We start from the raw sequence: 72,089 nt of genomic DNA on the forward strand, positions 1-72,089 counted from the left end.
ATGGTTTGGCTCGCCCCTAGGGCCTGACGTGTATTTGTGCTATTTTACTGTGATTATAGACTGGCAAAACAAGCTGCTTTACATTCCTTCAAGATTTAGCCTGAAGGCTGCTCTCCATAGCTACCACTAGGATAGCTTTCAATAAAGGTTGTCTTTAACCTATAACCAATAATTGTTGTTTGGACTGATACAAGGTGCCCACTATAACTAGTAGACAGCATATATGAGGCCAACTTCTCACACCTAGCACGTCACCGCCTTCAGTTGTACTTTCAGTTGTGCCTGCCATGACTTCCTCACTTCCTCGTTTCCTCCTGGGATCTGTGCTGCAAACTGTGGCCTCTGTCCTCACAGACTTGCAGTCCTTCCCCCTCGGCCAGCATGCAGGACTACACGATGGTGCATCAGCAGTTTGCGGCACTGGAGATTTTGATGCGGTCCGCAGCCCACTGCACGCCCTCCCAGCTCCTTCCCGGCTCCTTGTGCATGCTACACAGCTCCCAGACTTAAAGACAACCCGGAAGTAACTCGTGGCAAGAGAGGAAGGGGAGGAGCTACACGCCTCACAGCAGCTTTCCATCGGGCTCGCCCCACTGCCGCACCAAGTAGGACAGTGTTAATGAGATTTAAGGTTGTGCAAGTAGGACATTGTTATTGAAAGGTAAGTCAGTGCAAGTGGCAAAGTTTTAAGGTAGCATAAGCAGGACAGTGTTAATGAGCGGTAAGTTTGTGCAAGTCGGACAGTGTGTTAATGAGAGGTAAGCTAGTGCAATTAGGATAGTATGTTAGCAACAGGTACGGTAGGGCAAGTAGGACAGTTTAAAGAAGGGTAAGGTAGGGCAAGTAGGACATTGTTATTGGAAGGTAAGTCAGTGCAAGTGGTACAGTTTTAATGAGGTAAGGTAGCATAAGGTGTTAATATAAATGATGCAATTTATATATAAAGAATATCTTATCACCCAGCAAATCTGACTCTACGCTGGTTTGTGCATTTTCTTTTGTTTTCATGTGTTCTTTTTAAATGTAATTTGTACTTGATTTTTTTGTCAATCGATATATTCAGCTTTCTCCAAATCCTATTGCAAAGCAAAGTAATTGTGTGGTTATACCCGACAGAACCATTGTACTTTATACAACTGGAGTCCCCAGCAAAGCTGAGACCTGCAGCCCTCGTGAGTAGCGTGGAACCGGAACTCCTGGTCACCGTGCATTTCTGCAAGTGCATTGACTTCTCAATGTCTCTTGAAGTCGTGCTTGGGCTGACTTGTAGCCCCCACCTGGAGCACTGAATCCACTGAAGATTGTCGGCCTGGTCATTACGAGTGACCCGTGGGCCGCCATTTTGTGTTTCATCTTGAGGTCCCTTCGCGATCCCTAGTCTGTTGACTGGTGGGTCCCCGAGGGGGTAACTTTTAAATTCCTTGGGCTTCCCTGGTTGCTCCATTTGTGCCCCGACTCCCTACCAAGTGGTGAGTCCCACAGACCTTGCTGATCTGCACCGAAGCATCTTTCTTGTTTCTGCGTAGGTTGCTATTGCCATGGCTTGTTGTGTCCAATCCGGGCACCGACACTGCAGCACTCGACATCCTTTATGGTACAGCTGGAATCCAGCTCCTGGTCATACTCGACACCTCCTGGTCCTCGTGGCTGAAGAGTCAAGCTTCACCTCTTTCACCTGAAATCACCCGACATCGATGGGCATCTGTCCATCGCCTTCCTGGTCACTGCCTAATGACCCAGACTCTATCCCCTCTGCTTTCAGGTTCTTCTCATCTTTGATCCAGGCTTGGATCTCTTCGGACACTTCGCATCTTCACGGCAGCAGCACTTCTTCGCCAGCTCCCATTGAAATCGAGGAAGTGACCCGACACCAAAAGACACCTATGCACCCGGCTTCCCTGGGTGAGGTAACACGAGTACTCCGGTGCTCCCGGGGGTGCTAAGTCCAAAATTGTTTGGTCCTGACTCATTTCTAAGTGTTCCTAATCTTTAAAAATCTAACCGTGACTTTCCCCATAGAAGCTGACGGGAGCTCGCGGCTGTGTTCACACACTGCACATGGCCCCCGTGGGTCCCCTGTGCCACTACCTTGTGTGGTTCCTTGGAGTCCTAGCGAATCTACAGGCTCTAGGCCTTGTGTCTAGTTAAGTTGTGGTTCTTATACCACTATTTTAGTATATGGTTTGGCTCGCCCCTAGGGCCTGACGTGTATTTGTGCTATTTTACTGTGATTATAGACTGGCAAAACAAGCTGCTTTACATTCCTTCAAGATTTAGCCTGAAGGCTGCTCTCCATAGCTACCACTAGGATAGCTTTCAATAAAGGTTGTCTTTAACCTATAACCAATAATTGTTGTTTGGACTGATACAAGGTGCCCACTATAACTAGTAGACAGCATATATGAGGCCAACTTCTCACACCTAGCACGTCACCGCCTTCAGTTGTACTTTCAGTTGTGCCTGCCATGACTTCCTCACTTCCTCGTTTCCTCCTGGGATCTGTGCTGCAAACTGTGGCCTCTGTCCTCACAGACTTGCAGTCCTTCCCCCTCGGCCAGCATGCAGGACTACACGATGGTGCATCAGCAGTTTGTGGCACTGGAGATTTTGATGCGGTCCGCAGCCCACTGCACGGCCTCCCAGCTCCTTCCCGGCTCCTTGTGCATGCTACACAGCTCCCAGACTTAAAGACAACCCGGAAGTAACTCGTGGCAAGAGAGGAAGGGGAGGAGCTACACGCCTCACAGCAGCTTTCCATCGGGCTCGCCCCACTGCCGCACCAAGTAGGACAGTGTTAATGAGATTTAAGGTTGTGCAAGTAGGACATTGTTATTGAAAGGTAAGTCAGTGCAAGTGGCAAAGTTTTAAGGTAGCATAAGCAGCACAGTGTTAATGAGCGGTAAGTTTGTGCAAGTCGGACAGTGTGTTAATGAGAGGTAAGCTAGTGCAATTAGGATAATATGTTAGCAACAGGTACGGTAGGGCAAGTAGGACAGTTTAAAGAAGGGTAAGGTAGGGCAAGTAGGACATTGTTATTGGAAGGTAAGTCAGTGCAAGTGGTACAGTTTTAATGAGGTAAGGTAGCATAAGCAGGACAGGGTTAATAAGCAGTAAGTGCGTGCAAGTCGGACAGTGTGTTAATGAGTGGTAAGGTAGTGCAAGTAGGACAGTTTTAATGAGAGGTACGGTAGTGAAAGTAGGAGAGTGTGTTAATGAGAGATATTGTATGGAAGTAGGACATTGTGTTAATAAGAGGGAGGGCAGTGCAAGTCGGACAGTGTGATGAACATACCCTAACAGGTGTTTTTGTATAGCACACGTTCACCCGGAGGTATCCTGGCGCTGAATAACAGATGTTTATTGTTACCCAACTCAATGGTACTCATTTTATCGACCTCAGATGGATGAAAGGCTGAGTGGACCCGCCAGGATTTGAGCCTGTGATCTTGAGTTCGCAGGCCCCTGCAATGGATGCATTAGTCCACTGAGCCAGCGGAGGTACGGCAGTGCTAGTAAGACAGTGTGTTATTGTGAGAGATAAGTTAGAGCAAGTAGGGCAGTGGCAATGAGAGGTAAGGTTCTGCACGTAGGACAGTGGTAATGAAAAGTAAGGTAGAGTAAGGAGGACAGTGTGTTAATGAAAGAAGGTAGTGCAAGTAGGACAGTGTGTTAGTGAGAGGTAAGGTAGAGCAAGTAGGACAGTGTGTTAATGAAAGAAGGTAGTGGAAGTAGGACAGTGTGTTAGTGAGAGGTAAGGTAGAGCAAGTAGGACAGTGTGTTAATGAGAGGTAAGGCAGTGCAAGTAGGACAGTGCTAATGGTAAGATAGTGCAAGTGAACACTGTGTTAGTAGTGGTAAGGTAGTGCTAGTAGGGCAGTGGAAATAAGAGTTAAGATTCTGCAAGTAGGAGAGTGTATCAATGATTGATGTGCTATGGAAGTAGGACAGTGTGTTAATAAGAGGGAGGGCTGTGCAAGTTGGACAGTGTGATAAAGAGAGGTACAGTAGTGCAAGTAGGACAGTACTAATGAGAGTAGTGCAAGTAGGACAGTGTGTTAGTGAACAGTGATGCAGTGCAAGTAATATTGGCCCGACTCACAAAGGTAAACTTACACTTTTCTGTATTCACAAAGGTAAACTTAGACCAAAAGTCTAACTTTACTAGTAGTAACTTACCTTTGTGAATACCGAAAAGTAGTAAAGTTAGGGCTTGAGTCACAAAGGAAAACTCAGACAAAAGTCTAACTTTACAACATTCAATATTCACAAATGACATTTACGAGAAGTAATGTTAGGCTTCTGTCGCAGTTATACTTAAGTTTTAGTCACAAGTTTGACTGAGACGCAGTAATTTTGGTCTGAGTTGAACTTAATACCAAAACATAAGTTAAACTGAAACAAAATTCTAACTTTACTTCTTGCAAATGCCCTTTTTGAATACCGAAAATCGTAAAGTTAGATTTTCGTCTCAGTTTACCTTTGTGAATCGGGCCCTTAGACTTCTGTGAATACCGCAAAATATTAAAGTTACACAAAAGTGAAACTTAACCGTTGTGAATCCGCCCCATGGTGTATATAAGTAAAGAAACTATAGCAAGCTCGTTAATAGCCAAGGTTCAATATTCTAGGAATGGTACAAACATGAGGCAACCACACTGTTTGGAAATGTCAACAAAAACACTTATTTATGAAAATTATTGATTAAATTAACAAGTGCAGAATAAATAGATAAATACATCTTTTATATACATTAACATTGAATAACAAGAACATCAAGATCATACAAACAGCTTATCTTGGATACTTGACAATTTTGACGTTGGTAAGCGGTAGATCACACAACTACGCGCGTCTTGGCTCTACTGCCTTCATCAGGAGACTGTCAATACCAAAAAACTGTATAAGGAAAGAAATAATGGTTACCAAAAGTATTTAAATGTGTTTACATACATATTATATTCTCTTCTTCATCATTTACCTAGAATATTTATTTATCCTTATTTTTACTAAACCTGACAATAATTGTTTAATCCATATCATTGATAAGACTGCAAGCATAAACATGTACATGGTGTGTCAGTGAGCGGTAAAGTAGTGTGTAAGTAGGAAAATGAACTAATGAGAGGTATGGAAGTGTGAAAGTAGGCCAGTGTGTCAGTGAGTGCTGAGGTAGTGCACAAGTGTGAGAAGTTGGCCTGGTATATGCTGGTCACTAGTTATAGTGGCCACCTTGCACCAGTACAATTCGACCCTTATGGTAGATAGGTTTAAGACAACCTTTTAAATAAAGCTATCCTAGTGGTAGCTGTGGAGAGCAGCCTTCAGGCTAAGTCTCTGAGGAATGTAAAGCAGCTTGTTTTACCTTATAATCTCTTGAATTACCAAATGAAAGGACACCACACAGGTATATATATCAAATATATATGTATTTATTTCTAGACACACTCTACTAATCTCTTTATGAGATTAGAAGCCAGGTACACATTCAAATGTCATCGTTTCTCAACAAATTAAGCACAAATATGTCTGGAGCCCTAGGGGCGTAGCAGACCATATACTAAAAAAATGGGTTAACAAAGTCGACTTGCAAAATGACAAGGCCTAGGGCCTGGGGAATCGCTGGGGCTTCACTACTGCAGTGTTAGCAGGTAAGTAACAAGCCCACGGGAGACCTGTGCAGTGTGTGAACACAGCAGCGGGTTCCCTATTGATTACAATGGAGCAAATCGCGGTTTGAATTTTAAAGTTCTAGGGCACTTCGAGGAAGTCAACAAGCAAGCCACTTACAAGGTAAGTACTTCGAGGGCTAAAACACACTTAGGCACCGGAGTGCATGAGTTACCTCACCCAGGGAAGCCGGGTGCATAGGTGTCTTTTGGTGTCGGGTCGAGTCGCTGTTTTCTATTGAGACCAAAGAAGACTTGCTGCTTGTGACGACTGGAGAAGTGGCCGGTGGAATCTGAAGGTGGATTGAAGATGAAAGGGACCTGAAAATTGAAGGGACAGTGTTTTCCATGTCACTTGCCTGTGACCGGTGGCCATCAAGATGGATGACCACAGATGTCGCATTGATTCAGGTCGTCGATGGTGTTTTGACTCTTCGCTCACGAGTTCCAGGAGGGATCGACCATGACCAGCAGCTGGATTCAGAGTGTCCCATAACGTCTGCAGCTGATGACGGTGTCAGCAACCGGATTGGAGCCAACAAGCCTTGGCAACTGCAAGTCTTGTTTAGACTGAAGAAAGTCGATGATGCAGACCAGCAAGGTCTGATGGACTCACTCAGTAAAGGTAAGTGAGGGCAGACCTGAAGCACCCAGGAGAGCCCTTTGAGTTGATGAGAAAGTCTTTGGGGGACCCACTAGCCAATGGGCAAGTGATCGCAAAGATGCCGCCTCAGGAAATGCTTCTCAAGAGCCCACGGTCACTCGTAGAACGTTGTTTAGGGTTTGCACTCGACAATAGTGCATGTTCCCTAGGTATTGCTGTTCCTCGTCACTTGTGGGGTCCACTCACCACAGCTTCACTACGGACTCACAATGGCCGTCGAGAAGTCATGAAATCCACTTTCGGGGCAGCAGAGACTTCGAACTCCGCCGGGAGCGGGAAAGTTTGCATCCGTTGATTACGTTTTTTGATGCCAGCCAAGCAGGGGAGTCACTCCTTGACTCCAAGGGAGATTATTCTGTCTTCCAAAGGTAGTGGAACATCGAAGGGCCAGGATTCTTCTTTGTAGAGCGTCGTCCAGGGTTAATCTGAATTGCATTGGCAATGCTTGGTATCTTATAGTGAAGATAGGGGAGGGACTAGCTCTATGACCACTCCTCTAGGAGGGTCAGAGTAGGGGGTGGTTACACCCATTTCCCTTTGTCCAGTTTCACGCCAGAGCAGGGACAGGTAGCCCCTGAACCGGTTTGAGCTGGCATATGCACATAGGAGCCTACTGCTCCCCCAGTGCAGGACTTCAAAGCACTCTAAGAGTGCACCCACCCAGCTCCAATACACTAAATCCTGTCTGGAAGGTGGTGACACCTCCCTGTGACAGGATGCCTCTTGTTGGGCCTCCTCCACTGCGAGTTTCGGTCATCAGCAGGAGGGCAGCCTAGTGGCTGTGCTGGTGGCATCCATTTTGTGATGCCAGGGCTCTTTCAGATTTCTACCGTTTAAGTACAGTGGGTACATGTCAGCCGCTCTAGAAGGGTGGGATCATACTCCCACACCAGTTACGGGTGTGGGGGTATGATTCCAAGTTGTTTGACACCAAACACAACATGTTTTGATGCAGTCATTCCAAAGTTAGCATTTACCGCTAGCATTATAATGCACTTAAGAGTATATGGTTTAACTGCCTCCACAAACAGCAACAGAGAATAGGGGTCCTGCTCATGCAGAAGCACCCCCTCACATAGTAAACCAAGCACCCTGCCCTCAGGATTGATAGGGCCTGCTATAGGGGTGGCTGATAGGTTTATATGTGTGTGTATGGTGAGATATAGGAACCTATACCTCAGTGAGGAGTACTAACACTACCTCACACAGGCTGCAGTAGCAGGCCTGTGGTGTCAGATTGAGAATGCTTCCCAGGGGTGGCATAATACATGCTGCAGCCCACGGTAGGCCTGTGAAGTACCATTGCCCTGGGTGCCTAAGGTACCATATACTAGGGGCTCATAAGGTACCACAGTATCCAATCACAAGTGCATCTAGTAGGCACACCAATCATTTAAGGGAGTAAGCAGATAGGCTGGGGTCCTGGATAGCAGGATCCCAGCCAGACTAGTCAAAAACCATTCAAACATCAGGAAAAAAGTGAGGGCAACCATATAGTCAGATTCCACCTTCCTACAACAAGTGAGACAGTATGTTAGTGTGACTCCTGCCTTTCACCTTCAGGTCAGACATTAGAAATGGATGGTGTTACCCATCCTTTAATCCAACTGAGGTTGATGAAAGTTGGGCCCTTTACTTCTGTGACAGTAACACCTGCTGTCAGTGCCTGAAGACTCTCTGTTTTTACCCCGCCCTGCACAGTTGTCTTATATTCGTTTTATCAAAGCCTCAGACTGTTACTTCCATGTTTCTTCTTTTGTTAGCGGCGCTGATAGTGCTGTATCAGCTTCATGGCGCTTGTGCTGAGGCTTAGAGCAGGTTCATCAGCTAAGAGCAGAGAACAAGGACCCTAAAACATGCTCATGACTGTTGAGTTTTTAGCAGCCTGTGAATGATGAAGGGCGCATTACACCTACTCCTCCTGGTGGCTGAGTGGGTGGGCTGTGACGTCAGCAGGAAGTCAGCAGCTGGCACCCCTGGGCATGATGCCAGGGAGGGGCTGAGCTCACTCAGACTCAGTGCAGGCAGCGGATGCACCAGTTGTGATCTCAGCTTCGCCCTGCAGAGATGTCTTCTCCTCTGCAGTACGTGGCCCTCCTGCTCCTGGTGACAGGTGTGTAACATGTTCCATTGTGTGTAACATGTTCTATTGTGTGTAACATGTTCGATTGTGTGTAACATGGCCTATTGTGTGTGACATGTTCTATTGTGTTTATTATACCTGGAACATCAGGTGTGTAACATGTTCTGCTGTGCTTATTTTACATGGAATGTCTATTGTGTTTTTGTCCCTGAGATATGAGGTGTGTAACATGTTTAATTGTGTCTATTTTACATGGGTGTGTAAGGGGTGTTACATGTTCTATTGTGTGTAACATGTTCTATTGTGATTAGTTTACCTGATATTCTTGGCGGCTTTCCGAATGGAGTTCAGGGTGTTCAGGTGTGTAACATTTTCTACTCTGTGTAACATGCTGTATTGTGTTTATTGTACCTGGGACGTCAGGTGTGTAACATGTTCTGTTTTGTGTACCATGTTCTATTGTGTGTAACATGTTCTATTGTGCTTACTTTACATGGAACTTCAGGTGAGAAATACGTTCCATTGTGTTTATTTTACCTGGGACGTCAGTTGGTAACATGTTCTATTGTGTGTGAAATGTTCTGCTGTGTGTAACATGTTGTATTGTGTGTGATATGTTCTGCTGTGTGTAACATGTTCTATTGTGTGTGCCATGTTCTACTGTGTGTAACATGTTCTATTGTGTGTGACATGTTCTGCTGTGTGTAACATGTTCTATTGTGTGTGACATGTTCTGCTGTGTGTAACATGTTCTGTTTTGTGTAACATGTTCTACTGTGTGTAACATGTTCTATTGTGTGTGACATGTTCTGCTGTGTGTAACATGTTCTCTTGTGTGTGACATGTTCTGCTGTGTGTAACATGTTGTATTGTGTGTGATATGTTCTGCTGTGTGTAACATGTTCTATTGTGTGTGCCATGTTCTACTGTGTGTAACATGTTCTATTGTGTGTGACATGTTGTGCTGTGTGTAACATGTTCTATTGTGTGTGACATGTTCTACTGTGTGTAACAAGTTCCATTGTGTGTGACATGTTCTGCTGTGTGTAACATGCTCTATTGTGTTTATTCGAGATGGGACATCAGGTGTGTAACATATTCTACAGTGTGTAACAGGTTCTTTTGTGTATATTTTACCTGATATCCTGCACCGCTGCTGTGAGTCCATCTGCAGCTGAAAATAAGAGTTCGCGGATGTTTCTACATAGTCTGGTGGGTAATGCGCCTGCTGCAGGGATGCCCTGGCAGGCCCCTGTGTGCTCGTCTGTGTCGAGAGCAGGAGCCCGCGCATTATTATAAATACTTTGGTGGGATAATCTGTCTGCCATAGGGTAATATTTTAAACAGTCTCAGGTGGTTTAAATGAACGGATTTATGGCGGTAAATTACATTTCATTTGTAATCTGCAGCCACCATGTGATGTTTGTTGTACAAAATTATTACTAATTTAAATATACAAATGGAGATGCAAATAAGTATCTCTTTGGACCTCAGATGACAATTAAAAACCATGAATATTGACAGCCATTCAAGGGTCCTTCGAGTCTCTAAATGAACAATGTGTTAAAAGGTTTTATCTTTGTTTTGTTCTTTCTGTGTCTGTCTCCCCGATAACAGCCCGGGCATTAATGCATAAATACATCCTGCTCCGTTTTTACACTTTTAACTCTTTGTTTCAGGTAAAAGTGGGGCGCAGTCGGTGTCTCAGTCCCCGGAGAAGCTGTCGGTGTTGGAGGGGAGCCCCTTGTTCATAAACTGCACCTATGAATACTGGGGGACCCCCAATCTCTTCTGGTACTTCCAGCCCCCGGGTGAAGCCCCCCGACTCCTGTTGCAGGACCTCGGGGAGAAGGAGCAGAGGGGCTTCAGTGCCCCCCACAATAAGACGATGAAGTCCTTTCACCTGCGGAAGGAGAGCAGTGAAGTGGGGGATTCAGGGCTGTACCTGTGCGCCTTGAGCGACACAGTGTGTGATGAGGCGCTGGGAGCTGCACAGAAACCAGGAAACGCACCGTCCTTCACTGTGAGCCTGTGACACCCCTGAGCTGCACAAACACCAGCCAATGACACTGTCCTCTCTGAGCTGCACAGAAACCAGTCGGTGACACTGTCCTCTCTGTGCTGCAGGGAAACCATCAGTGACACTGTCCTCTCTGCTGCACAGAAACCAGCCAGTGACACTGTCCTCTCTGAGCTGCACAGAAACCAGCCAATGACACTGTCCTCTCTGAGCTGCACAGAAACCAGTCGGTGACACTGTCCTCTCTGTGCTGCAGGGAAACCATCAGTGACACTGTCCTCTCTGCTGCACAGAAACCAGCCAGTGACACTGTCCTCTCTGAGCTGCACAGAAACCAGCCAATGACACTGTCCTCTCTGAGCTGCACAGAAACCAGCCGGTGACACTGTCCTCTTCTCTGTACTGCGTAGAATCATGACAGCGCAGCCAGCGCTGTATCAAGATGGGCTCTTCTGGCGCAGCGCAGAGCCCGAAGCCTTTTTCTTGTGCCTGGAGGATGCAGTTGAATTCATTTATCTGGCTACTTTTCAGAATTAGCGCTTCATTTTCAGACAACATGGGGCATATTTACAAGCCCCTATCGCCATCACAACGTCACTTTTAGTGACGTTGTGATGGCGAGAGGAACTTTGCCATATTTACAAGGCAGCGTTAAGCCACTGAATGTGGCTTAACGCTGCCTTGTAAATATGCCCCCTTTCACGCTGTATTTAGCATGAAAGGGGCCGGCAATGGGTGTTGTGATGGGCGTTCCACCACAACACCCAGTGGTAATTGGCGCTGCCCCCTATTTAGAGGGGCAGTGTAAATAGGAGGCAGCGCCAGAATTAAGACCAGAGAAAACCTCGTCTTAAACAGGCGACATGAGCAGTAATGTTTTATTTCTTCTCGTTTTTGCTGTTTTGATGTGAGCTGACTTGTGCAGCACACATGGAAACAGCAAAATGCCAATGATTGTTTATGTGCAGGAAGGTCCCCCTTCCTGCACATAAACAAACATTTAAAAAAAATCTGTTTTGCAACTTCTATGTGCTGCATTAAGCAACACACATAGAATTTACAAAAGGGCATTTGAAGATTGTTTATGTGCAGGAAGGGGTTCTTCCTGCGCATATACATTCGTCCCCTCAACAGAGGCACTCTTGCCCTATGGTACAAGGGTGCCTGCGTTGGCGCTAGGCAGCTAAAGTTAGTACCAGCGCAGGTGGAAATGCTGGGCTGCACCATATTCTAGTAAAAATGACCCAGCCTGTGTTTCTAAAGTGACGGAGCGCGTCGTCCACCTTCCCGGCTTAACGAAACACTCTACACTTTCTCTGTATATATTCCCCCAGAGCTGATAAACAGAAAGAGGCAAACTTAACTCAATGTTTCTCACTTTATCTGTTTAAAGTTCATAATTACCTTGGAGAAATTATGAGTTATATGTTTGAACTATAGACACCTCGCACCCAGCAAACTTTTCCCTGACAGCGCTCTCCGCCTCGGAGGCCACCACAGACCAGGACCCCAGTCCCACCTCTGGGCTCCATAAGTCACCGGCCGACAACTAAGAGGGGGTCCTTGTAAACTACAACGATGATGTCACTAAGAAGCGAAGGGGCGATTTGCATGGAATTTGTGGTTTAAAAAGCTCTTACTTGCTCTTAAATTGGATTTTTTCTGAACTCTGCTATCTTTCAGAAATTTGAGTGACTTTCTTCAAAATTAACATCCAGAATGACTTGTGTATTTTGTATTTTTACACATTCACTTGATAGAGCGCCCACACTCCCCCTGGGAAGGCATCTTGGCGCTGTGGATCGGTGAACACACTGCTGCTGGGGACTTCTTTCAATGTACAGCAGGTCTTGGGCAGTGCTGTGATGGAGAGCTGGCCTGCCTCTAGGCACAGCTGGGCAGAGGCTGCCCCAAGGTTCAGAGCCTTGAGCAGTGACACATCTGACCCCACCCCAGCCCCGCAGCTCTCTCCACAGAAGGAGCCACCAGCAGGGTCTGAGGGCAAACTCCTGCCTGGAGCGTGGGGCTGGGAGGGGAGCTGAGATGGGATGGCTCTGTATCCAGAGGGGCTTGTGCACCAGACACCCCCATTCAAAGGAGGGATTAAATGGCTGAAATATGTGGTAATCATTTTACCGCATGTCTACCTCACCGCAGATTCACAGCTATGCGGTAATCCTGCCTCTGCTGTAGGGATGAGGCTGTCTGCAAGGTACAGATTTCTAGTTTTTCGACGCGACAAGATCAGTAGCTTCAGGGCCGCCTTCTCGCTCTCACTGCGGCTTTTGGAGGTGTTTGGACCAGAAATATGGACCTCTCTGCTGAGGATGGAAAACCAAGACCCCGTGACTGAGTTTCATCAAAATAGTGACATATCCTGGTTTAATATTGAGCTTGGACCACAAATATGGACCTCTCTGCTGAGGATGGAAAACCAAGACCCCGTGACTGAGTTTCAGTGAAACAGTGAAGCTTCCTGGTTTAATGTCGAGCTTGGCTTCCTGGTGATTGCTGTTTTTATATTTTTCTTTTGTTTATCTCCTTGGCTTTTACGCACTATTACTTGTTAATAAATTTGTATTCAAACATGGCGCGGGGCCTATAATTCTCTAGTGTGCTCCATGTAAATAAATAAAAAATAAATAATTGTCTGTGAAGTCACAGAGCCCGGTGCATTAGTGACAATAACCCCACCAGGAATGGTCCCCGCCAGAAAGAGGCTGAGGAGAACCAGACGCAAACACATGTGGAAGACACAGGGACATCTACATGTCCCCAGAGTCCATCCAGGGTCCATGCAGGGTCCTCATTCCTACCTTTCCATGAAGGAGGCAGGGTCCATGCAGGACCCTCATTCCTATCTTTCCATGAAGGAGGCAGGGTCCATGCAGGACCCTCATTCCTATCTTTCCATGAAGGAGGCAGGGTCCATGCAGGGCCCTCATTTCTACCTTTCTATGGAGGAGGCAGGGTCCATGTAGGGTCCATTCAGAGTCCATGCAGGGTCCATGAAGGGCCCTCATTTCTTCCTTCCTATGGAGGAGGCAGGGTACATGCAGGTTCCATGCAGGGCCCTCACTTCTACCTTCCTATGGAGGAGGCAGGGTCCATGCAGAGTCCAAGCGGGGTCCATGCAGGGTCTGTGCAGGGTCCATTAAGAGTCCACACAGGGACATTATTTCAACCTTTCTATTGAGGAGGCAGGGTCCATGCAGGGTCCAAGCAGGGTCCATGCAGGGCCCTCATAATTACCTTTCCATGAATGAGGCAGGGTCCATGCAAGGTCCATTAAGAGTCCACGCAGGGCACTCATTTCTAACTCTCTATGGAGGAGGCAGGGTCCATGCAGGGTCCATTCAGGGTCCATGCAGGGCCTTCATTCCTACCTTTCTATGGAGGAGGCAGGGTCCATGCAGGGTCCATTCAGAGTCCATGCAGGGTCGGTGCAGGGTCCATTAAGAGTACACGTAGGGCACTAATTTCTACCTTTCCATGGAGTAGGCATTGTCCATGCAGGGCCCATGCAGGGTTCATGCAGGGCCCTCATTCCTACCTTTCTATGGAGGAGGCATGGTCTATGCAGGGCCCTTATTCCTACCTTTCCATGGAGGAGGCAGGGTCCATGCAGGGTCAATGCAGTGTATGTGCAGGGTCCATGCAGGGTGCATGCAGTGTGTACAGAAGCTGCAGTGACATATGCTTCTCTTCCAGCTCCTGGGGAAGGGTTATGTGACCCCAGGAAATGACTTTCCCTTTGGGGACTTCCCCTTCCCTAGTGAGCGAGACATATTGGAGGCCTTTTGTTGTTACCTGGTGGCCCCTTTGGTAGAGCCTTAAAGTCTACAGTCTACTGTCAGCTACAGTAACAGCGGCCAGTGCTCTGGAGTTAACTAGCACCTCATTCATCTATATGATTTCCATCTCATATACAGATGGTTCACTTACTGTGCCAGAAGCCTCGAGGCGCTACTAGTGCCTCATTTATCTATATATTTTTTATCTCATATACATATAGTTTACTTCCTGACCCAGGAGCCTCGAGGCACTACCCAGCCCTGAACCCTGGAAGACATTCTTTGTGGGGGCACCTCTCTCATTACTAGTTAACTTATCATAAACATACGTGTCATTTCCATAATTAAAAATAGTGAAAGTGCAGACTGAATAAACTCTGTGAAAATTCCAAATTTGGAGGAACATGAGTGACAGCGAGCAGGAGGGTGAAGTGTGAGGTGAGCATTGCCTGCCCTCTCCAGGCAGAGAGGAACTCCCTCCTCTGAGTCCTCAGTCACAGAGTGAGTGTTTTAAGAGATGAAGCTGTGGGTGGTGATTTCTGCCTCTTCACCCTTAAGTGAGAGAGATAAATAAACACTATTTATAACATTTATATCACACTCTGTAACAGGTCTCTAGGCGCTGGTAATTACTTTATAGACCTGAGAAGGATGAATGTTAGAATGATCTTGCTGGGATTTGATCCTGTGAGTTCAGACTTTTTGGGAAGTGGTTCATTGGTAGGTGGAGGTAAGTGCCAAAAGCTAGTAACAACACCATAATTACAAATAAATTCCAGTCAAATCTCTCAAAAGTAATGCTTGCTCAACCCTTGGTAGCTTGGCTCATGAGCAGTAAGGCTTAACTTAGGAGGCAACTGAGTAAAGCATTTAATATCACCAAAACAGTAAATAAATAAGACACAGCCAACACCAATTTATAAACAAGCATTGGCATAGCCAATAGGTCTCGCCTTTGGGACCTTATAAGTGTTTAGCCATGCAACAGTTGCATAACTTAATACTTATAAGGTCCCAAAAGCGAGACCTATTGGCTATGCAAAGCGGCCATGAAACTGAAAGTAAGCGCGGTAAAGCGCGGCGCGGGCGCCCGCGCACATGCACTGTAACTCTAGGCTGGCCTGGTAGCACTTTTTGGAGCCCTCTCAATAAGTCTCGCCTGACCCAGCGCATGCGCTGAGCCAGGCGAGACCTAAAAAAGGAAATATTTTGTATCCATGAAATGACAACAAAACAACAATAACCCAATTTTAGGAACTTGAGATACACATTATTAAAGATTAAATGTAAAAATATGCTTTTTAGTGCCATAAAGTGAAAAGCGGCTACCGTTGCTATCTTGTCGCACTTGACCAGAACAAAGTTAGGGCCTCATTTACGAGAAGTGGCACAGCTATGCGTGAAAGCAGCGATGCGCCACTTCTCAGTGCGCCCTCCTTGCGACACCAATGATGCGTCATATTTACAATATGACGCATCATGTCTAAGGAAGGACAGATACGTCAGTATAACTGACGTATCTGTCAGTGTAAAAAGTGTCGCATTGCTGGAGTTGTGTCATAAGCCCGACGCAACTCCAGCAATGTTCCTTTCACATGGGGCAAGCCCCATTTGAAAGGGCCTGCGTCACTCTTACGCCTGCCATGAGGCAGGTGTACGATCGTGACGCATTGGCATCCTAGAACTGGCACAGCGAAATCTCATAGATTTCACTGCGTCACTTCTACGACCCAGGCTTGCGGGGGAACACCAACCCTGCATACATTATACCTGATGCAGGTAGAACATAGCGCAGGGGCTTACGAAGTGACGCATCTGCCTAGATGCGTCACTTCGCAAATATGGCGCAACATGGCGCATTATTTACGCCACTGCTGCATCACTAAAAGTGACGCAGCGGTGGCGCAAAACTGGCGCAAGGGGCTCATAAATAAGCCCCTCAATGTTTTAGTCTGCTCATGATGGAGTGCAGGTCGAATACAATGAGCCATAGGGCCCGGTCAAAATGTTACCTTCTTAGTCACTTTTTTGGTTTGTTTTCTCTCGCCATCGAACAAGTCTCCTCGACATACGATGTGGCAGTTCAATGACGGCAGCTTGCTTCAACATTGGGTTGGTCAACCTGTACAGATTTTTAACAAGAGATGGTCATAAACCTCTGGATCTTCTTCCAGAAGGCTCTTTTGTGGTCTTGAATGGCCCACAACACCAGCCAAGCTTCCAAAAGCTCTGAGATCCTACTTGGAGAGTTGTGACTACAATTCCCACAATGCACTTGGTCAACTCCTTAAAAGTCCACTGGATGCTGGTCAGCTGATCTCTTCTTGATGGAGCTGATGCCGGTGACTTCTTGAAGCTCTTTTATATCTGTTGCTTTCAGAAAGTCCACTTCTCAAACTTTTGAAGCCAGGAAAGGTCCACTTTTGTGAAGCCTGGGATTGTGCGCAGGTGCAGTACTTATGAGTACAGTCTTCTCTTGGTGCAGACTAGGCTTCCAGCAGGGCAGTCTTTTTTCTCTTGTTGTTTACAGGTAGGGATCTGAGTGGCTAGGCAGCTATCCCATATTTGTTCAGGTTTCTAGGCTAGCAAGCACAGGGGCACCCCTCACCAACGGGGTTCTTTTTTGTTTCACCCCTTGCCACTTCACACCTCATCAGGTTTAGGTCAGCCTGTCAAAGGCTAGCCAATCCAAAGAGTCTGCTACAGGGATGAGTTTTTGAAACTTTAAGAAATCATTTCTAAACCTACTTTCCTGCAATAGATACAATTAATCCGCCATGGCAAGTTGCTGGATTTTTTGTAAATATTATTTTTATAATTAGAAGTAGCTTTGTAGCTCACTCTTGTCTAGAGTTAGGCTTTATTAAAGTTTAATAAAGCCTTCCCATGTTAGCCTTTGGAGCTCATGTACTGCAGTGGAAAAAAATTAAATGAACAGTTTTTCACTCACCAGGGTACATAAAACATCTCTTGTAATGTTCCTGCTTCTTTTATGAAAACACCCTACCCTTGGGGCACGCAGAGCAGACCTCAGTGGTGACATATTTAAACCAAGGTAGTTTAAGACTTTGGAAGAACCTTAAATACCAAAGTCGAAATTGGACATTACTTTATTTTAAAAGCAGCCTTCAAACTAGGGCTGCCTTTAAAGCGACAGCAGGCACCAGAGCAGTGCGCGCGTAGGTATAAGTGGATTAAACATACTCAGCCTCTAACCCTTAGTTTTTTTTGTTTTTTTATTGATTTTCAATATTTATACAATTCAAAACAAACCAGTGGTGTGTAAATGGCCACTCTCGCAATCAGATCTTATAGCAGAACATTGTCTCCAAAAACGTGGACATCAAAATAAGACACAGTAGGCTCAGCGATGCACCGTACAGTAGACGCAGATGTCCTCTGCCAGCAAATGAAGGATCATGTGAGACTATGCAGAATTTGACAGTAACATACAATAGATTACCCCAATGTCCACGGGTACTGCAAAAGGTTGCCCCTTTCCATCACACCTTGAAGGACAACGTCCCAGTGCATGTGCACAATAAATCACCCCGAACCAACAGTGACTCCAGCTACCGAGCCAGCACAGAGGTAGTAGCTCTAGCCCGAGCCCAGTCAATAAACGGTTCCCATATATCTCTGGGTCTGGAGGTAGGAGGCATTAGTTCCCAAAATATAGCAAGCTGGGTCTGTCCGTATGTGACCCCTGAACCCAGTCTCCGACCGTGGGTTTCCTCTTCCTTCCCCAGCTTAACGCGATCTGTCGTTTGGCAAATAGCAATAGCAGCGCATGCAATTTGTGTTTTCTCACCTGTGTGTCTCTAACATATCCCAACAGTCCGAGCAAGGGTGTCGGGACAGCGATAGCCTTAAAATTTGATTTATGGATTCAAAAATTTGAGACCAATATTCGGTGACAGCCGGACAAGCCCACGCCATATGGAGGAAGGAGGCCCCGGGGGCTCCGCAGCGCCAGCAACAATCGTCCTCCCTAAGTCCCATTTTAAACAGACCACTCGGCGTTCTATAATAACGATGATTACATTTGAAGTGAATTAGCCGGAGTTTATAGTTAGGCGATAACTCTGTCATCTGAGCACAACAGTATGTCCATTGGTCATCAGACAAAGGGGGAACTAACTCAGTATTCCACTTAAGGCAAGCATTAGAAACGGTCACAGGTACGTCGTTCTGCATATGAGTATACAATCGGGTAATAAGCTTGCGCGGTGATGGCATGACCAGCAAGTTTTCTGGGGCAGTCAGTGGGACGGGCTGGGATGGGAACTCAGCATGGATCTCCCGACAGGCTGCGGATAGTTTATGATATAAAAACGTCACTCCGAAAGATAACTTCTGACCATCTACAGCACTTGGGGATCCCTGAATACTCCGCCTGGGTAGAGATCAGCAAAGGTATGGAGCGTCCTAGCCTGCGCCACCTTGGCAGTAATTTCATCCCTGACATTGGGAAGCATGGGATTCTGCGCCAAGGGGATGAAGGTGCGTATAATATCTGTGCGCCTGCTCTTCTACGCAGTCCATCCCAGGCCCATCTGAGGGTCTCAGTTGTATCTTTGCAGACGATGGGACGCTTACATTTTTGGTACACTGCCACCTTAAGAGGAACAGGCGCAGCCACATCCTTCTCAACCGCCATATGAGGCTGAAATGGCATCTGGTGGACCCAGTACTGCAAGAACTGCGCCTGTGCACAGAGCGCATATAATTGCATGTCCAGGGCCCCCAGCCCTCCCTGCCTCATAGGTAAAGATAAAAGCTCCCAGGACACTCTGGCTTGGCCTCCAGCCCATACTAAGGATATTAGCAGAGAACGCAGTGTCTTAAAAAAGGATTGAGTAAGTATAAGTGGCAGATTAACGAATAAATACAAAAATTTAGGGAGGACAATCATTTTAGTCAATGCGATTTTCCCTGCCAGTGAAAGTGGAAGTTTAGCCCACAGGTTGACTTTGTCCTCCAGCCAGGCAATGGCTCTTTCATAATTTAAATTCCATAAGTCTTGGAAATTCCTGCTGATCCAAATCCCTAGGTATTTCACAGCATCATTTTCCCATTGCAACGGGTACTCCGAGGTAACCGCCTTAGTGTTGTCGGTGAGTGGAAATATGACAGATTTAGACCAGTTAATAATAACTCCCGAGAGACCCCAAAATTTGATGAGTTCCCTTAGCACTGCATCCAGATTGTACTCAGGGCGCAGAATATACAGCCTGATATCATCGACATACAACAAAATCAAAAGACTCCTAGCCCCAAATCCTATGCCTTTGTCTGTATGGTGTTGCCTGATGCGAGCTGCCAATGGCTCCATCGCAATAGCGAATAGTAAAGGAGAGAAAGGACATCCCTGCCTGGTGCCTCTGAAGTACTGGGTTTTTCAGAACCAACCCAGCGGTGCCAGGGGACACACCCAAAGACTTCGAGTTCTTCCTATTTCAGACCACAGAAACACAGAGTCTTCTAGATGACTTCAAAGATCGTATTTATTGGCTGCAGACCAATCACAGGTATCCGAGAAGTACAACACGGCGTATGGTCTCAGGAGACTGCTTCCCAACCAAAAACCAGTATTTTCTTATATACAAAATATTACGCTCCGGGCAACACCGCCCCTACTTTACAAGTGGTCGTTCACATATTTTCGCTTCAAAGAAACAGCACAGTCATGATGATAATCCACATTTCAGCTCGGTCAGCACATAATTATTTACCCAGCGAGGCTCAGAACCCTCATCAGATATCAGCAGACCCCAATAAAACGGACACCTCCTACTCGTAAAATAAGCCATAAAGTGGGAAACAGAGTCAGGTGTGAAAGAGATTGCTCAAGGTTCGTGTGGGAAAGACGACTTTATGGTGTGTCAAGCCCTGGTGCTAATCCCATTTGGCCGCAGTGAAAGGAACCGGCCGAACAGGACTGACCTCGGGCAGTGGAGTCAGTTTGCACAGGTCACAAAGAAGTCACAGAAGGTGTGCGTGTCCTTTAGGCCTAGGCATGTCCTTGATTCGCTGCCTATGTGAGGGCAACCACAAAATGGTTACCGTTCTAAAATGGAACCCGAGGGTTCGATATGTAGTGTCGTATACACGGTGCATTCATCGGTGAAATATGACGAAAACACTCATAAATACCGCATTAGTCATTTGCGGTTCGCTGATACCAAAATCGGCATGGTGGGACCATGCCTCCAACATGGTTCCGAAATTTACAGTACCACAGACCCTCCTTTTGCCCTTACATAGGCAATAACTATACTCATACTAATCAGAGTCCAGGTCTATATTCATAAGGCCATGGAGATGTTGCTGTAGCATCATCCTATTGCTCAGGTAGTCCCTTGATACAGGTCTCCTTACACATGATGTAATACAGAGGCTACACATTACAGGAGCACACTGTACACATAGACAGAACAGGAAAAGAATGGCTAAGATCGTCCCAGTGACTATTAGGATCTTCCATCCCCAAGCTGATATCAGTCCCCAGAACCACCCCATCATCGACCAATCTCCTTTATCCACGTGAATGGATTCGGAAACCTTATGCAGTTTGGAGATGGCTTGATAGACTGTCGGAGCGTTATCTGGTATGAAAATACAACAGCTTGATTGGATAACCTTACATACCCCACCACGGTCTGCAAGTATGACATCTAGAACCATACGGTTCTGCAACGTCATGAGGCGATCCGCTTGGAGCTCAGCTGTCAAGTTACCAAGGGCACTAGCCGTTACATTAACAGTGGTTTCAACTACACGAGTCAGTTGTCTCAGGGTCCGACTATTGACCATTGGTCCCCAAAACGGCAGGAAACCCAGGAAAAAGTCTCCCGCTTCCTAACCGGCAGTATCCTCCTTACTAACAACGCCTCTCACAACTCTGGTCTTGTGATAATCAGAGGCGGCAGTAAATGTCGGCGGTAGCAAATTTGCAACATAACACTTGCCCGAGAAATCAGGGGGCAACCATGTATATGCTCGATCATTACAAACAAAGTATGTTCCCTTGGCAGCCAAAAACGCAGGGGAAAACTGTGATGGGAAAGTGTACGTTTCAGCACAGTCACTCTTCCCTAATTGAACTCTTGGATTCTGACCATTACCTTGTAAACAGAACCGACCTATGTGGGGTACGACCCAAATCGGGGATGAACTTTTACGCTGTTTCTCGCCCAAACTAATGCTATACCCCGTCGCGTTCCAACCCACATAAGCTCGCAACTCATCCTTGGGAATAGATGAATATGCATCGATATCTCTGCTCATATCAGCAACTCCTTTCATCAAGGCCTTATTGTTCGTGCTAGGTCTAGTGGAACACGGTGGTTGCGGGGAGTAGGTTTCAAGCGCAAAAAGAAACATAGTCTGGAATGCCCATGATGACCCATTATAGCTAAACGGCAGCACTAGATATGGGATACCCTTATTAATGGTATGCGGCATCAAACCACACACCCAGCAATTTGTCGTATTCATAACTAGTTGGTGCTGGTGCAGAAGTTGAATAAACGAATTGTTTACGAACTCAGAACGTCTAGCTTGTTCGTGTTCAGGCAGAGGGTGGAAAGAGTGTGAGGAAACAGTAGGAGGAGGTATGGGCTGTATAGTGGGTGCAAACGGCACTTGAAAAGTCAATAATACATAACCTACGGAAAACATCATCATGCTAAATAGGACAAACAGACATAATATTACAAAACGTTTGCTATTCATTACTTTACACATTCTGCTCTTAAAATGTATTTCCTCAGCGGGTCTCTTCATCTCGAAAAACTCCATCCTCTAATCGTGCTGTCCGCAGCGGATGAGTGTCTTCTGCTAAGGAGTACACCTGCCAGTCCAGGGAACGCCCTAGACCAACCAGACCGTTGACCTAACGTCTCCGGCTTGTACCCCAAAGTCTTGGCACCGCGGCCCTGCAGTTGAACCCGGATGGCGGTTCGAAAAAGCAAAAATGAGAAAGTTTCTCAGATGGAAGAGAGAGCTGTACTTTTCAAAAAGAAAAAAATATATGAGAATAAGGATTTTTATTTGTCTATAGTTCTCGGCCTAAGATTGTAATGACTTCTTGTAGGTACTGTTTGGTCTTGAAACAAGAGTTCAGGCTCTGTAGTGTCCAATTGAATTGACGGTGGCGCAGTTTCTGGCAAGATGTCATCGCTTTCCTTCTCAGAAAGCGTTCCTTTTACTCGCACATCGCTAAACGGCAGAAAACGAGGCACAGTCTCAGTCTCTGAGTCAGCGATCCCTTTCTGGACCCACTGGTCGTATGGCAAAGGCAAAGGGACTCTCTTACAGTGAATGCCGTGCACCCAGTTCTTTTTCCCTTTCACTCGAACAGCTGATCTCGTCGAGAGAAGGACGAGATGGGGGCCGGTCCAACGGGGCTCGTCATTTTTCGTCCGCTGAAAGTTTTTGACCAGCACCCATGACCCAGGATTAATGGGATGTCCTGGAGCTTCAGAGACCTGAGGCAGGGTATCATGCACCTGTTGGTGTAAAACACGCAATTTAGCCGTCAATTCATACAAATAATCAAGCAGTACTGGGTGTTCGATCTCACTGTATTTTGTAGGCCTTGGCACTCCCCATATATTGGCCAAACACGATTTCATAGGGACTAAGTCCCACTCGTGAATGCACAGTCATTCTTGTTGATAGGAGTGCTAAGGGCAGAGCGTCAGGCCATTTAAGACCAGAACTCGCTTCGATCTTGGCTAATTTGAGCTTCAATGTGCCATTATAGCACTCTACTAGTCCAGCTGATTGGGGGTGATTTGCAGCGTGGAATTTCTGCCTTATACCTAGTCCCTCACATACATTCTTCATCACTCGTCCCACAAATTCACTCCCATTATCTCTCCATACCATTCTTGGCATTCCAAACCTAGGGAAAAATTCCTTGACAAGGGCTTTAGCTGTGGATAAGGCAGTTTTGTATTTTATGGGATATGCTTCTATCCACCTTGAAAAAGCACAAACAACAACGAGTACGTATTTCAAATTATTGCACCTTTCCATGTGGATGAAATCTAGCTGCAAAACCTCAAACGGATACGTTGGAGGCGCAAAATGATCAGCTGGAGTTGGAGTTCCCCTACCAGGATTGTATTTCAAACATACCATGCAATTTTTGACCACATTCTCTGCACACTTGGGAATTCCAGCATTCTGCCATACTGGAGCTAACAACTTACAAATCCCTTTCACACTGATATGCGCCGTTCCATGTGCCATCGTGACCACTGGAAGCACATATGCATCAGGTAACAACCATCGCCGGTGCTCTGACAAATCAATCCAACAACCATTTCCATCCAATTTTCCCTTACTTTCTTTCCACATGCTCAATTCTTTCTATGTGGCTTCAGCTTGAAGGGACTTCACACTCTCTATCGTGTCTTCACACATTCCAACATCACCAACCCATCTTGCAGGGCCTGCAACATACATTCGATTCGTCACATCTTTTGCTGTTTCTTTCGCGATTTCGTCAGCAAACGCATTACCACGACCAACATCATCAATAATCTTCTTGTGTGCACTGCATTTCACAATCGCGACTTGTAACGGTAAGGTCAGTGTTTCAAGGAGATAATTCACCAACTGACCATTCTGAATCTTAGTTCCATGCGAAGTCAGGAACCCACGTTCTTTCCACAAGCGCCCAAAACTATGGGCCACGCCAAAGGCATACTGACTGTCAGTATATATGTTCACTTTCATTCCTTTCGACAACACGCATGCTCTTGTAAGTGCAATTAATTCTGCTGCTTGAACCGAATTATGTGGTATACGTGCAGTTTCAACAATCGTGTGCAAAGTAGTGACAGCATATGCAGCAGTCGTATCACCATTCGGAAGCTTGAAGCACGAGCCATCCACCCATAAGGTACCATCGCACTCAACCAGGGGAGTATCTTTAAGATCCACCCTCCCTTTTGTTTCTTCTTCTGTTCTGAACAGACAATCATGCTGTTCAATCTCATCCGTGTCTGCTGAAATCGGTAATAATGTAGCTGGATTCAACGTATTGCACCTCTTTATGTGCACATGACTCGCTAGCAGTGTCAACTCGTACCCTGACAATTGAGCACTAGTTAAGTGCTGTGTCTTGGTCCTGTTTAACAATGTGTCCACTGCATGTGGAACCATTACAATCAACGTGTTATTCATTACTAACCCAGCAGACTGTCGAATAGACACAGCTGCTGCCACTGTGGCTCTCAAGCAACTTGGCAATGCCTTAGCTACTGGATCCAAAGTTGCCGAAAAATACGCGCATGGACGCTGTTTGTCTCCAAAAGACTGTGTCAGCACTGACAACGCAAAACCTTCTTTCTCGTGGACATACAATGTAAAAGGTTTACTGTAGTCGGGGGTACCCAACACGTAATTCCGAAAAACTTTTCTGACACTCTTCAGACCATGGGACGGGATTCGGTGTATCTTTGCATGTTAATGCTATCAAAGGTTTTGCCAGCAAAGAAAAACTCGGGATCCACTGCCTACAGTATGAAGTAATACCCAAGAAAGCACGCACTTCTCTCTGTGTTCTTGGCACGCTCAATTGTGCAATGGCCTGAATTCTTTCTGGGGTCAGTTTCCTTCCCTCTTTCAACAAGAGATGACCTAAGTAGGTCACTTCTTGTCGACAATATTGCATTTTTGAGAGAGACACTTTGTGATGAAAGGCAGACAAATGACGCAACAATGACAATGTAGCTTCTTTACAAATGTCCTCAGTATCCGCGGCGATTAGTAAATCGTCAACATACTTAATAAGGGTAGCACCACTGGGTAAGACAATTGCATCAAGCTGCGCTTTTAAAGCCTGACTGTATATTGATGGACTTTCACAGTAGCCCTGTGGAGCGCGTTTAAAGTGGAAGCTGCGACCTCCTAAACTAAAACCAAAAATATCCCTGCTTTCCTCTGCAATCGGGATGCTAAAGAAAGCATTCTTTAAATCAATCACTGAGAACCAAGCAGCGGAAACTGGGATCATAGTTAACAAGGCAGATATATCAGGGACAACTGGAAACTGTGGCACAACTATCTTATTTACCTCTCTAAGATCGATCACAAACCTGTAAACAGGTGGCTGAGAGGGGTCAGTACGTTTTAAAACAGGTAAAACAGGACTATTGCAAACGTTGCCTCTTATCTCTTCGATTACATCCTTTCCAATCAAGTCATAGATGATCGCCAACAACGCTTTCTCACCTTCATTAGAGATCTTGTACTGGGGAATGCGTGGCAATTTAACATTGGCTTTCAAAGTGACCACATATGGCGGTATTTCCAAGAGACCCACATCGTTAGGACCAGTAGCCCAAAGGACATCCGGGAGAGACGACAATTCAGCTGGCAGTCTATTCTTTGACATTGGAGAAATCACTTCCCTACCCAGTGTAAGTTGTACTCCCGAGGGGGAACAATATAATGTTGCATGTAATCTCTTTAACAAATCCAATCCTAACAGGTTTTCACCACAACCTGTTGTTAGGATAAGGGGTGCTTTCAGCTCACAAGGTCCAACAGAAAGGGGCATAGGACTAGAGATCGGGTTCCTAACCGGGGCGCCAGAAAAACCTACTGAAACATTCATTTCGCCAGACAAAGGCGCGCCAGGTGAGGTTCCGTGTGAGACGGGACGGCACTTTTTGAGTGGTGACGAATATGGATGAGTTTGGTATCTATGAACCGCAAATGACGAGTATAGTGGGTGTACGAAGTTTCGCTATGCAGCCACGTATGGTTCGCCTCATTTTTGGGTTCGTTCATCCGAACCCTCGGGTTCCATTTTAGATACAGCGTCCATTTTGTTTCTTGCCCTCAGGTAGCCAGCGAACGGGCTTTTTGTCCGCTTCGTGACCCTGGAACTCTCAAGCTAGTACGAAGGACACGTGTTTCTTTGAAGTAACTTTTACGATGTGGGAATGACACGAGTGAGGCAGATGGCCCCGCTCGAGGCTCATCCTGCCGCTCCGGTCTATTGTTTCAGCCACGCATACATTAGACACGAGGTCTTTGACCCCTCTATCGAGTTTCCTTTATTGCCCCTAACACTCTTTTCTAACCTGTTGTGCATCCTTGTCCTTTCCTTACATCTGTTTTCCGTCCTTCCTCTTAATGCGTTTATGGTTAGGATGGAATGTGTTTATCGCGGAGGGGATATGTTTTTACAGTTGGGAACCGGCAAGACTGTTGTAATTATGTTCCGGCCTCCTGAAACATGAACGCGACCCTTTTGAAGTTTATTGTGGGAACCGAGTTGTAACCTTTGTTCGCCATACTGTGCTATGGCAAAAATGTGTATAAAAGGAGCGACCCACTTCTACGAATTTGAAGCAGTCTCCGAGAACCTACACGTTGTGTACTTCTTGTGACCTCTGTATCCCTGCAGTAAATAAACGCTGATCTCTGACGTCGCTGGAAGTGTCCCGTGTCTCTGTGTTTGGTACGCCAGAACAGGTAACCCACGAAGGTTTCAGGTGTTGTCCCCTGGCACCGCTGGGTCTTAAGAATAACCCAGTCCTTCAGTTGGCGCCCAACGTGGGGCGACATCAACGGTACCGGTCCAAAGCCCGACGATCGTGAGGAACTTCATGTGAAATCTCCGAGGGAAGGTGCACCCCGCTTCATCGATCCAGTTGTCGAAATAAGTGGCCCGACGTCTTTTCCCGCGAAGATCCCCGCCTCCTGACGGCTGCGACGGACCGATGCCCTGACTGTCGACCTGTTTTGGCGCCTGGCGTAGTCCTTTGTACGGCGAGACGATCAACGGGCCTTCCTGGTGACGCCATTGTTCTTTCAGTTAAGTATTTGTGGGTCGCTCCCAGTATTGCTTTGTTGTTTGCATGGTTCCATAGCATTCGTGGTTCTTAGTTGTTGGGTTTTATTTGACGATTGCAATTGCCAAAAACCGAGGGTCTTGCATTTTTGCGAGGACATCGTAATTCGATAGCCCTTGAAGTTTGTATACTCGGTTAGTGTGCACGATGCCTGGCCGTAGTACTTTGTTTGGGTTTCTCAAATGTTGCAGCATGGATTCCCGGCTGGAGGATTCATGTCCGATACCTCCGGCTGGAACTCCGCTTTATGAGCTCTATAGTCGCCATGGCGTGGGTCCTATCGTATATAATGCATATTGGGTTCGTTACACTAAAAAGGATGGTGTCCTTAGTTGGCCACCTCATGGTAGTTTCGAGACTGCTATTTTAGATAACTTGGAAGCTAAATTATTTAAAAGGAAAGCTAGGCCGGCCATGTTTGATTCCTTCCGGTTATGGCGGAAAGAGGCCAAACAGAAAGAAATCAAACAGAATAAGAAAAATAAACGAGAAGGTGTTATTATGGTGATGCGCAATGCAGAACAATATCAGTTAGATAAAGATGAGAAAGAGCAGGAAGTTAGTGCTCGGCTTCACCACATGGCAGTGGACAAATGTTATCCGGCGCTACCTTCTACGAACGATAAGGCAGGAGAAGAATCAGTGGAAGATTCGCTTTTGTCTTATCTGATGAAATCGCCACCTCCCTATGCTCCTGATGTTATGGGTCCCGTTCGTCCACCTCTTCCTCAACCCGCTGGTTTGGCGGCTGCTGTTCAGCCCGCCGTTCCTCCCGTACTCCCGAATCCCCTTGGGCCACAGATCGTACATCCTCTTGTCCCGGCTTCTCTCCCTACTGCGCCTTTCCAAGTTCCTCCTCAGCCTGTCGTTCCCGCTACTCCTGCTGCTGCGTCTACTTCTACCGTTTCCACCCCTATGGCTGCTACGCCTGCATCTTCGTCTTCTTCTCCTTCTGTTCGTAGTCGTCTCTTGACTGCTGTTGCTTCTCTTTATTCTCCGCTCTTTGGGCCGATACTTGGCTCGACTCTTTCAGATGTTGCTCAAAGACGCAGCCAGCTTCCTGATGGTAGGGAACGTGAATCGTTGGTGAAAACTGCACGTAGGTGGATTCGCAACCCTGTTAAATACACCCCACGTGTAGTGTTCGAAACGTTTTCTCAGTTTAATGTGCCCACGCAACGGTTTGTGTTTGAAGAATTGTGTAAGTCATTGAAAGAGGAGTGGGACGATGATATAGCTGATGATATACCACCTGAGGTTTCCGAGCTACAGCTTCGGTTTGCCACGGGTGTCATTGTAGGTGACAAAGTTCGAGAGGCTCTGGAACGCTTGTTATCCTTTCGATGTACAGTGCAACCACGTGCACTGTTTAAAGACGCGACCGCAGAATGGATGGCACAACCTGGTCAATATCCTATGCGGGAAGTTCCCCCGGTATGGATGCCAGGTGATCCTGCTGCTAACCCTCCTGTCCCAGGCCATTTCCAGAGAGTGTGGATACACCTCCCTTGGAAGCGATCGGAAGTTTTGCAAGTGAAGCAATCCCTACCTGATCCCCGTAAGAATCCTGCAGGGTATTATAAGGAGCTGTCCCAATTGGTGGATGCTACTGTTATGAACCTAGCCGATATTGATATGTTGTTTGGCAATGTGGTGCCTCAGCCGATTTGGGCGAAAATTCGGCACGAGAATCACGTAGCCGAGCTAGGCGGTGACTGGGCTGCCCTTACAGCGGCAGATGCCCGGCAGGTCGGTGGGGCTAAACCCGAACAGATTATTGTGGCTTTGCCCCAGAGGATAATTACCCTCATGAAAACACTTATGCCTGCGATGCGCGTAAATTGGGATAAATTATCGGCGTGCAGGCAAAAGAGAGATGAAAGTGTTTCCGATTTCTTTACGAGGTTTGAGGAAGCGTTCATTGACCATAGCGGTCAGGACATGGGTTCCGAGGGTGGTCAGCGGCTGTTCGTTGATAAGTTTGTATCGAATTTGTCACCCGACCTTAGCAACAAGTTGAAGAATTCTGAGAGTGCGTGGGCTGTTTCTACCACTGCCCAAATATTGGCTACGGTCCAATATTACGAAAATAGAGAAAAAGAGGAAAGTGAGCGTGCAGAAAAGAAAACTAAGGATCTCAAAACTAAGGTCTTGTTGCAGCAAGCCTATCCATCGCGTTCGAATTTCAGTGATACACAGCAGCCAAACAGATCGCAATCACAGTTCTCTAGACCGCAGCCGCGCAATGCTTCGCCTGCGCCTCGCTTTGTGCTGGGATATAATCAGTGCGCGTATTGTCGTGGGGAAGGCCATTTGAAGTTTGATTGTCCGGTTCTCCGTGATAGGGCCAATGGCGTATCGGCTCGGGGAGGACGTAGCGGTCCTCAACAGGTCTCTCGTGGTAGAGGTCGCGGAGTTACCCAGAATCAGGCCGAACGCTTTGCGACGTCTTCGGATTCGCAAAATTGTTTCGATCGGCGCGAACAATCGTCCGGTCGGTCTGCACAGTATCATGTGGATGATTGCTATGTTGAGTGTGATGTTGATGCGGACGGTATCTATTAGGACAGCCATAGACAAAGGAAGGGAGAAGTATCAGTTCCGGTTGATCAGAGAGGGCCATATGTTGCAGTAGCCACTTTGGGCGTTGTTGAGCCTTTTCTGTTGGACACTGGTGCAGCAAAAAGTTCCATCATGCATTCAAAACTCCCTGGCGCGCCTTTGTCTGGCTTAACGAACATTTCCGTTGGATTTTCTGGCGCCCCCGTTAGTAATCCAGTTTCTAGCCCTTTGCCCCTTACAATTGGGTCTCATGAGCTGGAAGCTCCTTTGATTTTGACTACTGGTTGTGGTGAGAATCTATTGGGTTTAGATTTGTTGAAAAGGTTACATGCGACTTTGTACTGTTCTCCTGCGGGTGTGGAGCTCACGTTGGGTAAGAGCGTGATTTCCCCTATGTATTTATCGATCGACAAGCTCCCATCGGAATTGAGATCTCTTCCAGACTCTTTGTGGGCGACAGGTCCCAATGACGTGGGCCTGTTGGATATACCACCTTATGTTGTCCACCTAAAAGTTGGTGTGCGTTTGCCACGTATACCTCAGTATCGTATTTCCCTTGATGGTGAAAGGGCACTGTTAGCGATCATTTACGATCTGATCGGCAAAGATGTTATTGAGGAGACACGAGGTAATGTGTGCAATAGTCCCGTGTTGCCTATTCTGAAACGAACGGATCCCTCCAAGCCTCCCGTGTATCGTCTAGTTATCGACTTACGGGAGGTGAATAAAGTAGTTGTTCCGCAATTTCCTGTGGTGCCAGACATTACAGCTTTACTGACTCTGATTCCAGCCACTGCATCATGGTTCTCGGTCATCGATCTGAAGAATGCGTTCTTTAGCATTCCAATTGCTGAGGAAAGCAGAGATTTGTTTGGTTTCTCATTAGGTGGTCGTAGCTTCAGATTCAAACGCGCTCCACAGGGCTACTGTGAGAGTCCATCAATCTACAGTCAAGCTCTTAAGAGTCAGCTTGATGCGTTTGTGTTACCGGCTGGTGCAGCCTTGATTCAGTACGTTGATGATCTGTTAGTTGCTGCTGACACTGAACAGCTCTGTAGAGCCACTACAGTGTCCTTGTTACAGCATCTCTGTGCTTTACATCATAAAGTGTCACCTTCCAAACTACAATATTGTTGTCAAGAAGTTACCTATCTCGGTCACTTATTGTCAAAGGCGGGAAGAAGGTTGACCCCTGAACGAATTGCAGCAATTGCTCGAATGCCTGTGCCAGCAACTCAGAGAGATGTGCGTGCCTTTTTAGGTATCACGTCATACTGCAGACAGTGGATCCCGAATTTTTCACTGTTAGCGAAGCGATTGGTAGCTCTCACGTGCAAGGACGTTTCAACTCCTTTGCCTTGGACGGAGGAATGTCAGAAAAGTTTTTCTGAACTACGTGATGCGCTGTGTTCGGCTCCTGTGTTAGGTACTCCTGATTACAGTAAGCCTTTCACATTATACGTCCATGAGAGGGACGGTTGCGCGTTGAGTGTCTTAACGCAACAATTTGGTGATAAGCAGCGTCCGTGTGCATATTTTTCCTCGACCTTAGACCCGGTGGCTAGAGCGTTGCCAAGTTGCTTGAGGGCGACAGCGGCAGCTGCGGCGTCTATTCGGCAGTCCGCAGGTCTGGTCATGGACAATATGCTCATAGTAATGGTTCCGCATGCAGTTGATACTCTCTTGAATCGGACAAAGACTCAACATCTGACGAGTGCAAGGTTGTCCGGGTACGAGCTGACCCTTTTGGCAAGTCACGTACAGATCAAGCGTTGTAATGTACTGAATCCGGCGACATTGTTGCCGATTAATATGGAATCAGATGATGTGCTACCACATGATTGTTATTTACGGACTGAGGAAGAAACAAAAGGTCGTGTGGACCTGAAAAACACTCCTTTGTCAGATCCTGATGGTACTTTGTATGTGGATGGCTCTTGCTTCAAATTGCCGAATGGCGATGTGACGACTGCGTATGCTGTGGTGACGTTGAGTACGATTGTGGAAACTGCAAGATTGAACCAGAATTCCGCGCAAGCGGCAGAGTTAATTGCATTGACAAGAGCGTGTGTTCTGTCGAAGGGAAAGCGAGTGAATGTGTTTACCGACAGTCAGTATGCGTTTGGTGTTGCGCACAATTTTGGAAGATTGTGGAGAGAAAGAGGATTTATGACATCGCATGGTACAAAGATCCAGCACGGGCATCTCGTGAATGATCTTTTGGATGCACTTACGTTGCCTAAACAAGTGGCGATCGTCAAATGTAGTGCACATCGGAAAGTGACGGATGATGTTGGTCGTGGTAATGCATTTGCGGATGAGATTGCTAAAGAAACGGCTAAGAATCTTGCGACTCGAATGTATGTCACGAGTTCAGTAAGGTGGCCGACGGAGACTGGTATGTGTGAAAATACTGTTGAAAGTGTGAAAGAAATTCAGAATGAAGCTACTGAAGCTGAAAAGACCAAGTGGAAAGAAAGTACAGGGAAATTGGATATGCATGGATGTTGGGTTGACCTGACGGAATGTCAGAGGTGGATGTTACCGGATGCATATGTATTAGCTGTTGTGACGATGGCTCATGGGTTGTCACATATTAGTGCGAAAGGAATATGTAAGTTCTTGTCTCCTGTATGGAGGAATGATGGTATCGCTAAGTGTGCCGAAAGAGTGGTTAAGAATTGTATGGTGTGTTTGATGCATAATCCCGGAAAAGGCACCCCCACTCCACCTGGTCATTTCGCTCCTCCTGCTTGTCCCTTTGAGGTTATCCAGTTGGACTTCATCCATATGGAGAGATGCAATAATCTGAAGTATGTTTTGGTTGTGGTTTGCGCGTTCTCCAGATGGATTGAGGCCTATCCTCTTAAGGATAATACTGCCCTGTCCACAGCAAAAATCCTGCTGAAGGAATATTTTCCTCGGTACGGAATGCCCCGGATTGTATGGTCGGATAATGGAAGTGAGTTTGTGGGAAGTGTAATGCAGAGTGTGTGTAAGGGCCTTGGAATACGACAGAAATTCCACAGTGCTAATCATCCTCAGGCAGCGGGTTTGGTTGAAGGGTACAATGGTACCCTGAAGCTGAAACTCGCTAAGATTCAAGCTACGACTGGTCTGTCATGGCCTGATGCCTTGCCTCTGGCTCTCCTATCGACCAGAGCGACTGTACACTCTCGAGTAGGGCTCAGCCCATATGAGATTGTGTTCGGTCGCCCTGCGAATATTTGGGGAGTCCCGAGACCTAGGGCTTTTGATAGTCTTGAATATCCAATGTTGATCGATTACTTGCATGATTTGACCACTAAACTACGGTTAATTCACCAACAGGTCTTTGAAGCTCTACCAGCGCAGACAGAGGGTCCTGGACATCAGCTTCGGCCAGGAGATTGGGTGGTTACCCGAAACTTCGGTCGGAAGCGTAATTTGGAGCCCAGATTCGTCGGACCCCACCAAGTCTTGTTGACGACGAGGACAGCGGTTCGACTGGCGGGCCGGAAAAATTGGGTTCATGCCAGCCACACAAAGAAGGTACCGATCCCCTTACCAACCGACGGTTGGGTGAGAACTGGGATTTCGGCCGCAGAAACTGAGACTCCTTTGCGCTTTGTGCCATTTAGTGACGCTCACCCTGTGGAGGAGGATTCGTCATTGTCAGATCCACAGGTGGAGTCATTAGTAGCAGAGAACACAAGGTCCGACTCGTCATCTGTTTCATTGAACACTGTTGCGCCATCTGAACAATTGTTCGTAGAGCAAACTCGACCTGGAAGAAGTCGATACTTTCTTCGTTCAAGGACTAATAAAAATTGACAGTATAGTGGTCTTTAACGTTACGAATATTATGAACAATTACATCCTTTCTTTCTGAGTTTTTTTGTGCTTTTCCACTGCTAAGAGACTTGTAATAAATCGAGGAAACCTCGCCATCCGGGTCACCGTAGGGCCGTGCGGGTACTTCTTTCTGTTTAGCAGGTTTCTGACGTTAGGTTGGTTACTTTTGTCGATCTCTGGGAACTCCTGGGGATTGATAATCGCTACTCAGAACGAAGTGCGTCAAGTACGTCACGGACGGTTTGTAGAGGATGGCATTCTCTAAGCTGGTGGAAGAAGAAAGGGTGTTGGCACAGAGATCAGAGTTATGGAGGGTTGCACGAACAAAATGTTTTCTGTTTCAGGTGTTTCTATTGTTCCTAACTGTATCCATGTTATTGGTGGGTGGAGTGTATTTCGGAGTATCACAATTCTTTCCTTCTGTTTCACCTACTTTTTCTCCTGACTCAAGTTCCCTCACCACTGTTTCCCCACATTCCTTTCATCCTTTGCCTCAACATGAGCAGGTTAGACGTGCGGAATTCATGAATAATTCCTTTATTCAGCTCCTACATCAGCATCAGCTGGTGGTGAATACTACCAATTGCTGGGTATGTGGGTTAATGCCACACACTATGGATAGGGGTATTCCGTATTTGGTCCTTCCATACAGCTCCCAGGGTTCAGCTCGAGCATTCCAAACTATGTTTCGCAGTGCACTAGATTCCTACCCCAGTCGAGAGCCACGGTCTGTCAACTTTGGTCCTGGGCCGTACCACAAGCCTTTGGCGATAGCCATAGCAGATCTGGATAGAGATGTTATTGATGCATCACTCATTCCAGATGAAGAAGTGCAGGCCTATAAGGATCTGAGTGAGACTGAGTATAGTACGTCAGTGGGTGATAGACAACTTAAGAGCTCGTCCCCAATATGGATTGTACCGCACCTTGGAAATTTCTGTTTGCAAGGTTTGGGTCGAAATCCGAGAGCACAACTTGGGAATAGTGCTTGCACTGAAACGTATGTCCTACCGATGCTCTCCTCCCCTGTTTTTCTGACTGCTAAGGGCACCTATTTTGTGTGTTATGAACGCGCATATACATGGTTACCCCGCGATTTTTCGGGTACTTGTTATATTGCGAATCTTTTGCCTCCAACCTTCACAGTTGCTTCGGACTACCACAAAACTAGAGTCATGAGAGGCGTTATTAGCAAAGAGGATACTGCTGGTCAAGAAGCAGGAGACTTCTTTAAGGGTTTCTTGCCGTTTTGGGGACCTATGGTTAATAGTAGGAACCTGAGACAGTTGACCCGTGTGGTAGAGTCGACTGCTAATATTACTGCAAATGCCCTTGGTAATCTAACAGCTGAACTACAGGCGGATAGACTCATGACGTTGCAGAACCGTATGGTTCTAGACGTTGTTCTCGCAGATAGAGGGGGCGTGTGTAAAATTATCCATTCGAGTTGTTGCATTTTTATTCCTGACAATGCTCCAACTGTTTATCAAGCCATCTCGAAGTTGCACAAGATTTCCGAGTCCATACACGTGGACGAAGGTAATTGGACGCTCCTAGGATGGTTTTGGGGCTTGATGTCAACCTGGGGTTGGAAGATTCTGATGATCATAGGGGCTGTTGTAGCGTTTCTGTTCACGTGTTGTCTTTGTGTGCAGTGTGGTCCTGCCTTATGTGGCCTATGTGCTACGACGTGTATAAGACGGCCATCTGTTACCAAGGAGACATTGATGAATAGAATGATGTTCCAGCAGCATCTGAACGATCTGATGAATATTGATATAGATTCCGATCTTGACTAGTGCTTGCCTACATGAGGGCAAAAGGAGCGTCTGAGGTTCCGTGTGAGACGGGACGGCACTTTTTGAGTGGTGACGAATATGGATGAGTTTGGTATCTATGAACCGCAAATGACGAGTATAGTGGGTGTACGAAGTTTCGCTATGCAGCCACGTATGGTTCGCCTCATTTTTGGGTTCGTTCATCCGAACCCTCGGGTTCCATTTTAGATACAGCGTCCATTTTGTTTCTTGCCCTCAGGTAGCCAGCGAACGGGCTTTTTGTCCGCTTCGTGACCCTGGAACTCTCAAGCTAGTACGAAGGACACGTGTTTCTTTGAAGTAACTTTTACGATGTGGGAATGACACGAGTGAGGCAGATGGCCCCGCTCGAGGCTCATCCTGCCGCTCCGGTCTATTGTTTCAGCCACGCATACATTAGACACGAGGTCTTTGACCCCTCTATCGAGTTTCCTTTATTGCCCCTAACACTCTTTTCTAACCTGTTGTGCATCCTTGTCCTTTCCTTACATCTGTTTTCCGTCCTTCCTCTTAATGCGTTTATGGTTAGGATGGAATGTGTTTATCGCGGAGGGGATATGTTTTTACAGTTGGGAACCGGCAAGACTGTTGTAATTATGTTCCGGCCTCCTGAAACATGAACGCGACCCTTTTGAAGTTTATTGTGGGAACCGAGTTGTAACCTTTGTTCGCCATACTGTGCTATGGCAAAAATGTGTATAAAAGGAGCGACCCACTTCTACGAATTTGAAGCAGTCTCCGAGAACCTACACGTTGTGTACTTCTTGTGACCTCTGTATCCCTGCAGTAAATAAACGCTGATCTCTGACGTCGCTGGAAGTGTCCCGTGTCTCTGTGTTTGGTACGCCAGAACAGGTAACCCACGAAGGTTTCAGGTGTTGTCCCCTGGCACCGCTGGGTCTTAAGAATAACCCAGTCCTTCACAGGGAGTTTTGAGTGCATAATTGAACTCTTTGCAGCACCAGTATCGAACAGAAAAGGCTCTGACACACCCGCTGTAGTCACCTTAACATACGGTCCACTCTGATCCACTGGCACTGAAACAACTCCCTCTCTTTGTCTACGGCTGTCCTAGTAATCATTACCTTCAGCATTTCCATCTTCTGCATAATAGTCGTTATTATAGTACTGAGCTATCCCACCAGTTACATTGGCCTGCTGATCAAAACTGTTCATCGTATTTTGAGGCGGAAGAGGACGCGCGTTCTGGAGAACATTCCCACGCCCTCTACCCCTAGGAGGTAGCTGACCACCTCTACCTCTCGCGCCATAAGCATTATTCGTGCGCTGCAACAATATAGGACAACTATACTTAAAGTGACCTTCTTGTTTGCAATACAAACACTGATTGGGACCCACAGGAACACGCGGTTGGGAATACCCGAACCTTTGCGAGTTACTCTGAAACTGTTGGGGTTGTTGATAGTTACTCTGACCTTGCTTATAGTTATTCTGATCTCCACGTGGCGGGTAAGCCTGCTGTAAAAGAACCTTCGTGTTTAATTCTTTTGTTTTCTTGTCTGCTCTATCCTTCTCATCTTTATCCCTATTTTCGTAATACTGTGCAGTAGCCAGTATTTGCGCTGATGAAGAAATAGCCCAAGAACTCTCTGAATCTTTTAATTTCTTACACAACTCGGGGAGTAAATTATGCACAAATTTATCAACAAATAACCGTTGACCACCTTCCGTACTCATGTCTTGACCACTGTGGTCAATAAATGTTTCTTCAAACCTGGTGAAGAAATCAGACACTGTTTCGTCTTTCTTTTGTTTGCATGCGGATAATTTATCCCAATTCACACGCATCGCTGGCATTAAAGTCTTCATGTAGGTAATAATTCTACCAGGGAGTTCTGCTACTAAGGGCTCAGGTTTCGCACCACCAACTTGTCTAGTGTCTGTAGCAATGATATTAGCCCATGTGCCACCTAGTTCTGCAGCATTACGAATCAATCCCCACAAAGGCTGCGGAACAACATTCCCGAACAACATATCAATGTCAGCTAAATTCATGACACACGATTCTGCGGTTTGTGATAACTCCTTATAATATCCTGCAGGGTTTTTACGGGGGTCAGGCAATGTCTGCTTAAGCGCTATCACTTCACCTCGCTTCCATGGCACGTGTACCCAAACACGCTGAAAATGTGGCTGAACAGGTGGATTAGCATTTGCATCACCAGGTCTCCAAACTGGAGGAACCTCACGCATCGGATATTGGCGCGCTTTTACCTTTTTCCCTACAGGGAACTCCTGTTCGAACAACGACTGATGACAATCCCCATTCCTGAAGGACAACAATGTCGTAACTGCTCTATCAACATCGCGCCCCACAATCGTGCCTTTCTCAAAATCGAACCGTACATGACACAACTCCTGCGGGCTTGAATCTAGACCATGGTCTTCCAATTCCTCACAGAGGAATTCACACATTTTCTCGAAAACGTATCTCTGTTTTGGTGCTTCCCATTGATGAAAAACATTTACAACAGATTCCACATCATATCTTGAAGGAAAAACAACCCATTTATGTGCCATGCGGTCTAATACTTCTTTCTCTTCAGAACCTGGCAGCTGACTATGCAACTGCGTACGTTGTGGACCAGGGGTCGTACTAGATGACCCGAAGAGAGGTGACATGAAACTAGTGACCGCACTAGCTATTCGTTGTCGTGTAGAAGGAGAAGTTGAGGCAAGAACAGGGGGAAAAACAGAGGGAAGAAAAATGGGTGCAGATACAGGTACAGGGGTCGTATCAGGAAGAGCGCTGAGCGAGGAAGCTGATGTTCTAGGTAAAGTCGCAGGGAGTGCAGAAGAGATAGGCAGCGAATCCGGCGGCCCTTGAGAGGGCTGCGCCGTAGGCATAGGAGCCGGCTGAGGGGGAGCTGGAGGCTGCGGGAAGGCTTGCGGCAAATTGACTAGAGGCTGTAAATTTAATGGTTGCGGAGGTGCTGTAGCACTCTGCACATACGGGGGTGGTGAACTCAGCAAATGTGACATTAGGGGATCTTTCTCCTTTTCTCTTGACGCATCTTGCTGAAGGGGCGGCAAAGCTGGGTAGCATTTATCAATCACTAGTTTACGTTGCCTGTGCAGCTGCTCATTCATTTGTTCTTCTTCATTATCTTTAAACTGTAAGGCTGCTTGCATTATCGACATACCTTTCTCTCTTTTATTTTTCTTCGCTAATTTAATTTCTTTCTGTTTGGCTTCCTTTCGCCATAGGCGGAAAGAATCAAACATCGCCGGCCGGGCTTTCTTTTTAAATAATTTAACTTCTAAGTTATCTAGGATTTCTGTGTCGAAACTACCATTTTGGGGCAATTTTAAAACACCATCCTTCCTGGTGTATCGGATCCATACTTCATTATACGCAATGGGCCCCACGCCATGTTTCACATAAAGCTCATACGTTGGAGTTCCAATTGGAGGAACCGGACACGAATCCTCTAATCGGGAGTCCCTATTACAACCCAAACAAAACAAATTTCCAAATATACTAGAACCAGGCATCTTCGCTCACTAGTCTAGTTTCAAACTTCAAAGGATTATCGAATACGATAGTCTCGTGAATACACGAGTCCTTCGGCTTTGGAACTTGCAAGTTCCAAATCAAAAGCGATCCTGAAGGGATACCAAACTAAGAACCAAACTAAGAACTGGGAGACGCTCCACTTATACTTAACTGAGGTATCGATGACGTCACCAGAAGACTTGTTAAATCGTTTCGCTCTACCAAATCATCAAGGGTCCAAAACAGGGCGATAGTCAGGGCAGCAGTCCTTTGTAGCCGTCGGGACGAGGAGAACCTCGCAGTAAAGACTTTCGGACCACGTCGACATGCAGGGGTCGATGAAGTGACGGCCTTCCACCAGAATTTTCACACAAAGCTCCTCACAAACCTCTGGCTTGGACCGGTACCGCTGAAATCACCCTATGTTGGGCGCCAACTGAAGTACTGGGTTTTTCAGAACCAACCCAGCGGTGCCAGGGGACACACCCAAAGACTTCCTGTTTCAGACCACAGAAACACAGAGTCTTCTAGATGACTTTAAAGATCATATTTATTGGCTGCAGACCAATCACAGGTATCCGAGAAGTACAACACGGCGTATGTTCTCAGGAGACTGCTCCCAACCAAAAACCAGTCTTTTCTTATATACAAAATATTACGCTCCGGGCAACACCGCCCCTACTTTACAAGTGGTCGTTCACATATTTTCGCTTCAAAGAAACAGCACAGTCATGATGATAATCCCACATTTCAGCTCGGTCAGCACATAATTATTTACCCAGCGAGGCTCAGAACCCTCATCAGATATCAGCAGACCCCAATAAAACGGACACCTCCTACTCGTAAAATAAGCCATAAAGTGGGAAACAGAGTCAGGTGTGAAAGAGATTGCTCAAGGTTCGTGTGGGAAAAACGACTTTAGTGTGTGTCAAGCCCTGGTGCTAATCCCATTTGGCCGCAGTGAAAGGAACTGGCCGAACAGGACTGACCTCGGGCAGTGGAGTCAGTTTGCACAGGTCACAAAGAAGTCACAGAAGGTGTGCGTGTCCTTTAGGCCTAGGCATGTCCTTAATTCGCTGCCTATGTGAGGGCAACCACAAAATGGTTACCGTTCTAAAATGGAACCCGAGGGTTCGATATGTAGTGTCGTATACACGGTGCATTCATCGGTGAAATATGACGAAAACCCTCATAAATACTGCATTAGTCATTTGCGGTTCGCTGATACCAAAATCGGCATGGTGGGACCATGCCTCCAACATGGTTCCGAAATTTACAGTACCACATCTCGCATTATATGGAACGGGGCGGAGAGTATGCCATTCACTCGCACCCTAGCCAAGGGCACAGTGTATGGCAATTGCATCCATTTAATGAACAAAGGGCCAATGCCCATTCGTACCAAAATTCGGAAGAGGTATGGCCATTCGAGCGAGTCGAATGCCTTTGTAGCATCCAGGAATACCACCGCTGCCTGTACATCAGGGTGCAAATAATGTAAGACTGAAAACACAGTTCTAAGGTTGTGGGATGTGGATCTGCCAGGTATAAAACCTGATTGATCCAGCAGCGCAATCATTGGAAGTAAAGGTTGCAGCCTATTCGCTAACAATTTTGCCAAGATTTTAACGTACACATTAATAAGTGACAGAGGTCTATATGAGTCTAATTCGGTTTCTGACTTACCTGGCTTGAGTAAGGTAATAATGATAGCTTCACACATTGACTGAGGCAGAAGACCGATTTCATGTGCCTCCAGCAAGGAGTTTGGGCGCCAGTTCGTCGGCATATGTTTTGTAGAATGCGGTCGTCAAACCATCGGAGCCGGGGGCCTTATCCAAAGGCATCTTTGACATCTTCCACTGAGAATGGTAGGTGCATATATTCTCTGTGTGTCATTAAACCACACCAGTGCCACCGAATCCAGGAACTCCTGCACACCCTCTGGACAAGCAGTTTGTGTGGCTGTGTAGTGATTTGTATCAAATAAGGAAAACACCTGTAGAATCTCTGAGGAGCCCCTGACAACTTCACCCTGCGAACTTCTGATTTCCGGGACAAAAGCCGCAGAACGGGGGACACGAAGCATACCAGCCAGTGTTCTTCCCGGTCTATCACCCTCCCCATACCTCCAGGCCTCCGCATATTTCGCCAGAAACCTCACCTCCCTCTGTGCTTCCTCTTCATATTCCAGCAGCTTAATCTTCAGCTCAGCCAAGAGGGCGGTTTCCCCATCCATTTGTATAGGCGCCTCTAAATCTTTAATTTGTGTCTCAATATTGCACAGAGTTGTTCTAATGTCCTTGAGGACGACCGCCTGTCGAGAGATACAGTGCCCCCTAATGGCAACGCTTCCAATAGTGAGGCCACCGTGTCGACTGACCCCGTGTTAAGTGTGAAGTAGTTCTTAATGAGTGGTGAGTTAGGGCAAGTAGGACATTGTTATTGAAAGGTAAGCCAGTGCAAGTGGTACAGTTTTAATGAGGTAAGGTAGCATAAGCACTTAAGCACTACAGTGTTAATGAGCGGTAAGTTTGTGCAAGTCGGACAGTGTGTTAATGAGAGCTAAGGTACAGCCAGTAGGAAAGTGTGTTAATGAGAGGCAAGGTAGTGCAATTAGGATAGTATGTTAGCAACAGGTACGGTAGGGCAAGTAGGAAAGTTTAAAGAAAGGTAAGGTAGGGCAAGTAGGACATTGTTATTGGAAGGTAAGTCAGTGCAAGTGGCACAGCTTTAATGAGGTAAAGTAGCATAAGCAGGACTGTGTTAATAAGCAGTAAGTGCGTGCAAGTCGGACAGTGTGTTAATGAGTGGTAAGGTAGTGCAAGTAGGACAGTTTTAATGAGAGGTAAGGTAGTGAAAGTAGGAGAGTGTGTTAAAGAGAGATATTGTATGGAAGTAGGACATTGTGTTAATAAGAGGGATGGAAGGAAGTGCAAGTCAGACAGTGTGATAAACATACCATAACAGGTGTATTTGTATGGCACACGTTCACCCGGAGGTATCCTGGTGCTGAATAACAGATGTTTATTGTTACCCAACTCAATGGTACTCATTTTATCGACCTAAGATGGATGAAAGGCTGAGTGGACCCGCCAGGATTTGAGCCTGTGATCTTGAGTTCGCAGGCCCCTGCAATGGATGCATTAGTCCACTGAGCCAGCAGAGGTACGGCAGTGCTAGTAAGACAGTGCGTTATTGTGAGAGATAAGTTAGAGCAAGTAGGACAGTGGCAAGGAGAGGGAAGGTTCTGCACGTGGGACAGTGTTAATGAAAAGTAAGCTAGAGTAAGTAGGACAGTGTGTTAATGAAAGAAGGTAGTGCAAGTAGGGCAGTGTGTTAGTGACAGGTAAGGTAGAACAAGTAGGAAAGTGTATTAATGATGGATAAGGTAGTGCAAATAGGACAGTGCGTTAGTGAGAGATAAGGCAGTGCAAGTAGGACAGTGCGTTAGTGAGAGATAAGGCAGTGCAAGTAGGACAGTGTTAATCAGAGGTATGGTAGTGCAAGTAGAGCCGTGTGTTAGTGAGAGGTAAGGTAGAACAAGTAGGACAGTGTATTAATGAGAGATAAGGCAGTGCAAGTAGGGCCGTGTGTTAGTGAGAGGTAAGGTAGAACAAGTAGGACAGTGTATTAATGAGAGATAAGGCAGTCCAAGTAGGACAGTGTGTTAATGAGAGATAAGGCAGTGCAAGTAGGACAGTGTGTTAATGAGAGGTAAGGTAGAGCAAGTAGGACAGTGTGTTAATGAGAGGTAAGGCAGTGCAAGTAGGACAGTGTGTTCATGAGAGATAAGGCAGTGCAAGTAGTACAGTGTGTTAATGAGAGGTAAGATAGTACAAATAGGACAGTGCTAATGGTAAGATAGTGCAAGTGAACACTGTGTTGGTAGTGGTAAGGTAGTGCTAGTAGGGCAGTGGAAATAAGAGTTAAGATTCTGCAAGTAGGAGAGTGTATTAATGATAGAGGTGGTATGGGAGTAGGACAGTGTGTTAATAAGAGGGAGGGCTGTGCAAGTTGGACAGTGTGATAAAGAGAGGTACAGTAGTGCAGTGCAAGTAGGACAGTGCTAATGAGAGTAGTGCAAGCAGGACAGTGTGTTAGTGAACAGTGATGCAGTGCAAGTAATATTGGCCCGACTCACAAAGGTAAACTTACACTTTTCTGAATTCACAAAGGTAAACTTAGACCACAAGTTTAACTTTACTAGTAGTAACTTACCTTTGTGAATACCGAAAAGTAGTAAAGTTAGGGCTTGAGTCACAAAGGAAAACTGAGACAAAAGTCTAACTTTACAACATTCAATATTCACGAATGACATTTACGAGTAGTAATGTTAGGCTTCTGTCTCGGTTAAACTTAAGTTTTAGTCTCAAGTTTGACTGAGACGCAGCAAACTTAATACCAAAACATAAGTTAAACTGAGACAAAATTCTAACTTTACTTCTCGTAAATGCCCTTTTTGAATACCGAAAATCGTAAAGTTAGATTTTCGTCTCAGTTTACCTTTGTGAATCGGGCCCTTAGACTTCTGTGAATACAGAAAAGTGGTAAACTTATCAAAAGTGAAACTTAACCGTTGTGAATCCGCCCCATGGTGTATATAAGTAAAGAAACTATAGCAAGCTTGTTAATAGCCAAGGTTAAATATTCTAGGAATAGTACAAACATGCGGCAACCACACTGTTTGTAAATGTCAACAAAAAACACTTACTTATGAAAATGATTGATTACATTTTATTATTTATTTTTATATTATTTTGCTTGTCTGATCTTTTTAGATTACATTAACAAGTGCAGAATAAATAGATAAATACATCTTTTATATACATTAACATCGAATAACAAGAACATCAAGATCATACAAACAGTTTATCTTGGATACTTAACAATTTTGACGTTGGTAAGCGGTAAATCACACCACTACGCGCGTTTCGGCACTACTGCCTTCATCAGGAGACCGTCAATACCCAAAAACTGTATAAGGTAAGACATAATGGTTACCAAAAGTTTACACACATATTATATTCTCTTCTTCATCATTTACCTAGAATATTTATTTATCCTTATTTTTACTAAACCTGACAATAATTGTTTAATCCATATCATTGATAAGACTGCAAGCATAAACATGTACATGGTGTGTCAGTGAGCGGTAAAGTAGTGTGTAAGTAGGAAAATGAACTAATGAGAGGTATGGTAGTGTGAAAGTAGGGCAGTGTGTCAGTGAGTGCTGAGGTAGTGCACACGTGTGAGAAGTTGGCCTGGCATATGCTGGTCACTAGTTATAGTGGCCACCTTGCACCAGTCCAATTCGACTCTTATGGTAGATAGGTTTAAGACAACCTTTGAAAGAAAGCTATCCTAGTGGTAGCTGTGGAGAGCAGCCTTCAGGCTAAGTCTCAGAGGAATGTAAAGCAGCTTGTTTTACCTTATAATCTCTTGCATTACCAAATGAAAGGACACCACACAGGTATAAATATCAAATATATATGTATTTATTTCTAGACACACTCTACTAATCTCTTTATGAGATTAGAAGTCAGGTACACATTCAAATGTCAACAGTTCTCAATAAATTAAGCACAAATATGGCTGGAGCCCTAGGGGCGTACCAGACCATATACGTAAAATATGGGTTAACGAAGTCGACTTGCAAAATGACAAGGCCTAGGGCCTGGGAAATCGCTGGGGCTTCACTACTGCAGTGTTAGCAGGTAAGTAAGAAGCCCACGGGAGACGCGTGCAGTGTGTGAACACAGCCGCGGGTTCCCTATTGGTTTCAATGGTGCAAGTCGCGGTTTGAATTTTAAAGTTCTAGGGCACTTCGAGGAAGTTAACAAGCAAGCCACTTACAAGGTAAGTACTTCGAGGGCCAACACACACTTGGGCAACGAAGTGCACGAGTTACCTCACCCAGGGAAGCCGGGTGCATAGGTGTATTTTGGTGTCGGGTCGAGTCGCTGTTTTCTATGGAGACCAAAGAAGACTTGCTGCTTGTGACGACTGGAGAAGTGTCCGGTGGAATCTGAAGGTGGATTGAAGATGAAGAGGACCTGAAAATTGAAGGGACAGTGTTCAAGGTCACTTGCCAGTGACCGGTGGCCAGCAAGATGGATGACCACAGATGTCGCGTTGATTCAGGTCGTCGATGGTGTTTTGACTCTTCGCTCATGAGGTCCAGGAGGGATCGATGATGACCAGCAGCTGTATTCTGAATGCCCACAACGTCTGCAGCTAATGACAGTGTCAGCAAAGGGATTGGAGCCAACAAGCCTTGGCAACTGCAAGTCTTGTGTAGACTGAAGAAAGTCGATGATGCAAACCAGAAAGGTCTGATGGACTCACTCAGGAAGGGTAAGGGAGGGCAGGCCTGGAGCAACCAGTAGAGCCCTTTGAGTTGATAAGAAAGTCTTCGGGGGACTCACTAGCCAATGGGCAAGTGATTGCAAAGACACCACCTCAGGAAATGCTTCACAGAAGCCCACGGTCACTCGGGACAGGGTAGGCAGCTGATTTTTGGTGCAATGCCTGCTGGATGGTTGGGCCACAAATGTTCCAATGCACAAGTTCGTAGAACGTTGTTTAGGGATTGCACTCAACAATAGTGCATGGTCCCCGGGTATTGCTGTTCCTCGTCACTAGTGGGGTCCACTCACCAAAGCTTCACTGGGGACTCACAATGGCCATCAGGAAGTCAGGAAATCCACTTCCAGGGCAGCAGGGACTTCGAACTCTACCGGGAGCGGGAAAGTTTGCAACCGTTGATTAAGGTTTTTGATGCCAGCCAAGCAGGGGAGTCACTCCTTGACTCCAAGGGAGATTCTTCTGTCTTCCAAAGATAGTGGAACATCGAAGGGCCAGGATTCTTCTTTGTAGAGCATCGTCCAGGGTTATCTGATTCGCAGTGGCAAAGCTTGCTATCTGATAGTGAAGATAGGGGAGGGACTAGCTCTATGACCACTCCTCTAGGAGGGTCAGGGTAGGGGGTGGTTACACCCACTTCCCTTTGTCCAGTGTCATGCCAGAGCAGGGACAGGTAGCCCCTGAACCGGTTTGAGCTGGCATATGCACAGAGGAGCCTACTGCTCCCTCAGTGCAGGACTTCAAAGCACTCTAAGAGTGCACCCACCCAGCTCCAATACACTAAATCCTGTCTGGAAGGTGGTGACACCTCCCTGTGACAGGATGCCTTTTGTTGGGCCTCCCCCACTGCGAGTTTCAGTCAGCAGCAGGAGGGCAGTTGAACTTAATACCAAAATATAAGTTAAACTGAGACAAAAGTCTAACTTTACAACATTCAATATTCACAAAGGGCATTTACGAGAAGTAATGTTAGGCTTCTGTCGCAGTTATACTTAAGTTTTAGTCACAAGTTTGACTGAGACGCAGTAATTTTGGTCTGAGTTGAACTTAATACCAAAACATAAGTTAAACTGAGACAAAATTCTAACTTTACTTCTCGTAAATGCCCTTTTTGAATACCGAAAATCGTAAAGTTAGATTTTCGTCTCAGTTTACCTTTGTGAATCGGGCCCTTAAACTTCTATGAATACCAAAAAATAGTAAACTTACACAAAAGTGAAACTTAACCGTTGTGAATCCGCCCCATGGTGTATATAAGTAAAGAAACTATAGCAAGCTTGTTAATAGCCAAGGTTAAATATTCTAGGAATAGTACAAACATGAGGCAACCACACTGTTTGGAAATGTCAACAAAAAACGCTTATTTATGAAAATTATTGATTACATTTTATTATTTATTTTTATATTATTTTGCTTGTTTGATCTTTTTAGATTAAGTTAACAACTGCAGAATAAATAGATAAATACATCTTTTATATACATTAACATCGAATAACAGAACATCAAGATCATACAAACAGTTTATCTTGGATACTTGACAATTTTGACGGTGGTAAGCGGAAGATCACACCACTACACGCGTTTCGGCACTACTGCCTTCATCAGACCGTCTATACCCAAAAACTGTATAAGGTAAGACATAATGGTTACCAAAAATATTTAAATGTGTTTACATACATATTATATTCTCTTCTTCATCATTTACCTAGAAAATTAATTTATCCTTATTTTTACTAAACCTGACAATAATTGTTTAATCCATATCATTGATAAGACTGCAAGCATAAACATGTACATGGTGTGTCAGTGAGCGGTAAAGTAGTGTGTAAGTAGGATAATGAACTAATGAGAGGTATGGAAGTGTGAAAGTAGGGCAGTGTGTCAGTGAGTGCTGTGGTAGTGCACAAGTGAGACAGTATGCTAGTGTGACTCCTGCCTCTCACCTTCAGGTCAGACATTAGAAATGGATGGGGTTACTCATCCTTTTATCCAACTGAGGTTGATGGAAGTTGGGCCCTTTACTTCCGTGACAGTAACACCTGCTGTCAGTGCCTGAAGACTCTCTGTTTTTACCCCGCCCTTCACTGTTGGCTTACATTAGTTTTATCAAAGCCTCAGACTGTTACTTCCATGTTTCTTCTTTTGTTTGCGGCGCTGATAGCGCTGTATCAGCTTCTTGGCGCTTGTGCTGAGGCTTAGAGCAGGTTCATCAGCTAAGAGCAGAGAACAAGGACCATAAAACATGCTTATGACTGTTGTATTTTTAGCAGCCTGTGGATGATGAAGGGCGCATTACACCTCCTCCTTCTGGTGGCTGAGTGGGAGGGCTGTGACGTCAGCAGGAAGTCAGCAGCTGGCACCCCTGGGCATGATGCCAGGGAGGGGCTGAGCTCACTCAGCCTCAGCGCAGGCCGCGGATGCACCAGTTGTGATCTCAGCTCAGTCCTGCAGAGATGTCTTCTCCTCTGCTGTACATGGCCCTCCTGCTGCTGTTGACAGGTGTGTAACATGTTCCATTGTGTGTAACATGTTCTATTGTGTGTAATATATTATATTATGTGTAACATGTTCTATTGTGTTTATTATACCTGGAACATCAGGTGTGTAACAAGTTCTGCTGTGTTTATTTAACATAGGATGTCTATTGTGTTATTTGTCCCTGAGATATGAGGTGTGTAACATGTTTTTGTTTATTTTACATGGGTGTGTAAGGGGTGCTACATGTTCTATTGTGTGTAACATGTTCTATTGTGATTAGTTTACCTGATATTCTTGGCTGCTTTCCGAATGGAGTTCAGGGATGTCAGGTGTGTAACATGTTCTATTCTGTGTTAAATGCTGTATTGTGTTTATTGTAACTGGGACGTCAGGTGTGTAACATGATCTGTTTTGTGTAACATGTTCTATTGTGTTTAACATGTTCTGTTGTGCTTACTTTTTATGGAACATCAGGTGAGAAATACGTTCCATTATGTTTATTTTACCTGGGACGTCAGTTGGTAACATGTTCTATTGTGTGTGACATGTTCTGCTGTGTGTAACATGCTCTATTGTGTGTGACATGTTCTGCTGTGTGTAACATATTCTATTGTGTGCGACATGTTCCGCTGTGTGTAACATGTTCTATTGTGTGTGACATGTTCTGCTGTGTGTAACATGTTCTATTGTGTTCGACATGTCCTGCTGTGTGTAACATGTTCTATTGTGTGCGACATGTTCTACTGTGTGTAACATGTTCTATTGTGTGTGACATATTCTACTGTGTGTAACATGCTCTACTGTGTTTATTTTACCTGATATCCTGCACCGCTGCTGTGAGTCCCTTTGCAGCTGAAAATAAGAGTTCTCAGATATTTCTACATAGTCTGGTGGGTAATGCGCCTGCTGCAGGGATGCCCTGGCAGGCCCCTGTGTGCTCATCTGTGCTGAGAGCAGGAGCCCGCGCATTATTATAAATACTGTGGTGGGATAATCTGTGTGCCATAGGGTAATATTTTAAACAGTCTCAGGTGGTTTAAATAAACGGATTTATGGCAGTAAATAACATTTAATTTGTGAAATCTGCAGCCACAATGTGATGTGTGTTGTTTTACAAAATTATTATTATTTAAATATACAAATGGAGTTGGAAATAAGTATCTCTTTGGACCTCAGATGACAATTAAAAACCATGAATATTGACAGCCATTCAAGGGTCCTTCGAGTCTCTAAATGAACAATGTGTTAAAAGGTTTTATCTTTGTATTGTTCTTTCTGTGTCTGTCTCCCCGATAACAGCCCGGGCATTAATACATAATACGTCCTGCTCTGTGTTTACACCTTTAACTCTTTGTTTCAGGTAAAAGTGGGGCGCAGTCGGTGTCTCAGTCCCCGGAGAAGCTGTCGGTGTCGGAGGGGCGCCCCCTGTTCATAAACTGCACCTATAAGGATATAGGGTACCCCAATCTCTTCTGGTACTTCCAGCCCCCGGGTGAAGCCCCCCGACTCCTGCTGCAGGACCTCGGGGAGAAGGAGCAGAGGGGCTTCAGTGCCCCCCACAATAAGACGATGAAGTCCTTTCACCTTCGGAAGGAGAGCAGTGAAGTGGGGGATTCAGGGCTGTACCTGTGCGCCTTGAGGGACACAGTGTGTGAAGAGGCGCTGGGAGCTGAACAGAAACCAGGAAACGCACCGTCCTTCACGGTGAGCCTGTGACACCCCTGAGCTGCACAGAAACCAGTCAGTGACACTGTCCTCTCTGCTGCACAAAAACCAGCCAGTGACACTGTCCTCCCCTCTGTGCTGCACAGAAACCAGCCAGTGACACTGTCCTCTCTGAGCTGCACAGAAACCAGCCAGTGACACTGTCCTCTTCTCTGTACTGCGTAGAATCATGACAGCGCAGCCAGCGCTGTATCAAGATGGGCTCTTCTGGCGCAGCGCAGAGCCCGAAGCCTTTTTCTTGTGCCTGGAGGATGCAGTTGAATTCATTTATCTGGCTACTTTTCAGAATTAGCGCTTCATTCTCAGACAACATGGGGCATATTTACAAGCCCCTATCGCCATCACAACGTCACTTTTAGTGACGTTGTGATGGCGAGAGGAACTTTGCCATATTTACAAGGCAGCGTTAAGCCACTGAATGTGGCTTAACGCTGCCTTGTAAATATGCCCCCTTTCACGCTGTATTTAGCATGAAAGGGGCCGGCAATGGGTGTTGTGATGGGCGTTCCACCACAACACCCAGTGGTAATTGGCGCTGCCCCCTATTTAGAGGGGCAGTGTAAATAGGAGGCAGCGCCAGAATTAAGACCAGAGAAAACCTCGTCTTAAACAGGCGATACGAGCAGTAATGTTTTATATCTTCTCGTTTTTGCTGTTTTGATGTGAGCTGACTTGTGCAGCACACATGGAAACAGCAAAATGCCAATGATTGTTTACGTGCAGGAAGGTCCCCCTTCCTGCACATAAACAAACATTTAAAAATTGCTGTTTTGCATCTTCTATGTGCTGCATTAAGCAGCACACATTGAATTTACAAAAGGGCATTTGAAGATTGTTTATGTGCAGGAAGGGGTTCTTCCTGCGCATATACATTCGTCCCCTCAACAGAGGCACTCTTGCCCTATGGTACAAGGGTGCCTGCGTTGGCGCTAGGCAGCTAAAGTTAGTACAAGCGCAGGTGGAAACACTGGACTGCACCATATTCTAGTAAAAATGACCCAGCCTGTGTTTCTAAAGTGACGGAGCGCGTCGTCCACCTTCCCGGCTTAACGAAACACTCTACACTTTCTCTGTATATATTCCCCCAGAGCTGATAAACAGAAAGAGGCAAACTTAAATCAATGTTTCTCACTTTATCTGTTTAAAGTTCATGATTAACTTGGAGAAATTATGAGTTATATGTTTGAACTATAGACACCTCGCACGCAACAAACTTTTCCCTGACAGCGCTCTCCGCCTCGGAGGCCACCACAGACCAGGACCCCAGACCCACCTCTGGGCTCCATAAGTCACCGGCCTACAACTAAGAGGGGGTCCTTGTAAACTACAATGATGACGTCACTAAGAAGGGCGATTTGCATGGAATTTGGGGTTTAAAAAGCTCTTACTTGCTCTTAAATTGGATTTTTTCTGAACTCTGCTATCTTTCAGAAATTTGAGTGAGTTTCTTTAAAATTAACACCCAGAATGACTTGTGTATTTTGTATTTTTACACATTCACTTGATAGAGCGCCCACACTCCCCCTGGGAAGGCATCTTGGCACTGTGGATCGGTGAACACACTGATGCTGGGGTCTCCTTTCAATGCACAGCAGGTCTTGGACAGTGCTGTGATGCAGAGCAGGCCTGCCTCTAGGCACAGCTGGGCAGAGGCTGCCTCAAGGTTCAGAACCATGAACAGTGACACATCTGACCCCACCCCAGCCCCGCAGCTCTCTCCACAGAAGGAGCCACCAGCAGGGTCTGAGGGCAAACTCCTGCCTGGAGCGTGGGGCTGGGAGGGGAGCTGAGATGGGGTGGCTCTGTATCCAGAGGGCCTTGTGCACCAGACACCCCCATTCAAAGGTGGGATTCAATATGGTAATCCTTTTACGACAAGTATACCTCACCGCAGACTCAGCTTTGCGGTAATCCTACCTCTGATGTAGGGATGAGGCTGTCTGCAAAGTATAGATTTCTAGTTTTAAGATGCAACAAGATCTGTAGCTTCAGGGCCGCCTTGTCCCTCTCACTGCGGCCTTTGGAGGTGTTAGGACCAGAAATATGGACCTCTCTGCTGAGGATGGAAAACCAAGACCCCGTGACTGAGTTTCAGTAAAACAGTGAAGCTTCCTGGTTTAATGTCGAGCTTTGCTTCCTGGTGATTGCTGTTTTTATATTTTTCTTTTGTTTATCTCCTTGGCTTTTACGCACTATAACTTGCTAATAAATTTGTATTCAAACATGGCGCTGGGCCTATAATTCTCTAGTGTGCTCCATGTAAATAAATAAAAAATAAATAATTGTCTGTGAAGTCACAGAGCCCGGTGCATTAGTGACAATAACCCCACCAGGAATGGTCCCCGCCAGAAAGAGGCTGAGGAGAACCAGACGCAAACACATGTGGAAGACACAGGGACATCTACATGTCCCCAGAGTCCATCCAGGGTCCATGCAGGGTCCTCATTCCTACCTTTCCATGAAGGAGGCAGGGTCCATGCAGGACCCTCATTCCTACCTTTCCATGAAGGAGGCAGGGTCCATGCAGGGTCCAAGCAGGGTCCATGCAGGGTCCTCATTCCTACCTTTCCATGAAGGAGGCAGGGTCCAAGCGGGGTCCATGCAGGGTCCATGCAGTGTCCTCATTCCTAGCTTTCTATGAAGGAGGCAGGGTCCATGCAAGGCCCTCATTTCTACCTTTCTATGGAGGAGGCAGGGTCAATGCAGGGTGCATGCAGGGCCCTAATTTCTACCTTCCTATGGAGCAGGCAGGGTTCCATGCAGGGTCCATTCAGAGTCCATGCAGGGTACATGCAGGGCCCTCATTCCTACCTTTCTATGGAGGAGGCAGGGTCCGTGCAGGGTCCATTCAGAGTCCATGCAGGGTACATGCAGGGCCCTCATTTCTACCTTTCTATGGAGGAGGCAGGGTCCATGCAGGGTCCAAGCAGGGTCCATGCAGGGCCCTCGTAATTACCTTTCCATGAAGGAGGCAGGGTCCATGCAGGGTCCAATAAGAGTCCACGCAGAGCACTCATTTCTACCTCTCTATGGAAGAGGCAGGGTCCATGCAGGGCCCTCATTTCTACCTTTCTATGGAGGAGGCAGTATCTATGCAGGGTCCATTCAGGGTTCATGCGGGCCGTTCATTCCTACCTTTCTATGGAGGAGGCAGGGTTCATGCAGGGTCCATTCAGAGTCCATGCAGGGTCGGTGCAGGGTCCATTAAGAGTCCACGTAGGGCACCAATTTCTACATTTCCATGGAGGAGGCTTTGTCCATGCAGGGCCCATGCAGGGTTCATGCAGGGCCCTCATTCCTACCTTTCTATGGAGGAGGCATGGTCTATGCAGGGCACTCATTTCTACCTTTCCATGGAGGAGGCAGGGTCCATGCAGGGTCCATGCACGGCCCATGCAGGGTCCATGCAGGGCCCTGATTTCTACCTTTCCATGAAGGAGGCAGGGTCAATGCAGGGTCCATGTAGGGTCCATGCAGGGCACTCATTTCTACCTTTCCATGGAGGAGGCAGGGTCCATGCAGGATCCATGTAGGGCCCATGCAGGGTCCATGCAGGGCCCTCATTTCTACCTTTCCATGAAGGAGGCATGGTCCATGCAGGGCACTCATTTCTACCTTTCTATGGAGCAGGCAAGGTCCATGCAGGGTCCATGCAGTGTGTACAGAACTCCTTAGGAAGGATTATTTGACCCCAGGAAATGACTTTCCCTTTAGGGGACTTTCCCTTCCCTAGTGAGCGAGACATATTGGAGGCCTTTTGTTGTAACCTACTAGCCCTTTGTGGTAGCGCCTTAAAGCCTCCTGCCTACTACCAGCTACTGTAACTGCTGCAGATCAGGGCATACAAATTCTCCCTACTTCCGCGGATAGAGTAATTTCACAGACACATGCACACGCACTCATCATACACTTGGGCCCATTTCACTAACATACGCTCGATTACTCTAACAGCACTGAACCTGGAGAGAGAAAACTCCTAAACACCCTATCTACAGTAAGGCCAATGTGATCTGTTGGTTACCGTCCTGAGTCATGATTTAAACAACGATAATCACAATAGAGTACTCAATAATCGACAAGAAATAATCACCAACACAGTAATTCATAAATGATATTTTATCTAAAATTAGTTCAAACGAAAGTCAATCATTAACAAAATCATTATTCTCATAGTTACCTATTCTAGCTAAATGGGTCAGGACAGGTCTCTCAGTAAAAGTCTCCCGAGTCGCCGTCCTCACAGCATCGATCCTCACCAACGCAGGTTTGGGAAGAAGTGGCCTTAGACCCTCTCTAGTCTAACAATATTTATAACAAATCTTACAAACTAAAGCAACACAAAATGTTCTGAATATCCGTTAAACCACTGAGCAGAGCGAGCAGGAAATGATGTAGCATCGCTACATTTGGAAAATCTCCGCTCAGAAAAATCACAAAAATAAAAAGACGGAAGAAGGAAACTCGAGTTTTGCAAATGTTACTTTCACGAACGCATTTCCTCGGAACCATAGCAAAACCACCACTGTAATCACAAAGTTCATTGTGGCTTTCTTTTCCTCCAAGGTTATTTGGACGCTTGCCTGGAGTCGCTGTCATCACGGAAAATTTCAAAACTCCAGCAGAAGCCATGGTCAGGTGACTGTCAACCATGTTCAGCAAGGCCCTCTCATCAAAATTCGATCACTCGAGCGCAGGCTGTGAATGGCAGCCATCTTGTTTTAGGCCAAAACAGACCATCTTAATTAAAAGAGACAAAAACAACGTTACCACATCATAATGATTGTACAGTGTTAAACCCCACTAATACCCTTATGTGTATGCAATTATCTAGCCTTTTGCAACACAATAAAGCATTAGTAAACGTTATTTCAAAAGCGTTTTGTGCTTTAAAACAAACAGCACTTAGCAACACTCATTTAATTAAACCAGCACATTATTATTAAGCAACATATATGCATTCCCACGTGTAGTTTCTCTTGTTAATTATGTTGATTAATCAGAGTTTTCACACAAAACCAATAATTATCGATTATAGATTAGTGATTTTAGTCACGACTTATAGACAAAACTGGAGCTTAAAACCCGATAAATTTTCAACAGAAAACCCTGCTCCAGCATAACAACTGCTCTGGTGGTGACTGGTACCTCATTCATCTATATGTTTTCTATCTCATGTACAGATGGTTCACTTACTGACCTAGGAGCCTCGAGGCATTAGCCAGTCCTGCTCCCTGGAAAACATTCTTTGTGGGGGCACCGCTCTCATCACTATTTAATTTCTCATAAACATACGTGTCATTTCCATAATTAAAAATAGTGAAAGTGTCAGATTGAATAAACTCTGTGAAAATCCCAAATTTGGAGGAACAAGAGTGACACAGAGCAGGAGTGTGAAGTGTGAGGTGAGCACTGCCGGCCCTCTCCCAGGCAGAAGGGAACTCTGAGTCCTCAACCACAGAGTGAGTCTCTTGAGAGATGAAGCTGTGGGTGGGGATTTCTGCCTCTTCACCCTTAAGTGAGAGATAAAAAAACACTATTTATTACATTTATATCACACACTGTAACACTTGCCAGGTTTCTAGGCGCTGGTAATTACTTTATAGACCTGAGAAGGATGAATGTCAGAATGAACTTTCTGGGATTTGATCCTGTGAGTTCAGACTTTTTGGGAAGTGGTTCATTGGTAGGTGGAGGTAAGTGCCAAAAGCTAGTAGGTAGGTAGGTAGTAAAGCTTTATTTCGATATAGAAACATATCATAAAAGCAAAACATGACAGCATAAAAACAATGGTCGAAACAAAGCAATTTACAATTCATATTACCATTAAAAACATTTCATATTTACACGGGATAATCTTAAAATTTATGAAAAATGAAAAAAGGGACACTTTACTGTATCGTCAGTTGTTTAGCAGATCTTATGCGCCAAGCCCAGCCTAGGAATTTAGCCAAACAAATGGCAAAAAAGGGTCTTGTATCTGAGAGCAGTATTCTTATAGCTTCCAGATGTGAGCGAGTTCCCTGGCTCCTACAAAGAGGCTTCAACCACCTCCGTCTAGGGGCCATATAGACTCGACACTCAAATAGAAAGTGTGCGACAGATTCGATTTTTAGCTCGCAGAATGGGCAATAGGGTACAGTTTGCAGTGGTGGTTTCCAGGTAGAGGTAAACTGACATAAAAGTAAGACCCCAACCCTGAATTTGAAATATAATGCCCTATCATGTGAACTGTGAATCAAGTCCAAATATGGTTCTCTGGAGGAGATATCTTTAACCATCAAGAAGTTGGCAACAGATCTTGGGTGATTTGATTTACCAAGTCTCTCGTTATCCACCCAAGACCAGTAAGCCTTCTTCAGTTCTTGTTTAGGAGGTGCTGTTTTATTTTCCCACGCAGCTCCCAGACCGAGCTTGTATAATGCCCTCTTGACCTCTCTGAGCCAGGCGATCTTATGCCAGCCAGGTAAGGACAGTACATCTTTTAGGGCGTCTGCATAGCTGTGGAGTTCGGGGACGTTCCAAATTCTAGACCATAGTAGTAAGGGGCGTAATTTAGCTTGCTCGCAGATTGGACGGGTACCTGCGTCCAGCAAGAGGGGGATTGTGGGGGTGCTCTGGGGTAGCCTCATCAGATCTTTGTGAAATTTATTTTCTAGGTGGGCCAAAGTATCCACTCTCTGGGTACCCCAAAGTTCTGCGCCATACAGTGCTGCACTCACAACCCTACCCCTATAAATATCAAGAAGTGCCCCAATAGGTTTTATGTAGGCCTGGGCGAAGCACTACGCTACGCTCGCGTAGTTTGCGAAGTTCGCGCTACTTCGCACTACGCGAACTGCACGTAGCACAGTGCGAACACGCGTAGCGTAGTGTTGCGTAGTGCTGCGGTCATTTTTTGCTTGCTCGCGGTCCTCAACGTCAAGTTGGCGACCGCGAGCAAGCAAAATGACATCCTGGCGAGACTTTTTCCTTGTTCGCGATCGCGAGCATGGAAAATAAACCTCCCGGCGAGATTCCCAACGCGAGAAGGTCAGGTTTCTCATTGCGAGGGGTCGCGTATGCTCGCGACCGCTCGCGATGAGAAACTACCAGTTCGCGTTGAGAAAGCTGCAGCTCGAGTAAAAATCTACTCGAGCTGCAGAAAACTACAGCTCGCACTGTGCAAGATGCCATTTTCAATGATTGCACAGTGCCGGTTGCTTGTCCGCACTGTGCAATCATTGAAAACAACATCTTGCACAGTGCGAACATGTTACTTCGCAGTTCGCGAAGTGCTACGCGTAGCTCGCGTAGTGCGAACTTCACTTTGCGTAGCTTCGCGAAGTGCTACTTCGCGAACTACGCCCACCCTTAGTTTTATGGAGGAAGCACGCTGCTCTTTAAGTAAAGCACCAACAACCCTCTTATGGGTTAGAAACACTTTTTGGTGATGGGCCTTCCAGCTCATACTATCACAAAGACGTATGCCTAGATAGTCAAATTCTTTGACCCGTTCTAATGTGACAGAGTCTAGAGTGGGGGGTTTAACAGATTTCTTAGGGGGGTTGAGGACAAGAAATTTGGTCTTGCCAATATTTATGGCCAGTCCCTTGGTGTCACAGAAGGCCTTGAAGCTGGAAAGTAGTGACTGTATGCCTGCAGGTGATTTCGAAATCAGGAGGGTGTCGTCCGCAAACAGGAGCGTCGGGATTTTCCTTCCAGCCAGGGATGGTAAATCTGCAGGATGTTGAAGAAGGTGCTCCACCACTCCATTGACGTAAAGCGAAAACAGAGTGGGGGCAAGCACACACCCCTGGCGGACGCCCCTGTCTACTGGAATACACAGGGTTTTTTCTCCCTGGGCACCCCATCTGATTTGGGCAAAGTTGTTTTCATGGAATTTTATCAGCAAGGCCAACAAATAGGGAGGTAGACCTAACTCGTCAAGGACCTTCCACAATAATGCTCTTGGAACCAGGTCGAAGGCTGTTTTTAAGTCTATGAAGACTAAGTATAAGCTGCCCCCTCCTAGCACCACTACCTTCCAATAGAGCATTAAAAGGCGGAATGTCTGCTCGACGGTGCCTGTCCCTGATCTAAAACCCGCTTGGAAATCAGACAATATCTGATTTTCATCCACCCACTCCAGAATCCTGCCCAATACCACTTTCCCCGCTACCTTTTGCGTCGAATCCAGCAAACTGATGGGGCGGTAATTGGCTGGGTCTTCCCTGCTACCCTTCTTGAAAATGGGGACTACTTCAGCGCCCCTCCAAGAGTCAGGGAAAGACCCCCCCAACATAACCTCATTAAGAAGAGCAGCAATTAATCTGCTCCAAAATGGGGGATTATTTTTTATCAAGTCGCCCGGGATCCCATCAGGTCCTGCCGCTTTGTTAGAAACAATACACCTGATTACCTTCTCTACTTCCAAGGTGGTAAATAGGACTTCATTTGGTGGGAGATCTGTGGAACTGAGCCTTGGGAGCGGGTCTGGTTGCGGAGGCCCTATCTGAGCCGAATACAATTTCGAAAAGTGGGCAAACCAGGCAACACCAGGGATATTACAAGTCAGTTGTTGATCAATGGGCTTGTCTCTTGATCTTAGCAAGTCCCAGAACCCCTTAGCATCTTTCCTTGTGCTCGCCTCCGTTAGGTCACGCCAAAAGTTGAAATCATATGTCCGCTTGGCCTCAGTCACAGTTTTCCTATAAAGTTTCCTTGCAGACCTGATGGTAGCTTGGTCTTTTCCTTTTACTGCAGCAACAAGATCACCCTTAGCAAGTCGACACTTGGCTGTGAACCACTTTTCACTTGTTCTCAGGGCCCCCTTTGAAGCAGTTCTGGAGCTGGGTTTGGGAATGATGAACAGCCCACTTAGTGCCGTTACAGTCTCCGTAAATAACGATAAAAACATCTTGCTATCGCTATTCGTGCTATCAAGCCTAGATTCAGCCTCTAGTAAGATGGTTTCAGCTTGTGACATCCTAGCCTCATCCGCTGAGACTCTTGCCCATTTAAGACGTCTGCCACAGTTTGAGGGAAGAATCTCATGTGAAGCATTCCATAACTGATTAGTAGCTTCTTGAGACCCAGTTTGCCAGGGGACAGAAATGGTTAAAGCGAGAGGGTTGTGGTCGCTGTCACAGGTCTCTATAACCTCCATGTCTTGATGATATGGCCAGAGGTTATAGTTGAGCATAACAAAGTCAATTCTGGATGAGTGGCCCGTCCTATTGTATGTATGGGCACCCATGGGATCTGATTTAGAACGCCCATTCGTTGCTCTCAAGTTATGCTCCATGCAAAGAGCATTTATATCGATCGCCTTTTGTGTCCATTTAGGGATCGGTTCGAGGTTCAAAATAGGGATGCCCCTCCTGTTATCCTCCTCGTTGGTATCCAGAATATCTTCTTTGGCTAAAGGCTCAAAACAGCAATTAAAATCGCCTGCCAGCAGGACGAGAGAGTCGGCGTCACAGGCAGACAGGTAGTTACTTAAGCCTAAAGAGTTTAGAGATCCTCCGTTCCTAATGCCCCTTAAGTAGAGATTAAATAGTTCTAGTTTCCTTCCCCCTTTGTAGTGCACTGTTAGCCATTGAAGGTCAGGTGTTTCGGTGGTCCTTTGAGAAACACTGAGGTCTAGTGCTATGTTGATCCAGATGAGAAGACCACCGGATGGGCGTCCTTTAGAACCTTGGTGACATACAGCCGGAACATGGAAGGTCGAAAACCCCACTCTATGTCTAGGTTCCTGGCACCATGTTTCCTGTAGCAAGCAAATGTCATAGGGTGCCAGGAAAGTGTTCCATTCCGGGTTATCAAAGTTACGTGCAAGGCCAGCCACATTCCAGCTTAAGACCCTCAGTGAAGAATCGCCTGGGGAGGCAACTCTATCAGGCAGGTCGATCTCCATTGGATTAGATTGTACTGGAGGAGGGGGGATCGAACAGGGGCTGTCTGGCCTCGTTTCCACTCTTTTGCAATCTAAAATGGCCATTTTGATCGATTCCATGGCCCGGGGCAAGAGAGTCAGAAGCCCGGCTTGGCTAGTTGGAGGGCCGTTGGTTGGATTTCCAATTATGTCTATAACATGTGGAGACAATGCTTTTTCTAGTTGTGGGCATGCTGGGAACATAGAAAGTCAATCGACCTCCTCCAGGCCTCCAAATCTATTGTAGGTTGAAAGGCCATTCCAGTGTAAAAGAGTATTCTTTTGCCTCATGGGATGGGTGTTCCATGGGTGGTGCTGCACCAAGGACCAGTTATCCGCTTGGGTATGCAATTGGCGTGGGGGGTAAAAATAGGATAGCGGCCTTGGTATGACTAAAGAATCTTCACTAGTTGGCCAGGAACAGATATGGTGCGCCGTATGTGGGTCTTCAAAAGTTACAACTACACAGTCCCCTTGCTTAGATTTCTTGGTTGGGCCCACCCAGGGTATTCTACGGACCATCATTACTCGGCTTCTTTTGCCATTGGGAATCGGTCTGTTGACGTTAAGCCAGTGCATAGTTTTATTTTTCAATGACCAGTGGTTTTCGTGTTGGTCAGTGCCAATCACAGGGACGCCTGTCAACACGACCACATAGTCATTGGCCTCTGGTGGAAGGTCTATATAGCCTCCTCTAAAATTTTCTTTTGGACGAGGACCCTGGGTTTCGGCAGGCTGGGGTCTGGCGGATGCTACCAGGTTTGGATTTACTTTTCCAGGCTTAGAGTTCCGTGTGGGAATCTGCGGTTTGGTAGCCTGAGGTTTAGCGGTTATGGAAACTTGATCCACAGCCACAGTCCTCGGCTTAGGAACAGGCCTTACAGCAACAGGTACTGGTGGGGGGTGCTGCTCAGCTTGCAAAACAGGGGCTGGCGAAAGTGGGTCAGATAAGGACACGCCCTGGTTTTCGAGACTTCTCAGGCCAAGAGTGGCCAGAGCAATAATGCTCTTCTCCATCTCGAGTAGATTGTTTTCTATCCTAGACAATCTTAAGTCGAGTGGTGAGAGAAGTTTTTTTAATGTTTCCCAGAATTGATCTATAAATTCCTTATCATTCCTTCCCTGGTCTTGTACCTGCGCCCCCTCGTCTACTGGGGTGGTGTTGGCTGGACCCTCTCCCATACTTTGGCATACTGACTGTGTGCTCAAGGAACCCTCAGGTAAAGCATTACGTGCCTGAGTGTTGGTCATTGTGAGCTGGTGGGAGACTGCGACCTTTGCCTTTTTACGAGAGTAGGCTGAGCGTAATTGGCGTTTTCTTTTGGGTTGTGCACCACTAACACGGGAAGTAGTTGGGAATGCTTGGGAAAGGGGATTAAGGGTGGGGGTCTGGGCGTGAGAAGGTGCAGCGAAACTTAGCTCTTCTGTAATGCGTGATTGTTCTAAGGGCGGAGTGAGGGTGAAAGTAATCGGGGGCTGGTGTAAATCAACCTGGGTGGTAATACTATTTGGGCGGGCAGGGCGTGCTGGAGTGACAGCAGAGGCTATATGTCCTAGGGATGATTTTTTCGAGAGGGCAATTACCTCGGACAGCCTACGTGCAGCTACCAATTCTAGGGATACCCGGGTTTGAAGTTTAGATATTTCTTCATCGATGGCTATATTTGTGCGGGTGATGAAGTCGTCCATAGGGCCACAGATTTGTGGACCACCTTTGGAGGCTTTGCTACGTGTCATCCTAGTACTCATGGTGCTTACGATGAGATCAGGGTCGTCATTCGACTTACTAACTAGGGAGCTTCAGTTTAAGCTAACCTGTCTCAGCACGATGATACAATAACAAGCAGGTTAGGAGCAATAAGGGGGATGGGCCTGGGCCGTCCTCTGCCGTCCTCGAACGGCCTCAAACGGCCCGCTCTTAGCCCGGTCTTCGCCCCGGCCGTTGCCCCGCACGCGTCCCGCGTGCGCGTTGTCCACACAAGCTATGAAGGAAAAACAAGAGGAAGGGGCGGGAAGAGGACCAGCTGCGGCCGATCCACGCCGCTAGGAATGCTGGGCCTCGCAGTCCCGCCTCTACCCCTGTTGACCAGATGACAGCTTGCAAGGGGCGCGTTGGTGCTCAAAGCACGTGAAGGGAGGCAGAAAGGTTGTTCCCCAGAGAGAGTCTAAGCCTACAAGCGGCACCCGCGAAGCGGGGGCCGCGAGGCGTGGCGAAGTGGCCAGACAGCAACAACACAGAAACAGCGCTTCTTTGCAGGAAGGGTCCCAAGGCTCACTCACTCCACACAGATTTTAAAGAGGAGGAGGAGGGGGCGGGAAGAGGACCAGCTGCGGCCGATCCATGCCGCTAGGAATGCTGGTCCTCGCAGTCCCGCCTCTACCCCTGTTGACCAGATGACAGCTTGCAAGGGGCGCGTTGGTGCTCAAAGCACGTGAAGGGAGGCAGAAAGGTTGTTCCCCAGAGAGAGTCTAAGCCTACGAGCGGCGCCCGCGAAGCGGGGGCCGCGAGGCGTGGCGAAGTGGCCAGACAGCAACAACACAGGAACAGCGCTTCTTTGCAGGAAGGGTCCCAAGGCTCACTCACTCCACACAGATTTTAAAGAGGAGGAGGAGGGGGCGGGAAGAGGACCAGCTGCGGCCGATCCACGCCGCTAGGAATGCTGGTCCTCGCAGTCCCGCCTCTACCCCTGTTGACCAGATGACAGCTTGCAAGGGGCGCGTTGGTGCTCAAAGCACGTGAAGGGAGGCAGAAAGGTTGTTCCCCAGAGAGAGTCTAAGCCTACGAGCGGCGCCCGCGAAGCGGGGGCCGCGAGGCGTGGCGAAGTGGCCAGACAGCAACAACACAGGAACAGTGCTTCTTTGCAGGAAGGGTCCCAAGGCTCACTCACTCCACACAGATTTTAAAGAGGAGGAGGAGGGGGCGGGAAGAGGACCAGCTGCGGCCGATCCACGCCGCTAGGAATGCTGGTCCTCGCAGTCCCGCCTCTACCCCTGTTGACCAGATGACAGCTTGCAAGGGGCGCGTTGGTGCTCAAAGCACGTGAGGGGAGGCAGAAAGGTTGTTCCCCAGAGAGAGTCTAAGCCTACAAGCGGCTCCCGCGAAGCGGGGGCCGCGAGGCGTGGCGAAGTGGCCAGACAGCAACAACACAGAAACAGCGCTTCTTTGCAGGAAGGGTCCCAAGGCTCACTCACTCCACACAGATTTTAAAGAGGAGGAGGAGGGGGCGGGAAGAGGACCAGCTGCGGCCGATCCACGCCGCTAGGAATGCTGGTCCTCGCAGTCCCGCCTCTACCCCTGTTGACCAGATGACAGCTTGCAAGGGGCGCGTTGGTGCTCAAAGCACGTGAAGGGAGGCAGAAAGGTTGTTCCCCAGAGAGAGTCTAAGCCTACAAGCGGCACCCGCGAAGCGGGGGCCGCGAGGCGTGGCGAAGTGGCCAGACAGCAACAACACAGAAACAGCGCTTCTTTGCAGGAAGGGTCCCAAGGCTCACTCACTCCACACAGATTTTAAAGAGGAGGAGGAGGAGGAGGGGGCGGGAAGAGGACCAGCTGCGGCCGATCCACGCCGCTAGGAATGCTGGTCCTCGCAGTCCCGCCTCTACCCCTGTTGACCAGATGACAGCTTGCAAGGGGCGCGTTGGTGCTCAAAGCACGTGAAGGGAGGCAGAAAGGTTGTTCCCCAGAGAGAGTCTAAGCCTACAAGCGGCCAAAGCTAGTAACAACACCATAATTACAAATACATTCCAGTCAAATCTCTCAAAAGTAATCCTTGCTCAACCCTTGGTAGCTTGGCTCATGAGCAGTAAGGCTTAACTTAGGAGACAACTGAGTAAAGCATTTAATATCACCAAAACAGTAAATAAAGAAGACACAGCCAACACCAATTTATAAAAATAGGAAATATGTTGTATCCATAAAATGACAACAAAACAACAATACCCCAAGTTCATGAACTTGAGATACACATTATTAAAGATTAAATGTAAAAATATGCTTTCTAGTGCCAAAAAGTGAAAAGCGGCAACCGTTGCTATCTTGTCGCACTTGACCAGAACAAAGTTAGGGCCTCATTTACGAGAAGTGGCACAGCTATGCGTGGAAGCAGCGATGCTCCACTTCTCAGTGCGCCCTCCTTGCGACACCAATGATGCGTCATATTTACAATATGACGCATCATGTCTAAGGAAGGACAGATACGTCAGTATAACTGACGTATCTGTCAGTGTAAAAAGTGTCGCATTGCTGGAGTTGTGTCATAAGCCCGACGCAACTCCAGCAATGTTCCTTTCACATGGGGCAAGCCCCATTTGAAAGGGCCTGCGTCACTCTTACGCCTGCCATGAGGCAGGTGTACGATCGTGACGCATTGGCATCCTAGAACTGGCACAGCGAAATCTCATAGATTTCACTGCGTCACTTCTACGACCCAGGCTTGCGGGGGAACACCAACCCTGCATACATTATACCTGATGCAGGTAGAACATAGCGCAGGGGCTTACGAAGTGACGCATCTGCCTAGATGCGTCACTTCGCAAATATGGCGCAACATGGCGCATTATTTACGCCACTGCTGCATCACTAAAAGTGACGCAGCGGTGGCACAAAACTGGCGCAAGGGGCTCATAAATAAGCCCCTCAATGTGTTAGTCTGCTCATGATGGAGTGCAGGTCGAATACAATGAGCCATAGGGCCCGGTCAAAATGTTACCTTCTTAGTCACTTTTTTGGTTTGTTTTCTCTCGCCGTCGAACAAGTCTCCTCGACATACGATGTGGCAGTTCAATGACGGCAGCTTGCTTCAACATTGGGTTGGTCAACCTATACAGATTTTTAACAAAAGATTTCGAGATGGTCATAAACTTCTGGATCTTCTTCCAGAAGGCTCTTTTGTGGTCTTGAATGGCTCACAACACCAGCCAAGCTTCCAAAAGCTCTGAGATCCTCCTTGGAGAGTTGTGACTACAATTCCCACAATGCACTTGGTCAACTCCTTAAAAGTCCACTGGATGCTGGTCAGCTGATCTCTTCTTGATGGAGCTGATGCCGGTGACTTCTTGAAGCTCTTTTATATCTGATGCTTTCAGAAAGTCCACTTCTCAAACTTTTGAAGCCAGGAAAGGTCCACTTTTGTGAAGCCTGGGATTGTGCGCAGGTGCAGTACTTATGAGTACAGTCTTCTCTTGGTGCAGACTAGGCTTCCATCAGGGCAGTCTTTTTTCTCTTGTTGTTTACAGGTAGGGATCTGAGTGGCTAGGCAGCTCTCCAATATTTGTTCAGGTTTCTAGGCTAGCAAGCACAGGGGCACCCCTCACCAACGGGGTTCTTTTGTTTCACCCCTCGCCACTTCACACCTCATCAGGTTTAGGTCAGCCTGTCAAAGGCTAGCCAATCCAAAGAGTCTGCTACAGGGATGAGTTTTTGAAACTTTAAGAAATCATTTCTAAAACTACATTTCTGCAATAGTTACAATTAATCCGCCATGGCAAGTTACTGGATTTTTTGTAAATATTATTTTTATAATTTGAAGTAGCTTTGTAGCTCACTCTTGTCTAGAGTTAGGTTTTATTAAAGTTTATTAAAGCCTTCCCATGTTAGCCTTTGGAGCTCATGTACTGCAGTGGAAAAAAATTAAATGAACAGTTTTTCCCTCACCGGGGTACATAAAACATCTCTTGTAATGTTCCTGCTTCTTTTATGAAAACACCCTACCCTTGGGGCACGCAGAGCAGACCTCAGTGGTGACATATTTAAACCAAGGTAGTTTAAGACTTTGGAAGAACCTTAAATACCCAGGTTGAAATTGGACATTATTTTATTTTAAAAGCAGCCTTCAAACTAGGGCTGCCTTTAAAGCGACAGCAGGCACCAGAGCAGTGCGCGCGTAGGTATAAGTGGATTAAACATACTCAGCCTCTAACCCTTAGTTTTTTTAGTTTTTTTATTGATTTTCAATATTTATACAATTCAAAACAAAATCATTAGCGAAGACAACAAAACAAAACAGTGGTGTGTAAATGGCCACTCTCGCAATCTGATCTTATAGCAGAACATTGTCTCCAAAAACTTGGACATCAAAATAAGACACAGTAGGCTCAGCGATGCACAGACGCAGATGTCCTCTGCCAGCAAATGAAGGATCATGTGAGACTATGCAGAATTTGACAGTAACATACAATAGATTACCCCAATGTCCACGGGCACTGCAAAAGGTTGCCCCTTTCCATCACACCTTGAAGGACTACGTCCCAGTGCATGTGCACAATAAATCACCCCGAACCAACAGTGACTCCAGCTACCGAGCCAGCACAGAGGTAGTAGCTCTAGCCCGAGCCCAGTCAATAAATGGTTCCCATATATCTCTGGGTCTGGAGGTAGGAGGCATTAGTTCCCAAAATATAGCAAGCTGGGTCTGTCCGTATGTGACCCCTGAACCCAGTCTCCGACCGTGGGTTTCCTCTTCCTTCCCCAGCTTAACGCGATCTGTCGTTTGGCAAATAGCAATAGCAGCGCATGCAATTTGTGTTTTCTCACCTGTGTGTCTCTAACATATCCCAACAGTCCGAGCAAGGGTGTCGGGACAGCGATAGCCTTAAAATTTGATTTATGGATTCAAAAATGTGAGACCAATATTCGGTGACAGCCGGACAAGCCCACGCCATATGGAGGAAGGAGGCCCCGGGGGCTCCGCAGCGCCAGCAACAATCGTCATCCCTAAGTCCCATTTTAAATAGACCACTCGGCGTTCTATAATAACGATGAATACATTTGAAGTGAATTAGCCGGAGTTTATAGTTAGGCGATAACTCTGTCATCTGAGCACAACAGTATGTCCATTGGTCATCAGACAAAGGGGGAACTAACTCAGTATTCCACTTAAGGCAAGCATTAGAAACAGTCACAGGTGCGTCTTTCTGCATACGAGTATACAATCGGGTAATAAGCTTGCACGGTGATGGCATGACCAGCAAGTTTTCCAAGGCAGTTAGTGGGACGGGCTGGAATGGGAACTCAGCATGGATCTCCCGACAGGCTGCGCGTAGTTTATGATATAAAAACGTCACTCTGAAAGATAACTTCTGACAATCTACAGCACTTGGGGGATCCCTGAATAATCCACCTGGGTAGAGATCAGAAAAGGTATGAAGCGACAGAGCCTGCGCCACCTTGGCAGTAATTTCATCCCTGACATTGGGAAGCATGGGATTCTGCGCCAAGGGGATTGAAGGTGCGTATAATATCTGTGCGCCTGCTCTTCTACGCAGTCCATCCCAGGCCCATCTGAGGGTCTCAGTTGTATCTTTGCAGTCGATGGGACGCTTACATTTTTGGTACACTGCCACCTTAAGTGGAACAGGTGCAACCGCATCCTTCTCAACCGCCACAAGTTGCTGAAATGGCGTCTGGTGGACCCAGTACTGCAAGAACTGCGCCTGCGCACAGAGCGCATATAATTGCATGTCCGGGGCCCCCAGCCCTCCCTGCCTCATAGGTAAAGATAAAAGCTCCCAGGACACTCTGGCTTGGCCTCCAGCCCATACCAAGGATATTAGCAGAGAACGCAGTGTCTTAAAAAAGGATTGAGTAAGTATAAGTGGGAGATTAACGAATAAATGCAAAAATTTAGGGAGGACAATCATTTTAGTCTGTGCGATTTTCCCTACCAGTGAAAGTGGAAGTTTAGCCCACAGGTTCACTTTGTCCTCCAGCCAGGCAATGGCTCTACCATAATTTAAATTCCATAAGTCTTAGAAATTCCTGCTGATCCAAATCCCTAGGTATTTCACAGCATCATTTTCCCATTGCAACGGGTACTCTGAGGTAACCGCCTTAGTGTTGTCGGTGAGTGGAAATATGACAGATTTAGACCAGTTAATAATAACTCCCGAGAGACCCCAAAATTTGATTAGTTCCCTTAGCACTGCATCCAGATTGTACTCAGGGCGCAGAATATACAGCGTGATATCATCGGCATACAACGAAATCAAAAGACTCCTAGCCCCAAATCCTATGCCTTTGTCTGTATGGTGTTGCCTGATGCGAGCTGCCAATGGCTCCATCGCAATAGCGAATAGTAAAGGAGACAAAGGACATCCCTGCCTGGTGCCTCGCGTTATATGGAACGGGGCGGAGAGCATGCCATTCACTCGCACCCTAGCCAAGGGCTCAGTGTATAGCAATTGCATCCATTTAATGAACAGAGGGCCAATGCCCATTCGTACCAAAATTCGGAAGAGGTATGGCCATTCGAGCGAGTCGAATGCCTTTGTAGCATCCAGGAATACCACCGCTGCCTGTACATCAGGGTGCAAATAATGTAAGACTGAAAACACAGTTCTAAGGTTGTGGGATGTGGATCTGCCAGGTATAAAACCTGATTGATCCATCAGCGCAATCATTTGAAGTAAAGGTTGTAGCCTAATAATTTTGCCAAGATTTTAACGTCCACATTAATAAGTGACAGAGGTCTATATGAGTCTAATTCGGTTTCTGGCTTGCCTGGCTTGAGTAAGGTAATAATGATAGCTTCACACATTGACTGAGGCAGAAGACCCAGTTCATGTGCCTCCTCATATACAGCAAGGAGTTTGGGCGCCAGTTCGTCGGCATATGTTTTGTAGAATGCGGTCGTCAAAAGGCATCTTTGACATCTTCCACTGAGAATGGTAGGTGCATGTATTCTCTGTGTCTGTCATTAAACCACACCAGAGCCACCGAATCCAGGAACTCCTGCATACCCTCCGGACAAGCAGTTTGTGTGGCTGTGTAGCGATTTGTATAAAATGAGGAAAACACCTGTAGAATCTCTTAGGAGCCCCTGACAACTTCACACTGCGGACTTCTGATTTCCGGGACAAAAGCCGCAGAACGGGGGGCACGAAGCATACCAGCCAGTGTTCTCCCCGGTCTATCACCCTCCCCATACCGCCAGGCCTCTGCATATTTCGCCAGAATCCTCACCTCCCTCTGTGCTTCCTCTTCATATTCCAGCAGCTTCATCTTCAGCTCAGCCAAGAGGGCGGTTTCCCCATCCATTTAAATCTTTAATTTGTGTCTCAATATTGCACAGAGTTGTTCTAATGGCCTTGAGGACGCCCGCTTGTCGAGAGATACAGTGCCCCCCAATGGCAACGCTTCCCACAGTGAGGCCACCGTGTCGACTGACCCCGTGTTAAGTGTGAAGTAGTTCTTAATGAGTGGAAAGTTAGGGCAAGTAGGACAGTGTGTTAATGAGTGGTAAGGTAGTGCAAGTAGGACAGTTTTAATGAGAGGTAAAGTAGTTAAAGTAGGACATTGTGATAATAAGAGGGAGGGAAGTGCAAGTAGGACAGTGTGATGAACATACCATAACAGGTGTATTTGTATAGCAAACGTTCTCCCGGAGGTATCCTGGCACTGAATAACAGATGTTTATTGTTACCCAACTCAATGGTACTCATTTTATCGACCTCAGATGGATGAAAGGCTGAGTGGACCCGCCAGGATTTGAGCCTGTGATCTTGAGTTCGCAGGCCCCTGCAATGGATGCATTAGTCCACTGAGACAGCAGAGGTACGGGAGTGCGAGTAAGACAGTGTTGGAAGGCGTTCCCCGGGGAGGCTGCGGAATGCGTTCCCGACCACCCGGAGGCCCACCTTACCCAGAGTTAGGCCGAGCAAGAGCAGGGAGGCCCTTCCTGGAAGGGTCTCGTACCTAGGATCGCACACGCTGCGCTTACTCTCTCTTCGGATAGAGGGACACCACACAGTAATTCGTTGTAAGACAATATGCTTTTATCGGTGGTTGTCAGGGATCGTTATGATCCGGCAGGCAGGTGCAGAATTAATGCCACAAGCGGCAGCGATCTCGTGAGGAGGGAAAGGGTAGCGGGACAGTCTTTGAATCAGTGTCTCTGCGAGGTATCCGGCGCACAGCTCTCAATCCTCGAGCTGAGGGGATGTTGCTTCTCTCGGCAATCTCTGCCGATTCTCTTGGAGGAGCGGGCCGCGAGTCACTCAGCAGGCACCGGAGGGTCGTAGTTCAGGGAGCCTCGACGGCGTCAGCAGGGCTCAGATGGTTCAGAATTCGGGGAGCCGCGAGGGCGTCAGCAGGGCTCAGATGGTTCAGAGTTCGGGGAGCCGCGACGGCGTCAGCAGGGCTCAGATGGTTCAGAGTTCGGGGAGCTGCGACAGCGTCAGCAGGGCTCAGATGGTTCAGAGTTCGGGGAGCCGCGACAGCGTCCGCAGGGCTCAGGTGGTTTCAGAGTTCGGGTAGCGTTCTTCTGTTGGGTGAGCGATCGAGCCGCGACCAGGTCAGCAGGCTCTCGTCAGTCCAGGTCGTCTCTGCTCCCGTCCCTTCAGCACCCCTTGTTATACTCCCCCTCCTCTTTGAAGTCCGGAGTCCTCGCGGAGAGGGGTCTGGTGCCTGGGGGGGCGGTGTGACGGGGTTTCCTGTCGCTCGGCCCTTTGATCTGTTCAGGTGGGTCTGGGAGGGACTCCAGACACCCAGCAGGCGAGGCGCCCGCTCACCGGGGGCCTGGTGGTCGATCGAAACCTCCCTCGGGGGAGAGACCAGAGGTGTGACAGGGTCGGCGCCTCTCGGTCTGGTTTGGGGGGGGGGGGGTTTCGTTCTCCCTCGGCCGGGCATGCGTGTTGAGGATCTGGTCGGCCCTCGGGATGTTGGCCCACGGGAGCCGGAAGGCCGTGTCCACGAGGTTCGGCGTGGTTGTAGGGTAACTTGCTGGTCGGGAGGGCCCACGCCACGAGGCCGGTCTCACACGTTATTGTGAGAGATAAATTAGAGCAAGTAGGACAGTGGCAATGAGAGGTAAGGTTCTGCACGTAGGACAGTGTTAATGAAAGGTAAGGTAGTGCAAGTAGGACAGTGTGTTAATGAAAGAAGATAGTGCAAGTAGGACAGTGTGTTAATGAGAGGTAAGGCAGTTCAAGTAGGGCAGTGTATTAATGATGGATAAGGCAGTGTAAGTAGGGCAGTGTGTTAGTGAGAGGTCAGTCAGTGCAAGTAGGACAGTGTATTAATGATGGATAAGGCAGAGTAAGTAGGGCAGTGTGTTAATGAGAGGTAAGGCAGTGCAAGTAGGAGAGTATGTTAGTGAGAAGTAAGGTACGGTATATAGGACAGGGTGTTAGTGAGAGGTAAGGTAGTGCATGTAGGACAGTGTATTAATGAGAGATAAGGCAGTGCAAGTAGGACAGTGCGTTAGTGATAGGTAAGGTAGAGCAAGTAGGACAGTGTGTTAATGAGCGGTAAGGCAGTGCAAATAGGACAGTGTGTTAATGAGAGGTAAGGCAGTACAAATAGGACAGTGCTAATGGTAAGATAGTGCAAGTGAACACTGTGTTAGTAGTGGTAAGGTAGTGCTAGTAGGGCAGTGGAAATAAGAGTTAAGATTCTGCAAGTAGGAGGGTGTATTAATGATAGATGTGGTATGGAAGTAGGACAGTGTGTTAATAAGAGGGAGGGCTGTGCAAGTTGGACAGTGTGATAAAGAGAGGTACAGTAGTGCAAGTAGGACAGTACTAATGAGAGTAGTGCAAGTAGGACAGTGTGTTAGTGAACAGTGATGCAGTGCAAGTAATATTAGCCCGACTCACAAAGGTAAACTTACACTTTTCTGTATTCACAAAGGTAAACTTAGACCAAAAGTCTAACTTTACTAGTAGTAACTTACCTTTGTGAATACCGAAAAGTAGTAAAGTTAGGGCTTGAGTCACAAAGGAAAACTGAGACAAAAGTCTAACTTTACGACATTCAATTCACAAAGGACATTTACGAGAAGAAATGTTAGGCTTCTGTCGCAGTTATACTTAAGTTTTAGTCACAAGTTTGACTGAGACGCAGTAATTTTGGTCTGAGTTGAACTTAATACCAAAACATAAGTTAAACTGAACCAAAATTCTAACTTTTCTTCTCGTAAATGCCCTTTTTGAATACCGAAAATCGTAAAGTTAGATTTTCGTCTCAGTTTACCTTTGTGAATCGGGCCCTTAAACTTCTATGAATACCAAAAATAGTAAACTTACACAAAAGTGAAACTTAACCGTTGTGAATCCGCCCCATGGTGTATATAAGTAAAGAAACTATAGCAAGCTCGTTAATAGCCAAGGTTCAATATTCTAGGAATAGTACAAACATGAGGCAACCACACTGTTTGGAAATGTCAACAAAAAACACTTACTTATGAAAATGATTGATTACATTTTATTATTTATTTTTATATTATTTTGCTTGTTTGATCTTTTTAGATTAAATTAACAAGTGCAGAATAAATAGATAAATACATCTTTTATATACATTAACATCGAATAACAGAACATCAAGATCATACAAACAGTTTATCTTGGATACTTGACAATTCTGACGGTGGTAAGCGGTAGATCACACCACTACGCGCGTTTCGGCACTACTGCCTTCATCAGGAGACCGTCTATACCCAAAAACTGTATAAGGTAAGACATAATGGTTACCAAAAATATTTAAAAGTGTTTACATACATATTATATTCTCTTCTTCATCATTTACCTAGAAAATGTATTTATCCTTATGTTGGACCCGGCCTCGTGGCGTGGTCCTTAACCCCCTGGATTGTGCCGTTCCCCGCCCCGGCCTTCACGGGCCACCCGTCTGAACTGCACCAAGACCCTTCACCCGGAGCTGCACGTGGTCGCATACTCCTCGTGGCTCCGCCATCTTGTTGGCATCCACGTCACACCGTGCCCCAGCCGGCGCGACCCCGCTCAACCCAGCCTCGACCCCAGCGAAGCCCCGCCA

The 72,089-nt window shown here is 46.7% G+C and overlaps 1 gene segment (V, D, J or C); it reads left to right on the forward strand.

Annotated features, from left to right (window-relative positions):
* Positions 1 to 47,597: 47,597 nt before the first annotated feature.
* LOC146859500 (T cell receptor alpha variable 3-like) lies at positions 47,598 to 51,633 on the forward strand. The segment is given in 2 exon segments: positions 47,598 to 47,703; positions 49,043 to 51,633. Coding segments are annotated over 2 exon segments (402 nt in total).
* The last annotated feature ends 20,456 nt before the right edge of the window (positions 51,634 to 72,089 follow it).

The sequence above is a fragment of the Triturus cristatus genome, chromosome 3_2, assembly GCF_964204655.1.
Source record: "Triturus cristatus chromosome 3_2, aTriCri1.1, whole genome shotgun sequence".
Classification (NCBI taxonomy): domain Eukaryota; kingdom Metazoa; phylum Chordata; class Amphibia; order Caudata; family Salamandridae; genus Triturus; species Triturus cristatus.